Here is a 69,635-nt window from a genome sequence, read left to right on the forward strand (position 1 = left end):
TAAACTATGTGTGAGTTTCTATCGTCTTGAAGATGCCCACTGACGTCAGGAGCAGTGATGGGATGTTCAGATGTTTCAAACCCTCTGAGGTTATCTCCTCATTACGTCTTCAGGCGGTTTGTTCTCCACAGACACATTCCCCCAAACATCCGTGACGTTTTCCAGATCGACTCATGAAAGCGAGGCATGAAAAATACATCAGTTAGCAAAATGACCTCTTTTCACTGATGCTAAGCTAAAGGTTTCTGCCAAAGGCCGATGCAGCCTGTCGGCATTTGGCAGCAATGTGAAGACGTCCCAGCGGGTCTTCAGATGAGTGATGATGAGAGGCTAAGGATAAGCTAAGCAAGGCGCAGAGACATCAAGGAAACGTCTCAGGAGAGCGAGGCTGCTAATCCAACGAGGAACTAAAGGTTTAATCTGCCGATTAATGAGGAAAATATTTGAGGATGCACAAAGTCGGGTTTTGTGAGTTGATGCTTGGGAGTTGTGTTATCTAATCGGCTTTTCTGCGGGTAATAAAACGCTAGACGACCACCTCATCTCTTCTTAAAACGAGCAATTTCGATACATGAAGCTCTGCTATCGATGTCATCCGTCTGCCAGAGAGCGTCTGCGACGACAGAAGGGAGAACCTGAACCTGAATCAGGACGACCATTCCCATCTCCACAGACGTTAGCTGCAGCCGTTAGCTTCCTGTTCTCCTTTCGAGTCGAGCTCCCATGGGCCTTTGCCCAGGTTTGTCCTAGGTTGCTGCTTGTCACGGCGACACACCGGGGTTGGATTCCGGTTGGTCTGGACCACTTTGACCTGGTTGAGTTGGTGCTAAGCGGCTGCGTTAAAAACAACACACTCTGAGGCGATGAGCACAAACCGTCCTCCCATAGTTCAACGGTTTGAGTGGAAAAGTCGGCCGACGCCCTGACAGGAAGCGCCAAGGTCCAGCTGAGACATCAGAGAAGATATTGATTATCTGGGATATCTGTAAGTGAGAGGAAGCACTCGTGACAAAGCGCCGCGTTCACTCTGATTCAATTAGACCAGCCTGAGCTCAGCACTTTACGTCCTGGAGGAGTGGAAGATGTGGCTAATGTTGTTAGCCATTGTGGCTAATGTTGTTAGCCATTGTGGCTAATGTCGTTAGCCAGCTGCTGGCGTCCAGAGGAGGACGGCTGGAGCACGTCTTCAGACCAAAACACTGTTCAGTTTGTTTCCACCAACAATAAAGACGACCCACGTCGATGCCTGTTGGCTATTTATGGTTTCATCATCTCTGTTTCCATGGTTACCAGCTGGACTCGGACTGAGGTGCCGCCGTATACCTTTGTTGTTTCTGGGACTTGTTTCCATCCCAGTTGAGCGTTTCTGGTCCGTAACGCAGAAGCTAGTATGTATTTATGCTCAAACCTGATTGATGAACTGATTTATCATTTTGTGACGTTTTAAATTCTCAGGAAAGAATCAAACCTTCTAACAGGAGAAGAAATGCTGCATCAGCAAATCCCTGTTCTTGGACATCTCCCCACTGTGGGACTGATGAAAGAATATTTTGTCTTAGCTTGGGACCATTTGCAGCGGAGGATTAATACGCATCAGTTGAGCTCCCACAACACCCCACAGACACACCACACAAGTACAGAGTGTGGGAAATGTGACTCTCCTGTGAATTGACTGTTTGCCCCTAGGGGAAACAAGTGAGCAGGTGTGGCAGGGCAACAGGTGAGCAGGGCGACGGGTGGAGCAGTCAGACAGGTTTGTGGCGCTGACAGATGTTGTTGCTTGAACACGTTCACTTTTCACCAAAATTATTTTTAGTTTTGTCGCTTGAATAATTAAAGGTTTTAAATCTCTGAGCGGCGACGCTGGTGTGTGAGTGTGTGAGTGTGTGTGTGTGTGTGTGGGTGTGTGTGGGTGTGTGTGTGTGTGTGTGTTGTGTGAGAGAGAACGCTCCATGTCTCAGAGCTTTACCCCAGTTCCACCTTGAGGTTCACGTTTGTGGATCTGATCAGGACCAGTGGGGCCGGTGGTGTGGGTGTCGTCTCCCATAATGCATCTGTCCTCCTAACCCTCCCTGTTTGTCCGTCTGTCCAGGCATCGACTATAAAACCACCACCATCCTGCTGGATGGGCGGCGAGTGAAGCTGGAGCTCTGGTGAGCGAACCAACGACCGCACACAGCAGGAATTCTGGGAAATAAAACGTATCAGTAAAACAACAAAAACAATATGTTGTTGTTGTTTACCATACAAGAAAACAAACACATCCCACAAACATGAAGCGTTGTCCTGGTAACACTGGATGTTGTGTCCATCTGCTAACTAGTGGTGGTGTCCTGCATCTCCAGGTTTTACTGTAACTCAGTCCAGTGCTTCCATCCTCCTGCCCCAAATACTCACTGTTGATTAATCCACTCCTGAAAATAGTCCCTGACAGCATCTCTAATGAAATGGCTGTTATAAAATAAATACATATGAATGTTTCCCATCCCCAACATGAACCAGAGACGACGCGTCCCTGAACACAACTCGACTCGTTCACCTGTTTGTTGTTCTGTGTCAGAACCGAACCTGTGAGCTGGCTGGGGGCGTCTGAGGGCATCTGAGGGCATCTAAGGTCATCTGGTGTGTGGTTCCGTGTTAATCTGTGTGTTCTTGTTTCCAGGGATACGTCGGGACAGGGGCGGTTCTGCACTATCTTCCGCTCATACTCCCGCGGCGCTCAGGTGAGTCGGTCAGGCGAGGCGTGATTCGGTCAGGCGAGGCGTGATTCGGTCAGGCGAGGCGTGACTCGGTCAGGTGACCTAAACCTGCTCACCTTGTTTTCACCAGGGCATCCTGCTGGTGTATGACATCACCAACCGCTGGTCGTTCGACGGCATCGACAGGTGGATCAGGGAGATCGATGAGGTGGGTGTTTCCTGTTGCCCTTTTAAATTAAAAGCGCCATGTCACTATTGAAATCAAGAAAATGTGGTTAGCTGTTGGTGAAATACAAACACAACTTGTTTTTGTTTGTTGGTTTGTGGGGTTAATTGGTGGAACAGAGCGGGGGGGGGGTTGTTTGTCTGACCGGAGGTCAGGAGGAGTGAGACGACCCGAGTGTTCATGTCCTTCCTGTTGAGGGTGTGTGTGTGTGTGTGGTGGTATTTCTGGCCTGTGGAATGTGTGTGTCGGTGTGGCCCTTCCTGCTCCACCTCGTCTTATTTTCTGCCACGTTCAAGAGCAAAAGTAAAGCAGAGATGAAAACGACTGGAGCGCTGCTTCGGTTTTACTCTTCTGCTCATCATTCTTTCTTTCTCGTTATTGATCGATTGATTGATCACCTGAAAACCCAAACACACCGTTTCCATTTTTCCAAAGTTCAAATCAATGAAAACAGTTTGTTTGGTCCAAAATATCAGCAGGAGAAAGAGAAGAGGAAGAAGATCTGGAAACACGTTTATAACACACACGAGTAGAGGTCGTATCGTAGGATCAGTAAATGAAATGCTGATATGTATATATTCAATATATTGATTCTAAATAAGTCAACCTCAGGAGAGAAGAAGGGAAATGAAAATATAATGTAGATGTAAAAAACTGGTTTACAGGTTAGAGGAAGGGAAAGAGGGAGAAATGGAAGGAAGGAGATGACATAACTCTTGGGACATGTGATCGTCATCAACCAATCAGAGCTGCTGTTTCTAACACGCTCCTCAGCATGAAAAGGCATCATGTTGGAGGCAGAAGAGGATGATGAGTGGTGACAGTCGGGGGGTGATGTAGGGGAGTGGATGGGGGGGGCTGGCTGCTGTCGAGTTTCATTCAGTTTGTCAGAACAGATGAGGATGAATTAATAAGAAGCTTCCTGGTGTCACGTTGGATGAAAGTCTCTCATTCCCTCCTCGCCCCCCACCCCCCCTCGGGCTTCTCCAGTGATGCTACTTTCGCTCGGGTAACAGGATGTGCTAACTGTCCTCCCTTTGGTCCTCCCGTCCCAGCATGCTCCAGGGGTTCCTCGGATCCTGGTGGGGAACCGCCTGCACCTGGCCTTCAAGCGGCAGGTTCCCACCGAGCAGGCGAGGGCGTACGCCGAGAAGAACGGCATGACCTTCTTTGAGGTCAGCCCCCTGTGCAACTTCAACGTCATCGAGTCGTTCACCGAGCTGTCCCGCATCGTGCTGATGAGACACGGCATGGAGAAGTTCTGGAGGCCCAACAGAGGTGAGGGCCAGGGGGCCGGGGGCCCGGAGCGGTCCAGAAAGTCAGTCTGGTCTCATCAAAGAAAACAGTTCTGTACATGTCGTAGTTTCTGTTGAGAAACGTTTCCATTGTCCTGCTGAAGGACGACCCAGAACCCATTGGTTAAGAGAGAATGAAGTCCTCAACATACAAACAATCCTCAGCTGAAGTGTCTGCGAGTCATTTATTAAATTCCAATCTCTAATATCCATCTGAGGTCATTTAAATGTCATTACTACTTTAATACCAAAGTAATCTCATTACTACTCTAAATACTAAAGTTCTATTACCTCAGACTGACAAGAAACAATTACAGGACATTAAAGCATCCCATAATAATAAAATCTTGTAGTACTATAATGTAACTTTAACATCAATGCCTGTGCTGAATGAAAGGGGAACTACAGCAGTCAGACGTGTTCGCATCTCCGAATGTTGGTATCTTGAGGACTTCCTGTGGCGCCTCCTGGTGGGCGTGTCCTTCCTGTGTTGTGATCAGCTGACCGTCTCGTCCTCTGCAGTGTTCAGCCTGCAGGACCTCTGCTGCAGGGCGATCGTGTCGTGCACGCCGGTGCACCTGATCGACAAGCTGCCGCTGCCCGTCGCCATCAAGTCCCACCTCAAGTCCTTCTCCATGGCCAACGGCATGAACGCCGTCATGATGCACGGACGCTCCTACTCGCTCGCCAACCCCGCCGGCGGCTCCAAGGGCAACAGCCTGAAGCGCTCCAAGTCCATCCGCCCGCCGCAGAGCCCGCCGCAGAACTGCACCCGCAACAACTGTAAGATCTCTTAATGGGCGGCAGCCTGACGGCGTGCAGCTCGGGGCGAACCCCTCGCCTTCATGGGATCAAATTAGAGTGGGAGGGGCTTGATGTCAGAGGAATGACTACAAACATTGAGACTGATTGTCGCCGCTACCGACTGAGTGTTAAATAATGTACAGGAACTATTTTCTCGCCGTGACGCTCCACAAGAAACCACCTCCGGCTCGTCAGTGTCCCTCCTGTCCCTCCTGATTTCATCCATACCTGAGCTCACTTCCTGTTTGAACGGCCAGGTAACCACGGAGACACGAGTAAACAGTCACGTCTGCTCTGTTTTAAGTCGCACCGACCTGGAACCTGGACCAGATCTCCAGACGTGCCTTCAGTCGGAATCTGAACGTCTGAGCGTTTCTCAGTCCACAGAACGAGACGACGGTGTATTCTGAAGCTCCAAAAATGTTTTGTTGACTCTGAAACTTCACCCAGAATTCCATTGGGGTGGGGGGGCGGGGCGAGGACACAATGACTCACTCTTCATTTCTAACTGAACTGCTCCCAAAACAACCATAAAATTCCAGGGATGAGTTGAAAATCCCCACTAACCAGTTCTCCCAGCGCGGGATCCAGCGATGCCTGTTGCTATGGATACCACCTTTTTCTCATCATTTTTAACTTAATCCCGATTGTGAAACAGGAACAAATTCTGATCTTTCTGCCCTGAGAGCTTCTGGGAGTTGTAGTCCTCTCCCTGTCGCCTCTTCCTCCTCCTCTTCCTCATTTCTTCCTCTGTCCGACGTCCACAAACAAACAGAACTTGTACAAAGGCCACGTACACTTGTGTTTTCAGCTTCCTGTATTTGCTTAGTTTGATCCAGATAGTCACAGATTTAATATTAAGTATTAGTGATCAATACTTGGAGTATTACATTGTGTTTAAGACACTAGGAGCCAAAACCAATCCAGAGAAAAATTCTTTTCTTCTCTGTTTCTTATCCTTTATTTCACGTATGACGACACGTTTCCATGGATACATTTACTCTTCATAAACGACACGATTACAAGCCGAACACTAACCGGGTGGAATATCACTGAATATAATCCACACTGTTTCCACACAGGGTGAATCACCCACTTCCTGTTTGTCGGTAGCCGTACGCACTGATGTGTTTTCCGTGCATCGGTTCCAGCTGTGGACCCGGAGCGACAGGAAGCTCAGATGTCTGACGCTGCCTGAAGGTGTCTCCTGGCATGGGCGGGGTCTGAGGGGTCAGAGGTGGGATGAGTGTCAACAGAGTCAGGTGACACTGGGCTAAACGGAATGTCTGTTGGTAGTAAACAATCACAGGGGTCCTTTCTCCCAGAGTGTCGACTGACAGGACCGGACCGGTGCCTTCAGGCGCTCCTCAGAAAAGGCCTCGTCGTTTCCACCAGTTGGAGCCGCTTGAAGTAGAACGTCAGTGGTTGTTGGTTTAGTAGACGTGACACCCAACCCCTAAAACCAAACTTTTAACGTCGTGTATTTGAGTAATCCCGCCCATCGACCGACCAGTCAGCAGACACGGGGGGGTGAACAGGTTTATTTAGGGATATGTGGGAGCCTGATTGTTAATATTAACACTGATGCACGTTTAAAGAAAATAATTATCAATTTATCTTTTAAACGGAGGAAGAAGAAGCTTTTATGGGATTGTTGGAATATTTCCTGCCTGGTGTTTGAAATGTCAGAATCTTTTATCCTTAAAGTTGTGTCGAGGAGAAAACGGCCTGGGAGGCATTAGCCGCGTGTTCACCTCGTGCTGTGTTCGTGTGCCGTGGGACAGAAGGCCGCTGGAGGTGTGGTCAGATGGACTCCGGCTCCGGCCTGAACCGCGTCGCGTTGAAACCCGTTGAACCGGATGTCCCTCGGGTACGGACGCAGCCCTCCTCGTCTTCCTCGTTCTCTTTCTTCTGATCTGCACTTCGCCTCCACACGCCGTCCCATGATTCATAGCTGCTGAATAATAGATGCTCCTTTCACATATCTCTGGAGACTTCAGGCTCTGCTTGCTGCTCTTTCATCCTCCACTCAGCGTGGTTCTCTCCTTCATCCCCACTCCTCCTCCTCCTCTTGCTTCTTTCTGTTTCGTGTGAAGCTGTTGCTCCTCTTCGTCTCACCGGGTGTTGGCAGCGTTTCCCTCCTCACTGCTTCATCTGCTTCCAGTCCATGAAGCGCCTGGACTCAGGAGTGGAGCCTCTAAATCAGAACTCTGCGCCGTTAATGGTGGTTCTTAAACAACCGCTCCGCCATCAGTGGTCGCCAACGGCAACGCTTCAGCTCGTCAATTATTTATTCAGCAAAAACTTACATGGCGTCTTAAATTAATAACATATGCATTTGTTTGACCTTAAATCAGAAATTGGATTTTTAAATGCATATCCCAGAATGCTTTTGTGTGTTGGTCCTCCTTAAATCCTCCCTACTGCACGTCCAATCAGTTTTTAATTCGGATCATGCTAACAGAGGCGGGCTTCTACCACCTCCAGCCACCAGGGGGCAACAATGAAGAGGTTTTGACTTCATTTTAGCACGACTCTCACAGATAAGCACATATTGGCTTGCTAGCGTGTAAATGCAAGATCCTGAGTGTGCTTAAACTAACCTAGCATGTTGATGCTAGCACTTAGCGACCTCTAAATCATGTGACAAGTCAACGGAGCACCTGAGATGTTGGGGAAATAACCAACAACGCCGGTTTGGTCCTTCAATGAGGGCACTACCGCAAGCAATTAGCTTAAACTGCCTTCACGCCCCTCTGCATTATGGGTAAGGGAGATCTAAAAGCAGCTCAGTGTTTCAGGAACGATGGAACAAATTTGGATTTCTAGAAGAGGTTCTCTGAGGAAGAGCTTTTCTTGTTGCTGCAGACTCACACGGCAACGGTGTTGTTTTTTGTTGTTGTTCTTTGTGTGGCTCCGCCTCCACACGTGGCTCCGCCTCTTAATGTACAAAGTTCTTCATTGTTTGCAGAAACTCCTGAAACTCAGCTTCTATTTTTTGGGACGTTTTTGAAATATGGACACTTGTGATGTCGCCTGTTGTATAAAGGAGCAGACTGTTGATCAAGATGATGATGGTGATGATGATGATGATGATTATGGGGATGATGATGATGAAGATGATAATAACTTGTAAAACACTATTCTGGTTTGAAGCTAAAGCTGCTGAAGCGTGTGTGTGTGTGTGTGTGTGAGAGAGGATGTTCTTCTACATTTAGGCTGAACGTTTATTCTGTTTTAAATTATTGACTGTACAGTTTTAAGGCAAAGGTGGGAAGAGGAAGATTTTTTCACAATAAAACTATTGAATGTCTGCTATGATGTTCGTTTTCCTTGGGGGGAGGCTGCCACCTGCTGGATGCGTGACGTCCAAACAGAACCACCACAGAAGAGCAGGAAGACACGGTTTGTACGACGGTACAGTCCAATCCAATCCAATCTTTATTTGTTGAGCACTTTACCACAACCGCAGTCGACCAAAGTGCTGTACAGGCAAATAAATAAAAAAGAAAAACATTATAATATTTGAGCCATTTTGTCTTTTATCTATAAGTAAAATTAATTAAAAACAAAATGTGGATAAAAACAAAAGCTTACAATCAGAGCAATAAAAAATAAGAGAAGACAAAATAAAATCCAGTGTCTAAATGTTGAAAGCCAAGGAGAAGAAGTAGGTCTTCACACGAGATTTAAAAACAGAGAAGAGGCCTGTCTGATTTGCTGAGGCAGATTATTCCACAATAATACAGAATGAATTCTGTGTGTTTGTTGCTCCAGACGTGAATATTTCGTGTTTGCTCTGAAATTAGAAACTATTTGGAGATGCTCGATATTTTATGAAGTTTTAATTTACTGTAATTGAAAGCACCAATCAATAGAGATATAGAGATACCCTTTTATTTTGAAAGGAACAACGCCTAACCGGAAATAAATGCTGTGGCCTCACGAACGACACAACGCAGCTAGCTAGCTAACAGGAAACGACGCTAAAGCCAAAAGATGACATCTACAGCCCCCGCCCCTTTTTTGTAGGGGGAAATTTCATTGGTTAAAAAAGAACACGATGATTGGAGGTAATGTCAACCGTCCCGCCCCGTTAGGCATTTCCGTAAATGTGATTAGCTGTTCGAGCGTCTTCGCTTTTGTTGCCGGAAATGTTCGCTATCGTAGCGTCTGGCGCCGTGAAATGACTACAGGCGCGGATTAAACTGGTTACTCTGTCAGATCCGTCCGGGAGGCGATGTCCGCCATTGTTCCTGCTGCGAGGGTTACGGTGGGATGCCAGGAAATACATGAAAGCCAAACATTGTGACTTCATACTGAAAGAACGTCATAGCCATTTTACTTCCTACTTTACTGATAAATTAAAACGTCGTCGTTGAAACACTATTGTCTGGATTAGTTTAAACTACGGCCGGTGAAATGTGAATAGTGCTGACCGCACCCCACAGGGTTAATAAACTGGGACAAGACCAGACACCTTCAGAACTGTAGAAGTCTCTTGGATGAGAGGAGAAATGGTTTCTAGAAACTTTCTTATAGTCCAGTGGATTGACTTAAACAGCTTTGGAGAACCTCGACCTGGACGACTGAGAACCCACACAGACATTTTGTTCCAAACGTTTCTGCTCCATACGAGTAGATCAGATCTCCCATTTTCTCCGAATTCTTCTCCGCTGTTCCTTTGACTCCATCAAAGTTCTCGATCAGGTCTCCATCTGCCGTTGTCCACTGCTTCTCGCTGTTGGACTTGGGCCACTTCACATGGAGTCTGTGATGTTGTATGTTCCACAACTGGTTACAAGTTGGTCAGCACATAGACGAAGGAAAGGTGTTTCTGTTGATCAGTTTAGGTGAAATGAATGGAAATATGAACTGAAGGTGTGTAGAATTAATGATTTCATGAACTAATGACAGATTAAAAAGTTTCACATCTGATGTTATGAATAAAGACACATTCAGGTACAGGAGTAAAAACGACTGACTTCCTTTTTGTTTGAAAATTTCAAATCTTCCAGTTTAATAGATTTTATGACAAACAGGAGTTTTTCACAGAAATCTGAATTGCATTGATCAGTTTGATCAGTTCTTCCTGTCTTTGATCTGTAGATACTGTGACAGACTTGGACACGGTTCTTGCTGTGGTTCTCTGGACTGATCAGAACCAGGACTGGACCAGAGTGACGGACAGCAGCAGAGGAAGTGAGAGGGAAACCAGCTGAGTGGTTCCATCGACAACGAACCCGGGGGGGTTGGAGGTGATCTGGGACTTGATCCAAGACTCATACTCAGAAACTCGAGTGTAGACTCCTGGGATGTTGGGCTGATCACAAGCGCAACCAAAACTAACTACTCCACCCTGAACCCACTTGGACTCCACCTTCCGAACCAGCGGCCCACCAGAATCCCCCTGTACGACAAAAACATCCTTTTGATCAGCAGCCAACAAAACCGATGGGCTTTAAACGTGGGGGCGGGACTTACGAGGCAGGTGTCCTTTCCTCCCCTGTAGGAACCGGCACACATTATGTTGTTGGTGATAAAATGGTAAATCTTGTCACAGTCGGAGTTGGACACGATGGGGACGACGACCTCCTGGAGCGTCTGGAGTGGTGGTAGAGTATCTGAAAGAGAGAGGAAGGATGAAGGCTGGCCCCTCATCATTTTCATCACCTGACTGTGACATCACCGATCCCCCTCATCGATCCGATCGCTGTCAGATTAAAGCAGGGTGTGTCGGGTAGAGTCAGGTGAGGTGAAGGAATGCGTTCTGATTGGACGGGTCACCATCTGTTTGTTTTTATAGGAAACTTTACGAGCGTTCTGCTTCCTGACTGTGGTTCATGTCATCAGGGTTTTTACATCTATCTTTTACCTCTCACTGGTCACCTGCACAGTCGCCAGCTGCCTGTAATCGGCCATCGTCGTACCTGTCCCCAAGAAGAAGTCTATCAGCAGCCCTAACGACTACAGACCTGTGGCTCTGACCCCCACAGTGATGAAGTGCTTTGAGAGGCTGGTCCTGAGGCAAATAAAATCTCTGCTGCCTCCCAGTCTTGATCAGCACCAGTTCGCTTCCAGAGCCAACAGGTGGACTGGTGATGCAACACGGACCTCCACACTGTGTGGACACCTCAAACACCCTGGCAGCTATGGGGGGTGTTGTTCGTAGACTTCAGTTCTGCCTTTGACACACTAGTTCAGAGCAGACTGTTGTCCAAACTGCGCGGTCTGGGTATCGACGAGCACATCGCCTCATCGATCGGGAGTTTTCTCACGAACTGCAGGCAGGCAGTCAGGCTGGGTGGTTATTGATCCTCAACCCTGGTTGTGAGCCCTAGGGCCCCCCAGGGCTGTGTGCTCAGCCCAATGCTGTACACCTTGTACACACTTGGCTGCACCCCGATTGGCAGCGGCAACTTTCTCTTCAATTTGCTGACGACATTACTGTGGTGGGGCTGGTAACAAATAATGACGAGTCGGCCTACAGGGAGGAGGTCCTGAACCTCAGCACCTGGTGCTCCCTCAACAACCTGGCACTGAACTCCTCCAAAACCAAGCAGATGGTGCTGGACTTCAGGAGGAAGAGGTAGGATCTCCTGCCTCTTCTAATCCAGGGGGACCTGTGGAACGGGTCAGCAATTTCAAGTTCCTGGGAACGCACATCTCACACGACCTTACATGGGGCACTAACACTAGTGCCCTTGTGAAAAAGGCGCACCAACGCTTGTACAGTCTAAGGTCCCTGAGAAGAGTAAACGTGTCTCAGGACCTGTCGCTGCCTCTACAGATGTTCTGTGGAGAGCATCCTCACCAACAACATCCTGGTGTGGTTTAGGGCTCTGGACCTGGTACAAGCACTCATTACGTAATACCGAAATGTAGTTGACATAGTTTGTGTGTGTGTGTGTGTGTGTGTGTGTGTGTGTGTATGTGTGTGTTCTTACAACCAATTTTGATATCTCCCCATCCAGTGACCCAGCATTCCTCCCCATCTTTGTATTCGCTGCCCACCGCCGCCAGACACACGGGTCGGATGAAGTCGGTGAAGGTAACGGGTCCAGAGAGCTGGATCAGGGCGACGTCATTGTCCACTGTTCTAGGATTATACTGAGGATGAATGATGATCTTGGACGCCGTCATCATGACTTCGTTGGGGTTCGAACCCATTTGGGTGTGACGTCCCAGGAATATATCGTAATCGGTCACATGAAAACTGAAAGAGAGCGTTTGCTCAGGTGAGACATCGTTTACATCGTCAACTGTTGAGTTCAAAGACATCTAGCAGTTCTACCAGAACACCAGTTAGTTTTCAGTGTTTTCTTCTGGACCATCGTTACGTTTTTCGAGGCCTGGACTCACCCGCTTTGGATGCAATGAGCAGCTGTCAGGACCCACTGGTTGTTGATCAGGGAACCTCCACAGATGTGTTCCCCAAGATGCAGGCTGGCCATCCAGGGCCACGCCCCCGCAGCAGCATCGTTTCCTCCTACGATCCTGGTGTTGAGAGGAGCAACGCCACACACTGGAGGGAAACAGCTGTTAAAGTTCACTGACAGCAGGACAGTCCAGCGTCTGTGAGGAGTTCACTGACAGCAGGACAGTCCAGCGTCTGTGAGGAGTTCACTGACAGCAGGACAGTCCAGCGTCTGTGAGGAGTTCACTGACAGCAGGACAGTCCAGCGTCTGTGAGGAGTTCACTGACAGCAGGACAGTCCAGCGTCTGTGAGGAGTTCACTGACAGCAGGACAGTCCAGCGTCTGTGAGGAGCGTCAGCAGGACGGTGTGTGAGGCAGGAGACTGAATCGGCCCACATGAATGAGATAACGGGGTTCAGAGATTCAACAGCAGCGGTTCAACACCACCAGGTTGCACCCGGTACCTGTCGGGCGGCACAGAACGTTTGACTTTTTCTTTTCTTTTTTAATTGATTACCAGTCTAAAGATGTTTTATTTTGAAAAGTGACTTCTGTGCAGAATGAAGCACAGACGAATGCATGCACCTGTGCCTCTTAACAGGTCTCAGTCACTTGACAGATTACCACCTGTCACCCCAAAAATGAAGCCCACGACTGTGCCAGTGTTCTGGATTAAAATGAAGGCAGAATAACCTGAGACGGCCCAAAAAGCATTGAAAACGGTGCTTCTATTTCCAACATCCTGTCTTTGTGGAGCGGGATTTTATGCAGTGACCACAAACAAAACCAAACTACGAAGTAGACTGGAGGTACGGTACACACTTCAGGTACCACTGTCTCCCGTTACCCCTAGGCTGCGTTCAGACTGCAGGGAAATTGGATACCAATTAGATTTCCTGCCATATCCAATTTTTAGGGCTGACTGTTCACACTGTTTTTAGCAAGTGTCCAAATGGGATCTGGCTCAGTTCAGACTGGGGCAAATTGTTGTCCGATCTGACAGGTTGCCGCAGCAATGACCTCGGGGCGGAGGCGTCATTCACTGCGCGTGATGTGTGAGGTAATATAATCACTAAAGTGTTTGGAGCTGTTCAGACTGAGATGCATCCGTCCATATCTGATGTGAATCGACCTCCCGAATGTGGTTCCAATCCGTCCCTCAAAAATCGGATATCATCAGATGCATATATGTCATGCTGGGATGCACAGATTTTTCTTGAAGTGCATCCCAGGGATGCACTACTTTCTTGAGGTAAAATAAACTCTGATTAAGGAGTAGTTACATTTATGTTACATTACATTGAGTTACATTTAGTTACATTTATTAGTTACATTAAGGAGTAGTTACATTTATGTTACATTACATTGAGTTACGTTGAGTTACATTTATTAGTTACATTAAGGAGTAGTTACATTTATGTTACATTACATTGAGTTACATTTAGTTACATTTATTAGTTACATTAAGGAGTAGTTACATTTATGTTACATTGAGTTACATTTAGTTACATTTATTAGTTACATGTGGCCCTTTGAGGACAGCCTCTATGCTGATGTGACCTTCAGTAAAGAGGAGTTTGACCCCCGTTCTAGAGGTGGTACTGACCCTGACGTGTGTTACCGTGACTACAGACGGAACCGTCAGAACACTGGTGTCCAGCTGTTCAGGACAGAACCACATGAATCCTCACTCACCGTCTGACTGTCCGTTGATTCCTGTGAGGAACACAAAGAAGAACATCTGTCAGGGTTTCCACGTCTGCTGGTGGTCCAGAGATCCTCCAACCCACCACAATTCCTTCAGCCCTTCCATCCATATTCATTCCTATTGATTTCTTCTGTTCACACAGAACCCAGACACGGAGAACTTCTTCAGCAGAACTCACCTGTGACCATGAGGGCCAGGAGCACGACCCCCCAGGAGACCAGTTTGACCTCCATGGATTCTTCCTCTGTCTTCTGATGATGCAGGATTGAACGGCTCGGAGCTCCAGACGACGACTGACGGTCTGACGGGGGGGTCTGCTCTATTTATATGGATGTAGGGGTGGATGGATGACTCCATGTACACACGGTTATTTATTTACAGCTGAAGGAAGTACAGTGAGGCTTCTGGTTGTGGGCGGAGCCTAACACGGTTTCTACTTATACTCTATCAGTTCTCGTGGACCCGACCGGCCCGCCAACAGTTTATGAGCGACTTTGATGATACGTTTATTGCAGCTGAACTCTGCTGGTGATCAGATTAACGTCTGCCCGTCCAGCCTCACCCACATCAAGTCCATCAGCCGTGCTGCGTTCAGGGACAGTGGGAAGGTCCAGTTTCTGCCCCGTCAAGAATCTAGAATCACTTTAATCGTCATCGTCAATGAAAACAATGGAATTGGTCAGATCTTCCAGCTGCTCCTGCTCACCTGCAGCTTGTTGTGAAAGCAGGTGAAATAAAGTTTATGGTTCAAATTTAACGTCTTACATCACATGACGCATCACTTATCGGACATCTAAGTCAAACATCATCTACAGGAACCAGAGATAAAATAACCCTAACCCCTGTCCTCTAACCCTTAGCCCCTAAACCCTCTACGGATCTTTGGTGTAATAACAGTTGCTCATCCAGGTGTTGTCCATCAGCCCAATCTTCTTCAGTTGACGAGCCGTTTTTGCGATATCACCATTCTTCATGGTGACATTCTTGTTGATGTAAACATTTTTACATCCCACTTCCAAGCGGTGATGTATTGTAATGTCTGTTCATGTGTCCGTCCGTTGGTTTGTCCAACAAATATCTTCACAACTGTTGTAGACAGAAAGATGAAACTGAAGGACATTACTCAGGCAGCACAGGGGATGAAAATGAGATGATGACCTTGACCTTAAGGAAAACTAATTCAAGCTCAAATGTCAACTTTTGCACTCTCAGGAACCGCATAGGATAGAAAGACAAGGGAGAAGGCCAGTGTGAGTAAGACCATAGATAGAAGATAGTGCTTTGATCAATGACAGTAGGTCAGAGCGCTACCTTTGATCTTTGACCTATGCAAATACGACAGGATAAAATTTTGAATTCAGGGGAGTCGCGGGATGTTGCATTCTGTGACTGCCTTGGTTCTCGTTTCCTCTCTGTTTGAGGTCTTGTGTCAGAAGAGCAGTCTTGTGTTTACGGTTGTAGAGTTTTATCCTCACTGCAGGCGGTCTCCTACCCCGGGATGGCAGTGAATAACAGCTCTGGATGTGCTCCAGATCGCTGAGTCAGGAAATCACCTGTTGCTTCACTTTGTCAGTATCAGCGTTGTTTGGTGCGGTTCCCTTCGCTACAACCTGTACATGCATTTGTGGCTTGATTTTGATGCCGGTGATGATCACATCATTAATGAGAGCGTTCCGTTCCAATTTTTCTACCCTCGGTTCCAAGACAACAGTGTGTCGGTCCGTCTCTTCCATATCTTTCCACAGTTGCTTCACTTCTTATAAGACCTTCCTGAACCCTTAACTCTTCCAGTAATTCATTCTGTTGGACTCATGTCCTTCTTTCCTGGTTCTTTTGTCCCGAACCTTTCTGTTCCGTAGGAGTAGATCAGATCTCCCATTCTCCAATTGTGGGCTGTGGGTTAAATCCTGCTGCTAAGCTTCACCCACAGATACAAACTTGGGGCTCTTGTCCTACAACTGATGTTACTCGTTCTGTAACGATGATCTGGTTCGTCTTCGTGTTGATCCCAGGGTCAGTTACCCGGTTGTCCTCTTCTGCCGCTGCTCTCACAGACTCTGGGGGGGGGTTCTCTTTAAACTTTTTGTAGCAGTGATGGGTGGCACTTGTCCAATGACGAAGCCCGCCATCATGGATATCTAGTCCATGACAGCCCCGTTGGGCTACTTTCTTCCTGTCAGCTGTCTTTCCAAGCTGTCACATTGCCTTTACCCAGTCGTCAGCTGCCCTTTCACAGAAATCAATGGATTTCTCAGGTTTATCGGTTGATTTCATAGGACTAGATGGTAAAATCCCTGAGACTGATCAGCACAGAGGTGAATGAAAGGTGTTTCTGTTGATCAGTTTAGGTGAAATGAATGGAAATATGAACTGAAGGTGTGTAGAATTAATGATTTCATGAACTAATGACAGATTAAAAAGTTTCATATCTGATCTTACGAATAAAGACACATTCAGGTACAGGAGTAAAAATGACTGACTTCTTTTTGGTTGAAATTTCAAATCATCTAGTTTAATGAATTTTATGACAATCAGGAGTTTTTCACAGAAATCTGAATTGCATTGATCAGTTTGATCAGTTCTTCCTGTCTTTGATCTGTAGATACTTTGACAGACTTGGACACGGTTCTTGCTGTGGTTCTCTGGACTGATCAGAACCAGGACTGGACCAGAGTGACGGACAGCAGCAGAGGAAGTGAGAGGGAAACCAGCTGAGTGGTTCCATCGACAACGAACCCGGGGGGGTTGGAGGTGATCTGGGACTTGATCCAGGACTCATACTCAGAAACTCGAGTGTAGACTCCTGGGATGTTGCGCAGAGCACAACCACACCCAAAACTAACTACTCCACCCTGAACCCACGTGGAGTTCACCTTCCGAAGCAGCGGGCCACCAGAATCCGCCTGTACGACAAAAACATCTGTTTGATCAGCAGCCAGCAGAACCAATGGGCTTTAAGGATGGGGCGGGACTTACGAAGCAGGAGTCTTTTCCTCCCTCGGAGTAACCGGCACACATCATTTTGTTGGTGATAAGCTGGTAAATCTTGTTACAGTCGGAGTTGGACACGATGGGGACGACGACCTCCTGGAGCGTCTGGGGCGGCAGCAGAGGAGCTGAAAGAGAGAGGAGGGATGAAGGCTGGCCCATCATCATCTTCATCACCTGACTGTGACATCACCGATCCCCCTCAATCGATCCGATCGCTGTCGGGTAGAGTCAGGTGAGGTGAAGGAACGCGTTCTGATTGGACGGGTCACCATCTGTTTGTTTTAACAGAGAACTTTTACAGATACATACTTTTGCTTTCTGACTGTGTCATGTCATTAGTGTTCCTGTCCTTTATTGTTCTCTCCTTTATCACTTCTTCTTTTACTGCTTTTACGTTTCACTAGATTCCTTTAATATTTTACACACCTCCTTTTTATTTCCCTTTTAATCATTTATTGGTTTTAAAATAAGATAAGATACACTTGATTTGCCCCAAACTGTGAAATAGACATGTTGCAGCAGCATTCAGACACACAGAACAAACAGAAACAAGGAAAATGTACATTGAAGAAAAATTAAGACATTAGGGGAAAGGGAATAATAATCATATTAACAATGATAATAATACCCAAAGCTAGTGCTTTGATCAACCTATGATTTGATTTACCCTGACCTATGAAAAAAGCGCAGGGTAAAATTTTGAATTCAGAGACTACAATATCCCATGACTTGCTCTGACCTACCCTGAAAGTAGGACAGGGTAAATAGTTTGAATTCAGGGGTGTCGTGGGATGTTGCATTCTCTGACTGCCTTGGTTCTCGTTGGGTCTGTTGGTATCGCTGGCTCGCTGCTCCTGTTATTACAGTTTGACTCCCTTATGGTTCTGTCTCCTACGTAACCTGGTACAAGAACTCATTACGTAATACCGAAATGTACTTGGCATTTTGTGTGAGTGTGTGTGTGTATGTGTGTAACTGTAAATGACTGAACAAATTCTCACAGATCATGCTGATATCTCCCCATCCAGTGACCCAGCATTCCTTCCCATCTTTGTATTCACTGCCCACCGCCGCCAGACACACGGGTCGGATGAAGTTGGTGAAGTTAACAGGTCCAGAGAGCTGGATCAGGGCGATGTCGTTGTACACTTCTTTAGGATTATACTGAGGATGAATGATGATCTTGGATGCCTTCCTCATGACTTCGTTGGGGTTCGAACCCATTTGGTTTTGACGTCCCAGGAATATATCGTAATCGGTCAAAGGCACACTGAAAGAGAGCGTTTGTTCAGGTGAGACATCGTTTACATCGTCAACTGTTGAGTTGAAGGACAACCAGCAGTTCTACCAGAACACCAGTTAGTTTTCAGTGTTTTCTTCTGGACTATCGTTACGTTTTTCAAGGATTGGACTCACTCAGAATCAACACAATGAGCAGCTGTCAGGACCCACTGGTTGTTGATCAGGGAACCTCCACAGATGTGTTCTTCAAGATGTAGGCTGGCCATCCAGGGCCACGCCCCCACAGGAGCATCATCACCTCCTACGATCCTGGTGTTGAGAGGAGCAACACCACACACTGGAGGGAAACAGCTGTTAAAGTTCACTGACCGCAGGACAGTCCAGCGTCTGTGAGGAGTTCACTGACAGCAGGACAGTCCAGCGTCTGTGAGGAGTTCACTGACAGCAGGACCTTCCAGCGTCTGTGAGGAGTTCACTGACAGCAGGACAGTCCAGCATCTGTGAGGAGTTCACTGACAGCAGGACAGTCCAGCATCTGTGAGGAGTTCACTGACAGCAGGACAGTCCAGCGTCTGTGAGGCAGTAGACGGATCAAATTGACCCACATGAATGAGACGAAGCGATTCAGAGGTTCTAGAACACATGTGTCAAACTCAAGGCCCGGGGGCCAAATGTGGCCCTCAAGAGCATGAAAGATCAGTGTCTAGAAATAGGTCAAAAGTGTGCTTTGAGCAAAACTACATTTCCCACAATGCAGTAGTTCATCCCTTTTGAACTCTGACTAAACGTTGTGAACAAAGTTAATGTCCTAACTTGTGTCTGATGTTATTTTTCTTTATTGATTGATAGTTTGATCTAATGTAGCCACAAGAGGACACAAGCCAGTGTCTTATTGTGCCGGTCCCAAGCCCGGATAAATACAGGGGGTTGCGTCAGGAAGGGCATCTGGCGTAAAACTTTTGCCAAATCAAAGATGCGAATTAAACCTATGACTTCCATACCAGATTGGTCGAGGCCCGGGTTAACAACGACCGCCATCGGCGCTGTTGACCTACAGGGCGCCAGTGGAAATTAGACTACTGTTGGTCGAAGAAGGAGAGGAGGAAAGTGCGTTCGCTCGAAGAAAGAGAAGAGGAACACCAAGAGTATAGGACTAAGAGTAGGGACGTTGAATGTTGGAACTATGACAGGAAAAGGTAGAGAGTTGGTTGACATGATGCAGAGGAGGAAGGTAGACATACTGTGTGTCCAGGAGACCAGGTGGAAAGGTAGCAAGGCTAGAAGTTTAGGAGCAGGGTTCAAGTTGTTCTATCATGGTGTAGATAGGAAGAGAAATGGAGTAGGAGTTATCTTGAAGGAGGAGTTTGTTAGGAATGTCCTGGAGGTAAAAAGAGTGTCAGATAGAGTGATGGGTCTGAAGCTAGAAATAGAAGGTGTGATGTTCAATGTTGTTAGCGGGTATGCTCCACAGGTAGGATGTGAGCTGGAGGAGAAGGAGAAATTCTGGTCGGACTTTGATGAAGTGATGCAGAGCATGCCTAGAAGTGAGAGAGTTGTCATTGGTGCAGACTTCAATGGACATGTTGGTGCAGGAAACAGAGGTGATGAGGAGGTGATGGGCAGGTTTGGTATCCAGGAGAGGAACGCAGAAGGACAGATGGTGGTTGACTTTGCAAAAAGGATGGAAATGGCTGTAGTGAATACTTTCTTCCAGAAGAGGCAGGAACATAGGGTGACCTATAAGAGTGGAGGTAGGAGCACACAGGTAGACTGCATCTTGTGTAGACGGTGTAACCTGAAGGAGATCAGTGACTGCAAAGCAGTGGTAGGTGAGAGTGTAGCCAAACAGCATAGGATGGTGGAGTGTAGGATGACTCTGGTGGTGAGGAAGATCAAGAGGGCAAAGGGAGAGCAGAAGACGAAATGGTGGAAGCTGAAAAAGGAAGAGTGTTGCATGACTTTTAGGAAGGAGTTAAGACAGGATCTGGGTGGTCAGGAGGTGCTTCCAGATGACTGGACAACTACAGCTAATGTGATCAGGGAGACAGGTAGGAGAGTACTTGGTGTGTCATCTGGAAGGAAAGTAGATAAGGAGACTTGGTGGTGGAATGAGGAGGTACAGGAGTGTATACAGAGAAAGAGGTTAGCTAAGAAGAAGTGGGACACTGAGAGGACTGAGGAGAGTAGACAGGAGTACAGGGAGATGCAGCGTAAGGTGAAGGTAGAGGTAGCAAAGGCCAAACAAGAAGCTTATGATAACTTGTATGCTAGGTTGGACAGTAAGGAGGGAGAGACTGATCTATACAGGTTGGCAAGACAGAGAGACAGAGATGGGAAGGACGTGCAGCAGGTTAGGGTGATTAAGGATAGGGATGGAAGTCTATTGACAGGTGCCAGTAGTGTGATGGGAAGATGGAAAGAGTACTTTGAAGAGTTGATGAACGAGGAAAATGAGAGAGAACAAAGACTAGAAGAGGTGACTGTTGTGGACCAGGATGTAGCAAAGATTAGTCAGGATGAAGTGAGGAGGGCACTGGAGAGGATGAAGAGTGGAAAGGCAGTCGGTCCTGATGATATACCTGTAGAGGTATGGAAGTGTCTAGGAGAGGTGGCAGTAGAGTTTCTGACTGGGTTGTTCAACAGGATCTTAGATAGTGAGAAGATGCCTGAGGAACGGAGGAGAAGTGTGCTGGTGCCCATTTTTAAGAACAAGGGAGATGTGCAGAGTTGTGGCAACTACAGAGGAATAAAGCTGATGAGCCATACATTGAAGTTATGGGAGAGAGTAGTGGAAGCTAGACTAAGGGCAGAAGTGAACATTTGTGAGCAGCAGTATGGTTTCATGCCAAAACAGAGTACTACAGATGCAGTATTTGCTTTGAGGATGTTGATAGAGAAGTACAGAGAAGGCCAGAGGGAGCTGCATTGTGTTTTTGTAGATCTGGAGAAAGCTGATGACAGGGTGTCCAGAGAGGAACTGTGGTATTGTATGAGGAAGTCTGGAGTGGCAGAGAAGTATGTTAGAGCGGTGCAGGACATGTATGAGGACTGTAAGACAGTGGTGAGGTGTGCTGTAGGTGTGACAGAGGAGTTCAAGGTGGAGGTGGGACTGCATCAGGGATCAGCTCTGAGCCCCTTCTTGTTGCTATGGTGATGGACAGGCTGACAGACGAGGTTAGACAGGAATCTCCATGGACTATGATGTTTGCAGATGACATTGTGATCTGCAGTGAGAGCAGGGAACAGGTGGAGGAGAAGCTAGAGAGGTGGAGGTTTGTCCTGGAAAGGAGAGGAATGAAGGTTAGCCGCAGTAAGACAGAGTACATGTGTGTGAATGAGAGGGACCCAAGTGGAATAGTGAGGTTAGAGGGAGAAGAGATCAAGAAGGTGGAGGGTTTGAAGTACTTAGGGTCAACAGTCCAGAGCAATGGAGAGTGTGGAAAAGAGGTGAAGAAGCGTGTCCAGGCAGGATGGAACGGGTGGAGGAAAGTGTCAGGTGTGATGTGTGATAGAAGAGTTTCAGCTAAAATGAAAGGAAAGGTGTATAAAACTGTGGTGAGACCAGCGATGTTTGGTCTAGAGACAGTGTCACTGAGGAAAAGACAGGAGACTGAGCTGGAGGTAGCAGAGATGAAGATGCTGAGGTTCTCTCTGGGAGTGACCAGGAAGGATAGGATCAGGAATGAGTACATCAGAGGGACAGCACATGTTAGAGGTTCTGGAGATAAAGTCAGAGAGGCCAGACTGAGATGGTTTGGACATGTCCAGAGGAGAGATAGTGAATATATTGGTAGAAGGATGCTGAGTTCTGAACTGCCAGGCAGGAGGCCTAGAGGAAGACCAAAGAGGAGGTTTATGGATGTAGTGAAAGAGGACATGAAGGTAGTTGGTGTGAGAGAAGAGGATTCAAAGGACAGGGCTAGATGGAGGCAATTGATTCGCTGTGGAGACCCCTGAAGGGAAAAGCCGAAAGGAAAAGAAGAAAAAGATTGATAGTTTGATCCTTGATTGATGGAGTTCTGTGGGTTCAATAACCTGACAAATTAAAAGGATTTATGTTAGAACAGAGAAACAAACATGTTTTTTCTGTCTAACTGTAACATTTGGAACTACAATAAGTGATAAATTCAGTTATTTAATATTAAGCCGTGTTCTCGTTTGCGTGCGTCTTTATTGCACTTTTTTTGACAGGGATGCAGGATCGTCAGACATTATGTGTTCCTGCGACGGAAGCTTTAAATTCACTTCCATTCACCTGAAATACTCACAGTTTCTCCATTTCTCCACTTAAATGTCGAAACCGGAAATTGCCATTATTTTTTGATCTAGCGCGAGAAGTTGGCTCGTGTCTCATGACAGTTTCTCATGAGACTCACCTGTGTGATTCTGCCTCATTAAAACCGACCAAACGGCAACACGACGTCTGCGCTGCAGTGAGAGCGAGGAGTTAGTTCGACCCTCCAGAGCAATCATAAGCTGTCACTTATGCTGAGAGTCCTGTTGGGTTTCTCTGTCTGTTAAATCGCTTTGAAAGGTCTGTGATTAAGCGCGATACAAATAAAGGTAATTGTTTGATTGATTGATTATCAACATGCCTCCGAAAAAAAATGCAAAATTTGGAGAAAAACTAAGAGAGGGGAAGGTCCTGTCAGCTTGGTGCAGTGTCCACAGGACGATACCTGAAATAAAGACGAAGAAAATAATTCCAATAATAATAAAGGGAAAAAAACTGTTTTACATCTTTCTTTATTTCTGAAACTGTTTATTAAATGATTACCAGGCTTTACCATTTTGATAAAAATAGTACAAAATTTACTTTTTTTTCTGTTTTACTTTAAACAGTTATGATGTCGCTATTAATAAAATCATTGAAATGAACAGTTTGTTTAGTTTTTATATTGTACTATTGGCAAAATTCGCTACTTGCGTACGCTTCTACCGTATATTCTGTTATTACTTTTGGGATGCGCAGATTTTTCTTGAAGCTCATCCCAGGGATGCACTACTTTCATTTATGTTACATTACATTGAGTTACATTTAGTTACATATATTAGTTACATGTGGCCCTTTGAGGACAGCCTCTATGCTGATGTGACCTTCAGTAAAGAGGAGTTTGACCCCCGTTCTAGAGGTGGTACTGACCCTGACGTGTGTTACCGTGACTACAGACGGAACCGTCAGAACACTGGTGTCCAGCTGTTCAGGACAGAACCACATGAATCCTCACTCACCGTCTGACTGTCCGTTGATTCCTGTGAGGAACACAAAGAACATCTGTCAGGGTTTCCACGTCTGCTGGTGGTCCAGAGATCCTCCAACCCACCACAATTCCTTCAGTCCTTCCATCCATATTCATTCCTATTGATTTCTTCTGTTCACACAGAACCCAGACACGGAGAACTTCTTCAGCAGAACTCACCTGTGACCATGAGGGCCAGGAGCACGACCCCCCAGGAGACCAGTTTGACCTCCATGGATTCTTCCTCTGTCTTCTGATGATGCAGGATTGAACGGCTCGGAGCTCCAGACGACGACTGACGGTGTGACGGTGTGACGGGGGGGTTGGTTATTTATTTACAGCTGAAGGAAGTACAGTGAGGCTTCTGGTTGTGGGCGGAGCCTAACACGGTTTCTACTTATACTCTATCAGTTCTCGTGGACCCGACCGGCCCGCCAACAGTTTATGAGCGACTTTGATGATACGTTTATTGCAGCTGAACTCTGCTGGTGGTCAGATGAACGTCTGGGACGTCCAGCCTCACCCGTAACAAGTCCATCAGCCGTGCTGTGTTCAGGGACAGTGGGAAGGTCCAGTTTCTGCCCCGTCAAGAATCTAGAATCAGTTTAATCGTCATCGTCAATGAAAACAATGGAATTGGTCAGATCTTCCAGCTGCTCCTGCTCACCTGCAGCTTGTTGTGAAAGCAGGTGAAATAAAGTTTATGGTTCAAATTTAACGTCTTACATCACATGATGCATCACTTATCGGACATCTAAGTCAAACATCATCTACAGGGACCAGAGATAAAATAACCCTAACCCCTGTCCTCTAACCCTTAGCCCCTAAACCCTCTACGGATCTTTGGGGTAATAACTACTGTTGTCCATCCTGTTATTGTAGAAGTTGTCAGGGTCAACCCTTCCATTTATAATCCTTATTATTTGTATTTTTCCAGCTCCATGGCTCTGCTGATCATCATTGTGTTCATCTGCTCCAGAGAGAGTCTCTTTGTTTTGATGAAGATCTAGTTTGATGAAGATGCAGTTGTTGGTCCAGGTGTTGTCAATCAACCCGTTCTTCTTCAGTTGATGAGCATTTTCGACCAAATCAGCCAAAAATGAGATTCCCGTCGATGTAAACATATTTTCCTTTCAGTTTGAAGCCTCGTTTCAGAAGAGCAATCCTGTGTTTACGTGTGTAGAATTTTATCCTACCCCAGATGGCGGTGAATAATAGCTCTGGATGTGCTCCAGATCTCTGAGTTGGGAAACCACCTGTTGCTCCACTGTCTCAGTATCAGCGTTGTGCTCGGTGGCCTGTCCTGGTTACATGCATTCGCGGCTTGATTTTGATGCCAGTGATGATCACATCATTAATGTGAGCATTCTGTTCCAAATTTTACACTTTACAGTTACACTTTGAGGATCTCCTCAATCCCACGACCTTGTCTTACACAGAGGAAGCAGAGTCTGAGCTCTCAGAGGTGGACTGGTCCATCACCTGAACTGAATCCACAGGGTGGTTGCCAAGCTCTGAATCTCATCCACCAGTGGTGGATGGACGTCCATTTGGTATTCTGGTTGAGGAATTGGTGGTGTGTCTGATGGTACCACCCTTTGCTCAAATCTTTGGCTGTTCGTGTGAATAGTTTCTTGGTGGTCTTCCACTTCCCTCTTTCAATCAATCAACTTTTATTTATATAGCGCTTGATCACATCTGCAGACATTTCAAACCGCTTAATAGATAGAAAGCCAACAGTGCCCTCCAGAGGAAACATAAGCGACGGTGGCGGGGAAAATCTCCTTCACTGAGGAAGAAACTCCGGGCAGAACCCAGACTCTGGAGGGGGGTCATCCGCCTTGACCTGTTGGTTTGGAGAGAGTAATACACTGGGGACAGAGATAGGTCAAGGAGGAGAGACAGAGAGAGGGAGTGAGGGAGTGGCAGACAGGCCAGATTGAATTTTCATGTCCATATTGAGCTGTTGTTGCTGAAGTGGGGGCTGGATTTCCATGCCTTTGGATTCGCTGTCTTCCATGTGTGTTCCCCACCTGTCACACAGAAGTTTATTCCTCTGTCAGGCAGTTCAAAACCATTTTACCTCACATGGTCTGAACACGTAGCACTAATTAATTAATTAATAACGTGAAGCCCCACTACGAAACAAAGCACAGAGCTTTTGAGCAGAATTATCCCCTGAAGTCCGCGCTGAGGGCAAAATGACCCAGAAAAATGCAAATGAATGTTCACTAAAGGCATGGTGGAGTTTGGGGTAACATAAAACATCTTTTAGTGATGGGTTGTGAAGAAGTGCTTGAGACATTGTTTGAGGGAAAACAGAAAGATTAGATGTGTGGAAAAACTCCCAGCGTCAGCTTCAACAGCAACCAGAACATCAGAAATATTAACAGCTTGATGCAGCTATTCAGAGAGAACCGTGTGTGTGTGTGTGTGTGTGTGTGTGTGTGTGTGTGTGTGTGTGTGTGTGTGTGTGTGTGTGTGTGTGTGTGTGTGTGTGTGTCAGAGGACAGACTTTTGACTATGTTTTTGCACCATCCCAAGTCGGATGAATGCCATCCCTCCTAATGAGACCAGGCTTTACCCAGAAAGCTTTTCAATTGCCTATGAAGCCTGCTGAGTTATTGGGACACCACCTAGTCAGTCAGCGGTTAAAAGATGACATGAGGCTAACAGCTCATTGTTGGTTAAATTGTGGAGGGGACCAGAGAAAACTATTTCGTCATCCAGGGTCTTCGTAAATGTTCACACCGACTCGACGTTAGCTTTTAGGACCTCTGACTTTCTCAGGCGAGCATCATTTACCTCACAATGAACTACAATTTGTCTAAACCTCCGTTTAGTTTTACTTATTAACTTGAATTCTCCTTCGATGTCGCCTGCTCTGGCCCCCGGGATGCAGCTACATTGTGGCTGTCTTAAATTAATGTTGTCTCACAATGGAAGATCCAACAACCAGAGTGTGGCGTCCAGTAGGCTTCTGTCGACATTTCGCTCTCACAGTTAAGCTGCAGCGCTAAGCTATGGCACTCCCCTCACTCTGGGGGTGCTTTTTGCAGGCTATGGCTATTCTCGATGGAGTGGAGTCGCCCCTCGACCTCTCTGAGCCTTGCCTCCAGCACTAAAACAAAGCTACACTTCACACATATTCCTGACTCACTAATGGAGGTTGAGGTATAACTGAACATGAGACAGTTGGAGCAAGAGGTAGATGGAGGAAGACACCTAAAGTGACCCTCTCTTTTCCTTTGTGAAGAGTCTTTTGTCAAATCTGAAGGGGTCCTTGTAGAAGGATGTTCTTGCCCTGTCTTTCCTCTTGTCCTGAGGTTTTCAGCTCTCTGCAGCCCGGAGTAGATCAGATCTCCCATTTTCTCCAATTTCTTCTCCACTGTTCCTTTGAGTCCATCAAGGTTCTTGATCAGGTCTCTATCTGCCGTTGCCCACTGTTTCTCGCTGTTGGACTTTGGCCACTTCACATGGAGTCTGTGATCTTGAATGTTCTTCTCCACAGCTGATTACAAGTTGATCAACACATAGATGATCGGTTCATGTTAAATGAATGGAAATAAGAACTGAAGGTGTGTAGAATTAATGATTTCATGAACTAATGACAGATTAAAAAGTTTCATATCTGATGTTATGAATAAAGACACATTCAGGTACAGGAGTAAAAACGACTGACTCCTTTTTGTTTGAAAAGTTTAAATCATCTAGTTTAATGAATTTTATGACAATCAGGAGTTTTTCACAGAAATCTGAATTCCATTGATCAGTTTGATCAGTTCTTCCTGTCTTTGATCTGTAGATACTGTGACAGACTTGGACACGGTTCTTGCTGTGGTTCTCTGGACTGATCAGAACCAGGACTGGACCAGAGTGACGGACAGCAGCAGAGGAAGTGAGAGGGAAACCAGCTGAGTGGTTCCATCAACAACGAACCCGGGGGGGTTGGAGGTGATCTGGGACTTGATCCAGGACTCATACTGGGACACTCGGGCGTAGCCTCCAGGGAGGTTGGGCAGAGCACAACCATCTGTACTAACAAAACTAACTACTCCACCCTGAACCCACTTGGACTCCACCTTCCGAAGCAGCGGCCCACCAGAATCCCCCTGTACGACAAAAACATCCGTTTGATCAGCAGCCAGCAGAACCAATGGGCTTTAAGGATGGGGGCGGGACTTACTATACAGTGGCCCGTTCCTCCCCCGGATGGACCGGCACACATCATGTTGTTGGTGATAATCTGGTAAATCTTGTTACAGTCGGAGTTGGACACGATGGGGACGACGACCTCCTGGAGCGTCTGGGGCGGCGGCAGAGGAGCTGAAAGAGAGAGGGGGGATATTTGACCCTCTTTGAGACTGCCTGCTCCCCCAGCCCCTGCCTTTTGCTTGCCCCTTGTAGAATCTGCCTGGACTGGTTGCCCTTGTGCCTGATTCCTGTATGCTGCCTGTTCGCCTGCCATTTGTCTGATTCGTCTGCCTGTTGGATTGATCACCCCGGTAGAGACTCTGACCCGCCTGCTTGTCTGTTGTGCTTTTGGGTTATCTACCAGTCTTGTTCGAGCCTTGACAATCAGGGTTCTCTCCTTTATCACTTCTTCTTTTACTGCTTTTATGATTTACTGGGCTCCTTTAACATTTGACACACTTCCTTTTTGTTTTCCTTGTAATAATTAATTGGTTTTATTACAGTTTGACTTCCTTATGGGTCTGTCTTCTACCTAACCTGGTACAAACACTCATTACGTAATACCAAAATGTACTTGGGATAGTGTGTGTGTGTGTGTGTGTGTGTGTGTGTGTGTGTGTGTGTGTGTGTGTGTGTGTGTGTGTGTGTGTGTGTGTGTGTGTGTGTGTGGTGTGGGTGTGTGTGTGTGTTCTTACAATCCATTTTGATATTTCCCCATCCAGTGACCCAGCATTCCTGCCCATCTTTGTATTCGCTGCCCGCCGCCGCCAGACACACGGGTCGGATGAAGTCGGTGAAGGTAACGGGTCCAGAGAGCTGGATCAGGGCGACGTCGTTGTCAAATGTTTTAGGATTATACTGAGGATGCATGATGATCTTGGACGGCGTCATCATGACTTCGTTGGGGTTCGAACCATTTTGGATGTGACGTCCCAGGAATATATCGTAAGCGGTCACAGGAAACCTGAAAGGCATCGTTTACATCCACGACTGTTGAGTTCAAGGACAACCAGCAGTTCTACTAGAACGCAACTTTGTTTTCGGTTTCTTCCTCTGGACCATCATTAATGGTTTTTGAGGCTTGGACTCACCCAAATTCGACACAATGAGCAGCTGTCAGGACCCACTGGTTGTTGATCAGGGAACCTCCACAGATGTGTCCCCCAACATGTAGGCTGGCCATCCAGGGCCACGCCCCCACAGGAGCATCATCACCTCCTACGATCCTGGTGTTGAGAGGAGCAACGCCACACACTGGAGGGAAATCAGATTGACCCACATGACTGAGACGAAGCGGTTCAGAGGTTCTAGAGCAGGGGGGTCAAACTCATTTTCACCAAGGGCCACATCAGCATAATGGCTGTCCTCCAAGGGCCAGATGTAACTAATAATGTAACACCCTGACGTGTGTTACCGTGACTACAGACGGAACCATCAGAACACTGGTGTCCAGCTGTTCAGGACAGAACCACATGAATCCTCACTCACCGTCTGACTGTCCGTTGATTCCTGTGAGGAACACAAAGAACATCTGTCAGGGTTTCCACGTCTGCTGGTGGTCCAGAGATCCTCCAACCCACCACAATTCCTTCAGCCCTTCCATCCATATTCATTCCTATTGATTTCTTCTGTTCACACAGAACCCAGACACGGAGAACTTCTTCAGCAGAACTCACCTGTGACCATGAGGGCCAGGAGCACGACCCCCCAGGAGACCAGTTTGACCTCCATGGATTCTTCCTCTGTCTTCTGATGATGCAGGATTGAACGGCTCGGAGCTCCAGACGACGACTGACGGTCTGACGGGGGGGTCTGCTCTATTTATATGGATGTAGGGGTGGATGGATGACTCCATGTACACACGGTTATTTATTTACAGCTGAAGGAAGTACAGTGAGGCTTCTGGTTGTTGTGGGCGGAGCCTAAGATGGTTTCAACTGATACTCTATCACACATGTGTCGAACTCAAGGCCCGGGGGCCAAATGTGGCCCTTGAGAGCATAAAAGGTCAGTGTCTCAAAATAAATCGGTCAAAAGTGTGACTAAAACTACATTTCCCACAATGCAGTAGCTCAGCCCATTTTAACTCTGACTAAACGTAGTCAACAAAGTTAACGTCCTAACTTGTGTCTGATGTTATTTTTCTTTATTGATAGTTTGATCCTTGATTGATGGAGTTCTGTGGGTTTAATAACCTGACAGATTAAAAGGATTTATGTTAGAACAGAGAGTTATTTAACATTAAGGAGTATTTACACTTATATTACATTACAGTGAGTTACATTTAGTTACATTTATTAGTTACATGTGGCCCTTCGAGGACAGCTGTTATCCTGACGTGGCCCCCGGTGTAAAGGACTTTGACCCCTCTGCTCTATCAGTTCTCGTGGACCCTGTCGGCTCGCCAACCGTTTATGGTGGACGCCATCAGGAGTTTTATTGCAGCTGAAGTCTGCTGGTGGTCAGATGAACGTCTGGGACGTCCAGCCTCACCCACATCAGGTCCATCAGCCGTGCTGCGTTCAGGGACAGTGGGAACTTGTGACGCTTGTCATTATTTAGGTTGCATCAGCTACATCGCAGGACACCATGGACCCCGTCCAGCGTCTGCCCCCTCACTCCTTCAGCTGGTTAGGGCTAGGGTTCTATTTTCCCTTTTCCATTCTGAACACATGAAAAAGCTGCTGAGCTCATCACTTTATTCAAACTTAAAAGTTGTTGTGAACAATGTTTAACTCTGACTTATCAGACCCCCCCACCCCCAAAAAACACACATGTAATCAGTCATTCACCCCCCACACACATAGTTTATTAGATTTATTTTGGTTGTTAAAGACACAAATAATCTGAACCTGATTTTTATGGGCTCAGGTTCACACACACACACACACACACACACACACACACACACACACACACACACACACACACACACACACACACACACACACACACACGTGATTTTTAAGAAAACCTCAACCATGAGAATGAAAGTGAAAGTGTGAGTGAACCCCTGTCTCATGGACAGACTGAAGGTCTGACAGGAGGAGGTGGACAGACCAGTGGACAGACCGGGGGACAGACCAGTGGACAGACCGGGGGACAGACCAGTGGACAGACCGGGGGACAGACCGGGGGACAGACCAGTGGACAGACCGGGGGACAGACCGGGGGACACACAGGTAGGACGCGTCCTCCCCGTCTTCTATCGGATCTAACTGTTGCTCTAACGTGGACTTCTGTCTCTCCGCTCGCGCTTGTTCGCGCGTCGGCGGCGCGCCTCACATTAGCGCGTGTCAGTGGCGCGCGTCGCGCTAATGCGCGTGTCTGTGATGGATGGATGAATGGATGGTTGCAGTGACGTGCGGTCAGGGGGAGGGGTCTCCATCATGAAAGAAAAAAATGGAAAATGGAAGAAATAAATGAAATGGTTCTATGTACCCAGTGGGGTGTTATTATTGAAGTTATTTTACGTTTAACGTCACCGATTTTAGATTATTTTTACTCAAAATCGCTGAGTTTGCATGTGATCCAGTGAGACCGTAATGCTATCTCTATATGTCATCACGTTTGCTCTATGAACTACATTTCCATAGTTCAGCTGATGTGTATACTGTAGTGTTTTGTGGTCAACAACTGTATGTGTGTAACTGAATGGATGGATGGATGGATGGATGGATGGATGGATGGATGGATGGGACAGTTCCTGATTCTCTGACTGCCTCCATCCCGCAGGAGCCAATCAGATCCCAGAGATCCCGACGACATCATGCAGTGGGCGGAGGATGACCGGTGCGTGCCTGCGGGCGTGGGCCCGGTGGGCGTGTCAGGGCCGGTGACCGGTACCACCTACTTCATGTACCACGGCACCACCAGCCAGCGGGCTCAGGCCATCCTGTCCGGGGGCTTCTGCCGCTCAAAGGGCGGGATGCTGGGCCCCGGGGTCTACCTGAGCCGGGATCTGGACAAAGCGGTCCGCTACCCGATTGGTCACCCCGATTACGACAAGGTCATCCTGAAGGTCGTGGTGGACGTGGGGAACGTGATCGTCATCAACTACCAGAACCACCCGCTGCAGAAGACCTGGCAGTACCACGGCTACGACAGCGCCTGGGTGCCCCCCAACTGTGGGATGGTGCCCAGCGGGCTGGAGGAGAGCTGCATCTGGGACCCCAGTCGGATCCGCATCATTGAAGTCATCAGGCCCCGCCGAGCCCAGCCCCGCCCAGCCGAGGCTGCAGACAACATGTGGTTCCCCATGATGCTGCTGACCGGCGTGCTCCTTTTGTTCGGCATCACTAGAGACTAGAGATGCGCTGTGATGTCATCCGGACGTTATGACATCACAGCCAGCAGCGATGATGAAATTTGTTACAAGTATTTACAACATTTGTTTTCCATTGGGTGATAAATTCTAATCAGACGTGTTTTGGGTTCAGAATCACTCGCTTTGAATCGAGACAAATAAAGATTTGTCTTAAAATAAATTTTATTTGACCAAAAAATATCGATTTAACAAGAAATGTATGGAATGAAAAGTTAATGTTGGGAATTTAAGTCGTGCAAATTTTATTGATCGGTTTCACCAAATGAGACGGGAGAAGGAGTTACAGGCAGAAAAAACAGGTTTCAACTATTTTTCCAAATTCTAAATTTAAAGTCTAACTTAAAAATACGTAAAAGTCAATCCTAGTCACGTGACAGCCAGGAAGTCACTGCATCTGTAAACAGGAAGACCTGGTGCTGAACGTGAACCGCGGTTCTTCTTCTGTGGTGCTGCTGTAAACAATCAATCAAACCAATAAAATAAATACATAAATGAAGTTTTATCTGAACTGTTGGCTCCTCCACGGCCACGCGGGGGCCTCCGCGTCCTCCCGCAGCCTCCACACCTCTCTCCTCATTTCGAGCCTTTGCCAAATTCCCTCCCTCCTCTTCCTCCTCCTCCTCCTCTTCCTCCTCCCCCCCGCCAGTAGCTTCTGTGGCCGCGCAGGGGAGCGTTCATACCCCGCTGTCGGCGTTTACCGGACGGGACTGTCGGCCTGAGCCGGAGGGAGGAGGAGGAGCGCGATGACCGGTAACCCGTGCGCCCGCAGGCTGGCCCGCCGCTCCCGGTCCGCCGCGCTGGCCGCGGCTCTGGCCGTCCTGCTGATCCAGACGCTCATCGTGTGGAACTTCAGCAGCCTGGACTCCAGCGGGGGGGACGGAGCCGCGAGGAGCCGCGAGAAGAGGGAGTCCCGAGCCGGAGGGCTGCACAAAGCCGCCGGGGAGCAGCCGCGGCGCGGACAGCAGCGGCAGGACGCGCCGCCGCCGCTCGGGAGGGCGGCCGCGCGGCACAAGCTGCAGGCGGTAGGTCTGACGTAGGAGGGCGGGATGGGTCGGGCGCGTTCCGTGATTTACACCTGTGTCTCCCCCGCCGGATGGAGGGTGACCCCCCCCCCCCCCGGGGGGGAGCACCGCGCGGTAGCGGCGGGAGACGCCGTGGAACGGCCGCAGCCGAGCGGCCGTTGAGCGGCGTCTCACGTGGAGGCGGCGCGGTAGGCCGAGCGTCACCGGATCCCGGCGCGACGCGCTCGGCTGGTCCGGATCAGAGCAGCCGGTGGTCCGGTGACCCAGACCGGAGACAGACGTGAACGATTCACGGAGAACTTGATTTACCGGAGGATCTGACGATGAGATGTTTGATCTGGTGTTAATCCGGTTAAAATGAAGGTGATTAATAATTAAATGTTCGATGAATGAAGTTTCGTGGAACGACCCCCCCCCCCCCACGGAACACTTTTTGCGCTGCTTTTAAATTAAAAGTCAACGTATTTTTTGCCGACTCACTAAATATAAATGTGAGGAGTCATTCCAGCTTCTTTTCTGTGAGGAATAAACCGTGATTTAAGGCTTTAATTAAAGTCTTTCTAAAGGTTCTACTGGAAACCTTAACACACACACACACACACACACACACACACACACACACACACACACGCACTGGGCCCAGTCGTGGTTTTTATTTTATTTTTTCTTAACTTTGGGGAATTTTTTATTTTCACAGGAACTTTTTCATCCTCTGGCGTCGGGATGACACGTCTGAACCGTTTTAACCAGGTGTTCCCACGTGTTTTAAGACATGAACGTGTGTGTGTGTGTGTGTGTGTGTGTGTGTGTGTGTGTGTCTGTGTGTCTGTGTGTGTGTGTGTGTCTGTGTGTGTGTCTGTGTCTGTGTGTGTGTGTGTGTGTGTGTGTGTGTGTGTGTGTGTGTGTGTGTGTGTGTGGGAGATGTGGGCTGTATTGCAGGCATCCATTTTTCTGTCCTTTCATTACAGTTAACTGGATACCCTGTGATCTTCCCTGTGTGTGTGTGTGTGTGTGTGTGTGTGTGTGTGTGTGTGTCTGTGTGTCTGTGTGTGTGTGTGTCTGTGTGTGTGGGGTAAAGTGGTGATCTGTCCTGGCAGTTATTGGCTTTTAAAAGAGTAGAGATACACGCCAGCACTTTTTTTTAGAAAAGGGAGTTTAGGAGGTGAAGAGAGACAGAAGGAGCTAAAGGAGGTCGCCGTGGAGATGGAGGAGGTCGCCGTGGAGATGGAAGAGGTGGCCGTGGAGCTAAAGGAGGTCGCCGTGGAGATGGAGGAGGTCATTCATCCGTTTGTTTCCACCATTTCTTCTACGCCAGAGCTCTGTTTTCCCGTTACACCTGAAGGCACCGTCCAGCCACCGGTATCCGGGCCGGACTCTGACGTCTGTCTGGTGGAGATCCACCAGGATCCAGTAGATCTGCAGAGTAACAGTGTGTGTGTGTGTGTGTGTGGGGGGGGGTCCTGTGTGTGGCTGCTGTAAACACAAAGCTGTGTGTGTGTGTGTCCTATGGGAGCTGCTGGGCTTTTATTGGGCTCCATCCAATAATAACCAGTTTGTTATTGGAACAGGATTCTTGGTCCTGTCAACAAACACGACACACACACACACACACACACACACACACACACACGAGCTGATTGATATGAAAGCAGTCAGTCCTGATCAGATTAGAGGATTGGGTTGAATCAGGTTCTCTGATGGGATTCATACGTCCTAATCTACTTTAGATTGTTCACTAATCTGTGTGTGTGCGTGTGTGTGTGCGTGTGTGTGTGTGTGTGTGTGTGCGTGTGTGTGTGCGTGTGTGTGTGTGTGTGTGTGTGCGTGTGTGTGCGTGTGTGTGTGTGTGTGTGCGTGTGTGTGCGTGTGCGTGTGTGTGTGTGTGTGTGTGTGTGCGTGTGTACCTTTGGTTTGGATTGGGGGAGAGGCTGTTGGGGGGTTGGACCTGTGGCAGGAAGGACTCCATGACACCTGGAGGTGACCTGGGTTCAAATCTTTACCTCCGGCATATGCTTTTATTTTGGCGAGAGGAAAATCCTAATTTGTATTTATGGTCAATCTGGCTTCAGATTTGTTCTGCTGGAGAGTTAAAGTCAGGTTTGGTGTGAATGCAGCAGCCGTTGGTGGTCCTGGTTCTGGTTCTGGTTTGTGGTCTTCACGAGAACATGTTTCACACCTGCAGGGCGTGACGTGTCATGTGACCTGTCTCCGTTGGCGATGGAGCACAAACGACGTTAAAACCTGAAAGCTGCCTCATGAGTCCTGTTTTCTTGGGGATAATTCCCACTAAATCCGGTGTAGATGGATTAAATCCCTGCTCTAATCTGGGTCTGAGGTCCTCCTATCAAAGCAGGACTCCCGTCCGTCCGTTAGTGTCCGTCTGTCCGTCCGTCTTTGTTTCCCCCCTCCACTGGACCAAACGCTTCAGTTTGCATCGCTGGTTGTTTGTTTGTTTGTCAGAAAGATTTGCCAAAAAATCTGCCCCATCGAGCAGCAGGAGGTGTGTGTGTGTGTGTGTGTCTGTGTGTGTGTGTGTGTGTGTGTGTGTGTGTGTGTGTGTGTGTGTGTGTGTGTGTGTGTGTGTGTGTGTGTGTGTGTGAATGATGTCTTTGTAGGTAACGGTGGTATTTTAGCGGGGGCTGGTCTCCATGGAATGCTGGGGCTTATGGGAAAAACGTTGGAAAGGAATCAGGAACAAATGAAAGAACGACTGCAGGACCAACTTCAAACCTTCAAGAATCACCTGGAAAATAAAGACCTGGAAAATAAAGACCTGGAAAATTAAGACCTGGAAAATTAAGACCTGGAAAATAAAGACCTGAGATTGAAAAACCATCGAAAAGAACAATTTAAAAACAAAATTTTGTTTTACTTCTACTTGTTCTCCTTTTTTCTGACCGCTGAGGTCAAAGGTCACCTGACCCGGCTTTCACCTTCTCCTGCTGAAGGCCTGCGTGGCGGTGGAGGGGGCGGGGCCATCATCCTGCCCCCCCCCCCATCAGATGTTACGTGTGTTCCTGCGTGTAGGAAGGCACACAGGGTGCCGTTTTCTCTGAACCAATCAGATGGTGCCGTCATGTGGGCGTGTCTTCTGAGGTCACTCCATGAAACAGCTGTTTTTTTTCAACACAATTCGGGTCGCTTCAGTTGAATCGTGTTTTCGATGCGGTTTTTAAAAAAAGAAATGGGCGTGTCCAAATCCCATAATTATTAATTCATGATTCCAGGGGGCGTGGCCTGACTCTGGTTCTGTTGTTTCCCTGCAGGACGCCTACCACTCCCACCGCCCCAAAGAGAAGCTCCGCCCCGACAGCAACAACAACGAAAACTCTGTAGACGCCGTCGACGGCAACAGCAACCTGGGAGCTCGATCGCAACGCCCGCGAGGGCCCGCCCCTAACGCCAGACGCCGGCTCGACAAGGCCCAAGCGCAAAGCATGCTGGGAAAATCCGCTAATGAAGTCCTGAAGTACGCCGCCGCCATCCAGCCCAGAGGGACGGGCCACAATCGCACCCGCATCTTCAAACCCACCAGGGCGGAGGTCCGGGGTTCCGATGGGGATTCGCCGATGGGGCGGGGCACTCCGGCGGCGCCCAGCAAGGAGCGGCCGCAGTGCGAGGTCAGTGGGAAGGAAGCCATCTCCGCCCTGTCGCGGGCGAAGAGCCGCGAGTGCCGCCAGCGGATCGTGGAGGTCTACTGCCAGCACAAGGAGCGCACGCTGATGCCCGAGAAAGTGCCCCGCTACTGCCCCCTGGAAGGTGAGATCACGTGACGGCGGGGCCACGCCCCCCGCTCCCCGTTACCCCGCGGTAACGGATTGTTGGGTAGTCGTGTTCCGAGAGAAAGGCCGACGTCTTTTGATCAAGAGGCTCTTGCGTCTAAATTTACCCCATGAGGGCAGATTTTAACTCAACGGGTGCCAGAGCTGTGGGGGCGGGGTTATTTTGATGCTGAGTGGACGCCGCGAGGCCGTTGGCCACCGGCGTGATGCTCATCCCCGGTAATTACACCCTAATTAGACGAGCATGTCGGCGTATTTTTGGGACGGCTGACTAATGATGTCTCCGTCGTCGTGGAAACGCCGCGGCCCACGGAGCCCCCGTCCGTCTGATTACAGGCTGCCGGGACGCCACGGCGGTCAGTACAGCCACGGACAGACGGACGGACGCTACACCGATCCGTCAGTTTCCTGGCTCCGCCCATTCCAGGAAAGATGGATGATGATGATGATGATGTTCACATTCCCATTTTCCCGTCGGGTCTTGAACCCCCCCCCCCCCTCCAGGTAAGGCCAACGTGAACGCCCACTGGGACGAGGACCCCCCCTCAGCCGCCGCCCGGCCGCCGCCCGTCCGGATCGCCTTCGTGCTGGTGGTCCACGGCCGGGCGTGGCGTCAGTTCCAGCGTCTGTTCAGAGCCGTCTACCACGCCTCCCACTACTACTACATCCACGTGGACCAGGTGAGGCGGGGGCGGGGCCGTGAGGCGGGGCTAAGCATCCATCCAGGTTCAGGCATTCACCCCTCCCTCCTCCTCTTCCTCCCAGAGGTCCGACTACCTCCACAGGGAGGTTCTGTCTCTGCCCCGCCGCTACCCCAACGTGCGGGTCACGCCCTGGAGGATGGCGACCATCTGGGGCGGGGCCAGCCTGTTGACCACGTACCTGCGCAGCATGGAGGACCTCCTCCAGATGTCCGATTGGTCCTGGGACTTCTTCATCAACCTGAGCGCCGCAGACTACCCCATCAGGTGAGGGGCGGGGCTCAGAACACTTTGTTTACTTCCCGTCGACATGGCAACGAGCTGTTGTTGCTACTTAGTCGCATCGTCAGTCGACCTGTTGAAGAACAAGTCAGCTGATGGGCGTGAGGCGGCGGCGTCCAGGGCCCCCGGGGGCCCCGGGGGCCTCATGGGGTTTGTTTAAGGGCGTGTGGGTCGGGTTACGTGGGCGGAGGGAGACCGCCATCGATCGCAGACGCAACAGATCTGTAGACGGTCGTCTGGGAATCTGAGGGATCCGAAGAATCTGTGTAGTTTAAGATAGAACACACACACAGATACACACACACACACACACACACACACACACACACACACACTCTGGTCCATTCGTTTGTCCTCCCGTCACAACGACTGTTCAACACCCTTCAGCTAAAATCCATTTCACAGCCGTCAATAAGTGACGTGTGTGTGTGTGTGTGTGTGTGTGTGTGTGTGTGTGTGTGTATCTGTGTGTCTGTGTCTGTGTGTGTGTGTGTGTGTGTGTCTGTGTGTGTGTGTCTGTGTGTGTGTGTGTGTGTGTGCGTGTGTGCGTGTGTGTGTGCGTGCGTGCGTTTGATTTGTCTCTGTTGTGTGATGTGGGCGGGGCCGGGGGCGGAGGCTAAATGCTAGACGAGTGATGATGCTGTCACGTGGGGGCGTGGCTGTGCTCTGATTGGCTGCTGTCTGTCCTCAGGACCAATGAGCAGCTGGTGTCCTTCCTCTCTAAGAACCGCGGCTTGAACTTCATCAAGTCTCACGGCAGAGACCACGCCCGGTGAGTCTTCATCACAGCTCCGCCCCCTCCCATGATGATGATGATGATGATGATGAAGCTCATATACACGACGTGTCCAATCAGGTTCATCCGGAAGCAGGGTCTGGACCGCCTCTTCTACGAGTGCGACACCCACATGTGGCGTCTCGGCGACCGTAAGATCCCAGAGGGCATTGCGGTGGACGGCGGCTCTGATTGGTTCCTGGTGAGCCGGGCGTTCGTGGACTACGTGGTGAACTCCAGGGACGCGCTGGTCAGCAGCATGAAGCGCTTCTACGCCTACACCCTGCTGCCCGCCGAGGTGAGCGCCGGGGGGGGGCGGAGCCGCGGGCCGCGGCCCTCGCAGACAGGAAGTGACGGCGTGCTGTCGTCCCCAGTCGTTCTTCCACACGGTGCTGGAGAACAGCGCCCTCTGTGGCTCCATGGTGGATAACAACCTGAGGCTGACCAACTGGAACCGCAAGCTGGGCTGTAAGTGTCAGTACAAACACATCGTGGACTGGTGCGGCTGCTCGCCCAACGACTTCAGGGCCAGCGACATGCCCCGCCTCCAGGTGACTCCGCCCCCTACACTCCATTCTCCCTCTCCTCCTCTCCTTCTTCCTCTTCCCCCTCCTCTCCCTCCTCCTCCTCTTGATGGGGATCATGTTCCGGCCCCCTTTGGGTAAAACGCGGCCCCTGATGTTGAAGCGTAGCCCCGCCCCTGGGCTGTGACATCACGGGCGGTGACGTAGGCGTCAGCGACCTGCCGTTGGTGGTCGGAGTACAAAGACAACAGTCATGAACTTTCAATCCCGGTTTCTGTCCCCCCCTCCCTCTGGGGGCCCCTCGGGGGCCCCGTGACCAGAATAGATACATATTCACAAATTAGAGGTGCTGCTTTGCGTGAGCAGCGGCATTTGGCAGCCGGACAGCAGACCTGAGGCTGGCGGCGGCGGCGGGGGCCCCTGGCGGCCCCTGTGAGGAGGGCCAGTCCGGGACGCAGCTGCTCGCCGGTATTTTTGGATCTTCGTGGGGCGTTCTGAGGTTCAGGGTTGTCATTATCGTAATGTCGGGGTTGCCAGCTGGAAAAATGAGCCGCTGTTCTGCAGGGGGGGGGGGCAGAGGAACACACAGGAACTCTAAGAGACGAGTCGGCGCTTTTTAATTCCTGTAATCCACCGCCTTCAGCCAGGACCCCGAGGTCAGGGGTCAGACTTTAAACATCAGCGACGTTCTTTATATTCTTCACTTACATCATGTTTTGCCCCCCCCCCCCCCCAAAACTGACATATTGATTAGTTATTCTGAAATTTGATTGATCTGTTCATGTAGCGATCAGGGAGGTGGTTCGGTCCAGGCTGACGTGTGATTGGCTGAGTCGCCTTAATGTCCCGCCCCTCTGATGTCGTCCGGCAGTCCAAGTCTGTAGTAGTTTGCTCACCCCTCCTGCTTGGTCTCATTACACCCCCTCCTGCCCTAATGGTGCTGCTAGAGACCACCGGGGGCCGGTGTGGTGAGGCCACGCCCTCCTGATGACATCACAAAGCACAGGCTTCATTCCCCCACACTGGTGTGTGTGTGTGTGTGTGTGTGTGTGTTCCGTCTCTAGCTGACACATCGACAGCGACCCAAACATCCTCTTTAATCGGCCCCGCCCAAACCCGGCTCATCGCCATGGAAACAGAATTCCAGGTTCCTGTGTCTGTGACAGCCACACATGTAAACCATTCAACTGATGATCGATTTTAATCATTATCAGTTTAATAAACTGCCAATAGACGCCTCCTGGTATTAATAACAGGTGAAGGAGGTATTGATCAGATCGATCAATACGTTGGTCGTAACTCACATCGCTGATCAATACTTGGGTCTAGAGCTGACAGTGGTATTCCATTGGGTCGCCCTGTTTGGCTGACGATCAGAATGTCGTGTGACCTCGTTGGAAAGCGCCCTCTGGTGGCAGAACCGTGGAGCGACGATAGGGCCGTATTGATCAAGCTGTTAAAGCGATCGCCGATCATTTTGATGATCATCAAAGAATTAGTGAAGTATCTCAGATTGGAGCTAATTTTCTCATCAATAACTGATCAATCCCGTCTGTGCGACCGCAGCAGGCCTCCAGACCGACCTTCTTCGCCAGGAAGTTCGAGGCGAGCGTCAGTCAGGAGGTGATCAACCAGCTGGACGCCTTCCTGTTCGGGGCGTTCCCGTCGGGCACGCCAGGCCTGCAGGCCTACTGGGAGAACGCCTACGAGCAGGAGACGGACGGCGTGGACGGCCCGTCTGACTCCGCCCTCTCCCACTACCACGCCTTCGCCCGCATGGGACTGTCCCGCGCCGCCGGCTCGCTGCAGGGTCACCCCAACGACAACAGCTGCAGGTACGAAAACGGCCGCTCGATGATGGATGTCTCCACTAGAGGGCAGTAAAGAGGTCACGTCGCCGATGTGGCCCCTCCCCAAACGGGTTCAGTTTAGTCTGATTTATTCAGGTTTAAAAGATTTGATCAGAAAATATCGGGCGATCTAGTGAGGAAGAAAGAAGGCGGGGCTTAGCCTGAAAAACAGCTGCTTCTGTTTGGCTCAGTAAAGTTGGGTTTTTGCTGCCCTCACCGCCGCCTGAAGGGAACCTGTCAGGTCAGACGTGCATCTGTGAAAGTCGCCCCGCCGTCCAAATTAAATATGGAGATAACGCAAACTTGTCCCGCGTACAATCGGCCTACAGATGCGGGTTTTTCCAGCGGCGAGTTGGGAGGGGGGGAGAACCTGCAGGAGGTACAAGGAGGTTCTTGTTGCTGCAGCTCGCTGCCGATTGGAGGGCTGGATGGGTGGAGGCATTGTGAGGAGTGTGTGTGTGTGTGTGTGTGTGTGTGTGTGTGTGTGTGTGTGTGTGTGTGTGTGTGTGAACGGTGGGTCTGTTCCCTCCAGCCGCCCTCATTTCAACTCCAATCCATCGATTTTAGTTTGGAAGCTTCAGATTTGATGGGATTTGATGGAGTTAGCTCATTGCTAACCTCAGCTAAGGCTAACTAGCAGTCCTCTGTATGCTAACGTTCCATTCTACGCTGATGCTACGTTTCAGGTACGCAGCCGTTAGCCACCCGGCGTCGGTTCATCTCTACTTCCTGTCAGACCAGTTCCAGGGCTACCTGGTGCGACACACGGCCACCAACCAAGCCTCCGCCCAGCTGGAGAGCCTGGAGACGTGGGTGACCCCCCGGGACCACTTCACCCTGGCCAGCCCCCCCCACGCCACCAACAGGCTGCAGCACATCCAGGTCACACACGTTAGCTTAGCATCACGGCTCAACTTCTGGTCCGGAAACCCAGAAACTTTTCCCACCTTCTGGACTCCTTCCTGCAGGTGGGGACCGACTGGGACCCCAAGGAGCGTCTGTTCAGGAACTGGGGGGGCCTGGTGGGCCCCCAGGACGAGCCGGTGGCCGTGCAGCGCTGGAGCCGGGGTGCGAGCAACCTGACGGCCACCGTGGTGTGGATCGACCCCACCAACGTCATCGCCGCCACCTACGACATCCTGGTGGACGCGTCGGCCGAGGTGACGCACTACCGCCCCCCCCTGACGCCCCCGCTGAGGCCAGGGGTGTGGACGCTCAGGGTGCTGCACCACTGGAACCCGCTGGGCCAGACCAGCTTCGTAGTGGCCCCCCTGGAGTTCCACCGGCAGCAGCCGCTGACGGCAGGTGGGTCTAACTGTTTTAACTGATTTAACTGTTTTAACTGATTTAACTGTTTTAACCGCCTCACAACACACCTAGCGACGCTGCTAACATCATCCGCCCTTAAAGGGCACCAGTCCTCCTCCTGGACGACTGGTCCCCTGTTCCCTAACTGGATCGGTCGTCGTGACGATAAATTCCACGATTAAAAGTGTGACTTTCACTGACAAACTTTGCCCAACCGCCCCCCAGTTCCCCCCATTGAAGAACACGATTGACCTTTAGTGTTTCCATCACATGACCAGGAAGGACGTTAGCGTGTTGTCCTGTAGCCGCCATTAGCGACCATTAGCGACTGCAGGCGTGACGTCTTCAGGAACACCTGCTGCAGAGACGCCGTTCGTGTTTCAAAGGCAGAGCCCCCCCACCCACACACACACACACACACACACACACACACACACACACCCGACACCCCCCCACCTGTCGACACCACACATATATTTATAGCGTATCCAGTCATTCACGCACAGGGTCACCTCTATCTGTGTGTGTGTGTGTGTGTGTGTGTGTGTGTGTGTGTGTGTGTGTGTGTGTGTGTGTGTGTGTGTGTGTGTGTGTGTGTGTGTGTGTGATAACTCAGTAAAGCCTGCTGTCCTGACTGGTGTCATGGGGGGGTGTTAGCGTGTGACGTGATGCGATCGGAGCGTTTGTCTCCAGGATGAACACGTTCACCTCTCGGCTAACGGCGTTAGCATTAGCCTGTCTCTGTAGGCGTGTTCGGCTCACAGCGTTAGCACATGGTTGTACCTGAGCAGGTGTTTCAGGTGTGTGTAATAACGTTAAGCTGCCCCCCTCAGACGATGCCCGGCGGCTCCACGGGGGTCCTCTCAGGAACTCCTACATGGAGCAGAGTTTCCACGGCCTGAACCCGGTGCTGCGGTTGCCGGTGAGCCTGGGCGCGGTGGAGGAGGCGGAGGCTAACGCCGGCCTGACGGGGGCGCCGCTGCGTCGCTGGATGGACCGGCTGCTGGGGGGTCACTGGTCGGCGGCGGACGTCTGCTCCACGGGGCCCAGCGCCTGTCCCGTCATGCAGCGCTGCCACCTCACCGTCTGGAGCTCGTCCAGCCCCGACCCCAAGACTGAACTGACCCCCCCCAGGGAGGACGGGCGGATTAGGTAGCAGGAGGAGCACATGAAGGAAGTGTTTTATTTTGAAGGAGGACAGGAAGAAGACTCAGAGGAACGAACCTCCGTTGTCTCTGCTTCAGCTGATCATCGATCAAACAAACTGATCAGATCAAACAAACTGATGGAGGATCAATCCAGGCTCCGCCTCAGATCAATCGTGGTTTTATTTCCAGCCTGTTTTTACAGATTAAAGTCCCAGTTCTCTTCAAGTCTTTGAAGGCATCTAAAACATGTAGAGACTCTCCTGAAATCCAGTCTTTGAACATCTATATTTTCCTTTAACATTGAAATAAAAGTACTCAGAACTTTTACTTGAGTAGATGAAGTAATGGAGTAACTGGTCTTTGAGTACTCGTAACCTGTCATCAAGCTGACATGTTCTTGTACTACAGTTGAGTATTTGTTTGAAGTGCTTTCAGGATTCTACTTGAGTAAAAGTACTCGGGTACATGTCGGCTCCGCCCAGCGCTGTGGACTCTGACATCTGATTGGTTCGTGTTCCTCTGCTGTCGCCGAGGCGACTGAACTGAGTCGTTTCTAGAAACCTTTGTTTTAGTCAGTGACTAATATTTGTGATAAGATGCTGACATTTGGTGCCACAGGTGACTTTTTTTGGTCCGGACAAATGTCTGCCTTTGTTCAGAAAGGCCTGGGGGGGTTGGTTTGAGGGGTGGGGGGGTAAGGGGAGGGGTTGTTGCCTCGTCTCCGTGATTCAAACGTCTTCAGGTCATGACGGCTGCAGTGCTCAGGTCCAGATGTTAAAGTGTTTTATTCTGAAACAGCTGATTTATTTTAATTCTCATCTAAATAATGTAAAAACAAAGAAATCAGTTAGAAGTTAGATTTACTTTATACTCAGAGAAGCTAAAGCAAGTGATGAATTTAAGTATTTTAATGACTAATTTCAGTGTAAACTATTCAATCCAAGCTTTTCTGTCATGTTGAGGGAACTAAAATTCAATTCACAAATTAAATTAACAATATGCATAAAAATAATGTATTTCAATGCACTTATTCCATCTCAGGTTATTTAATTTATTCATGTTGACTCAATATGACAGAAAATAACAAATGTGACCATTTATGCTGAACTTGTGTGATAACATTTCATGTAATATTTACAGTATAATTAAGATACTTAAATTCAGTGTTTTTGAGTGAATGTCTGAGCACTGAGACCGAACTAAGTATTTATTTTATAATATTACAATATGTAAAAGTTAAATCTTATTTAAGAAGAGTTCATCTTTAAATACATACGTTAAATATTTGACTGGTGCAACAATAATTCAGTATTGCTGTTTTGTATTGAAAGAGCTAGAAGTAATGGGAACAGATTTTTGTTTTATGTATTTAAATAATATTCATATTTATTGCATTTTCAGAGAAGATCTGACTTTCAGGTTGGATTCAGAGGGTGAGGAGGATGAGGAAGGAGAGAGACTTGAATGCACCTTTAGATTTTCATGCTGCTCTGTTTATTCCGGTTTGAACCTGTTGGAATAAAATATTCCTGTCTGGTTTACCAATAGAGAAAAATTAAAGCTGGTTTCTGAACATGATTAAAAAGATTTTCTGGTGTTTTGATGAGGACATTTTTAACTCTACCTGTTCGTTAAGTTAATAGTTAAAACTTCAGTTTGAATGGAACCGCATTTCAATTCAATTTACTTTAATCACCGGTTTCCAGGACTTTCACGCTGGTTGTTTTCAGCCTCAAATTGAGAGTAAGAATCCTCACATATTATTTTTCATATAAATTTAAGTCAGATGAAATTCTTTAGCGCATTATAATTTCACAATTATGACTTCATTTTCAATAAAATAAACCTAGATTATACAATTTCAAAGAAGACTTGTGCTTCAACTTTATTCTAGGTAACAGGAACAAGTGACGAAACTTTGTTAATTCAGAAATAAGCGCTTCTTTTAACTCTACTTTTAGTCCTCTGTGGGCTTTCGTACATGTTTACTGTGGTGGTCACGTGACGGTGGAGGCAGGTCATCATTAGCTCTGTCCTTTCGGCTGCGCGTCATCGATCAGCTGTTATCGATGATTCCATCACAGCTGCTGTTCGGCAGCGTTTGTGAGGTTCGATCAGGACGGGATGAGGTCAGAACCGTGAAGGATGACGTCACTTATCGGCAAATCTCTGAACCCGGAAGTTGCCGCAGTGCTGTTGCCGTAGCAACCACCCGATCGCCCTCCGGTGGTTGTCTGCCGTTCTAACAGCTGATGACGGCTTCGAATCAACACCGTGAATCTCTGACACCCGTTAAACTCATCAAATCCACGTTTATATTTTTCTGCTTTATCCTGAAAGCGTTTTGAGACACAAAGTTGGCAAACGTTTTTCAGTCATGTTGTTGCCGTGGCAACGCGTTGTAGTTAGACTTGATGTCATTTATGAGTAAGAGTATGTCTTACCACGATCCTATATAATGATGATAATAATAATGATGATAATAATAATAATGTAAAATAAAACCATATAAACATTCATAATTTAATGTAAATAATATATATATTTAAATATACATTTTATTTATATATAAAATGTATATACAGTATATATATTTAAATACAGTATCGACTGAAGAAATCACAGCACATGCTCAGTGCGCCACCTGGTGGAACATTAGGTGAATTACAGTACTTATGATTAAATGTAAATGTAATATACTTTATTGATCCTTGTAGGGAAATTATTAGCACACTCTAGATCACACTTTTAGTTTAAAATATATTCACTGTTTTCTGAGTGAATGTCTGAGCAATGGTGCAAACACAATTCAGTACTTCTGTTTTGTATTGGAAGAGGTAGAAGTAATGGGAAAAGATTTTTGTGTCATGTCTTTATACATAACCATAATTGTATAATTACAATCATAATTGATATTACTTTTCGTGTTGTGTCAGCTTCTGTACAGTCGTAGGTCAGTCTCCCTGGTGGTCTAGTGGTTAGGATTCGGCGCTCTCACCGCCGCGGCCCGGGTTCGATTCCCGGTCAGGGAAGAAAGTTTTTACGCAAACTGGTCTTCTGTTCTGACTTTGTCCTAGTTGCGCCGAGTGGCACATGGAGCAGGGACTAATAGTTTACACTCACCTCGGTTGTTGGCTTTCTTCTCCATGCTGCTCCAAAGCTGGTAAAATCGTGTCTCAAGAAGAGGAATCGGCTCAAAGCTTTGACAGTGGAAAAACTATTCTTTCTAAATAAAAACGCATAAGAACCCCCAGTTGATCCGAGCGTATGAAAACATAAACGTTTACAAAGCAATCTACAGCTTCTCTTTGCTTTAGGTTACCCACGGTGATCATGTTGTGGTTTGTGTTTAATTACAATAACATTATACGCACACAATAATCACATTCAACGTTTACATTCAGTCACATGTATTAATAAATCACATCCAGCTCAACCTAACTCCATACTGTGGTGCTCTGCTGCCTGCTTTGTCTTTGTGTTGTGTTGTTTTTGGTTTTTGAGTTCTTCTCAGGAGTCACATCCTTTAATTGTTGGTTTAACTTACCCAACAATCAAGAATATTGCACGCTGAAATGATAATTCTACATTTACAAAAAACCAAAAGCGTCTCATGCACTCTAAATTTGAAGGAAATATTTTAATTCGTTTTTTTCATCCTAACAAAAGGTTGCCTTTATCAAGTAAAAACATGTAAATCAATACGACCCAATTAAAATGAAGCATCTGTAGTTCCTCATTATGGACACAAGAGGGTGTCTAATTAATTACAATCAAGAGCCTTCTGAATATTAGATCATCAAATGAGTTTATCATGTCTTACTATTGTAAATGTATACAAAACTGCTTGAAGTGCTAACTAGCATTACCCCCCCCCCCCCCACCTTCTCGTTAGAGTTTCCTAAAGGTAAAGTAGATGATTGTTCGTCTGGGTTCGGACACGAAGACTGAGGGAAACTAAAATGTGTAGTACTGATAATTGACCACAGGAGGGCAGCGTCAACAACATGTGTTCATATCCGGTGTCCGCTCAAAATAAAAGCATCAAACGAACAGGAAATATGTTTCATTCAATTTCACGATAAAAGTACGAGCAAAAACTGGAGACGAGTTTTTAATATTTTCACGTCATTTTTGGACGATTGTTACCGTCCAAATAAAGACGTGTAGGGTGTTTTAAGTGAGGAAATTTATAAAGTGTCACAATCTGTTACATTTTTGTCTAAAAGTGTTGAAGTTGTGGGTAAATCCAGGGCTTTGAATCACAATTGTTTGCCATTCTGTTCGTTTCGAACAGAAACATTATTATTCCGTTTTAATATATCTGTTAAACTATTCCGTGGAAAACTACACAACAAAGTTATTTATGAAGACGTGTCAATAATGTTCTTCTACGTTCTTGAGGGATCTGTGACCGTGATGCCCTCTTGTGGACATGGTGGGTAACTACAAGAACATTGAGAAAAAGTTAGACGTTGGTCGATTGTCACCAACACTACATTCCCCACAATGCAACGGTAGCAGAAGTCATGCAGCGCATCGAGAGGGCTTTGGTTTCATTATTTATCAGCGGAGGTTGGATTTAGTTGCCCCCCTCCTCAGAAATGGATAAAAGGAAGGTGGATGCTGAGAGCGGGGCGTTTCAAGCCAGGCATTTTTCATTAGTTTTACTATTTGAAAGCAGTGATTTGTTGGATCATGATGATGCATTTTCAGTTTATACCGCGTGCAATTTATTAATGTGTTTATTTTTCTCCTTGAAGTTACTGACAACCGTAAGAAAATATTGTTTTAATCATTCATCATTAAATAATAACTGTTCAATAGGTTGTGTTCATTTCAATGTGTTTTAATAAACATTGAAGCAGTTCTGCCCTCGGATCGGAGCAAATTTGTTTTTTTGCCCCTCCTTGTATTTGACTTTGACCCCCCCCCCGCCTTAGGGTCATTTAAATGTGTGTGTGTGTGTGTGTGGGGGGGGGGGTTTGGATCCCTCCTCCCAACACCTCACCACCCTTCAGTCCTGGCTGCGCCCACTCCACCTGTTCCATCCCTGGCTCCTGATTGGTGCAGAGTGTTGTCCAATCCCAGATCCTCAATCAGAGCGGGAGTCCTCAAACCGTCTTCAGCTGTTCAGACGGGGGGGGGGGGGTCTGCCTCGTTTGAACCAAACTTGTGAGCACGTTGTGAAGAGTGGGCCGAGTTAGTCTCTGGATTGTGTTAGTATTAGGAGTGGGGGGGTCGATGTTAGATTGTCATTAGCGTCCGGTTATGATTTTCAAAATAAGTTTAATCAACGGAACTAAAGCGTGTTTGTCCTGCTAAAGGCGACTAAAATGTTGGAAACAAAGCAAACCTCTAAATTAGTAATTTGCATGACTGTAGCTCCTTTAAGTTGAACAGCAGCAGTAGAGACAATAATGATGTCCTCGACAGAAGCAGCAGCAGTACCTTTAGCACTACCTAGCTTCACCACCTGCAATACCTTCTGTCTGCAAAGCTTCTGTGTGTTCCTGCGTAACATTTGTTCAAACTGCTGTAAAAACAACATTATTTTCTCATGGAATTGAATGAAATATAATTCGTTATTTTCATGTTTTTATTTTGAGCGACTACCGAAAATCAACATACAGAATATTACTGATTCCATCCACTTTATCTATGTCGTGTCTACAGCGCCCTCCTGTGGTCAATGGCCATGTTACATATTTTGGCTTTTCCCAGTTTGTGACATTAGGGTTCGTGTCCGAACCCAGACGAACAATCATCTACTTTACCTTTAGGAAACTAACGAGAAGGGAGAGGGGGGCTAATGCTAGTTAGCACTTCAAGCAGCTTAACGATTGTACACATTTACAATAGTAACACATGTTAAACTCTATCATTGATAAAATATTCAGAAGGCTTGGGGTCAGAGGTGTAAAAATCCAATAATTTTTGGATGAATTACAGTTCATGTGTTTTTGTATTTAATTGTCATATTTTGGCAAAATCAAGTGTACAACTCCATAAATCAAATCCATTACTTACATTATTATTACTTAAAAGAGGCTTCCTTTTTCTTTTTACTAGGGTGTGTTGTTTCCATCTTTGTTGACTGCTACAGACGTGTTTGTGTTCTTCTACAAAGATGGATTTACTTTATGATTATTGTTCTTCCAAAGCACTTTGTGGTGATTGTGTGTGATTTATAAATAAGATTGTTTATTTTCATGGATTCAAAGTGCAAACACACACAGTAATAATAATATTAATAATAGTTCCAGAAAGTCGAGGGTTAAATCTACGGGTCAGAACCAAGAAGGTTCAAACATTTTCTAATGAAGCAGAAGTTGGTCCAGTTAAACAGTTCAGGCAGTAAAAAGAAGGTTTTGTGTGAAGCGTGAACTGTTCTTGAGGTCGTCCTCGTCCTCTCACCAGAGCAGCACGGCGGCGCAGCGGTAACGCTGTCGCCTCACAGCCAGGAGGTCAGGGGTTCAAACCCCACTGAGGGCCTCTCTGTGAGGAGTTTGCATGTTCTCCACGTGTCTGGTGGGTCCAAAAACATGCGCATAGTGAGTTAACATGATAGTAGGTGTGAAGGAGGGTGTGAGGACACACCTTGGGGGGGGTCATTGTAGTGGGAATTGGTTCTAAACCCGGTGACAGAAACATTTTGGTCGTTTCCTCCACCTGTGAACCCATAAATACACGTTCCAAACCAAATGTCAGCAGCTGAAGGTTTAGCTCAGAGAGATGAGAGGAGGAACTCAGACCTGAGGTTATGGGTTCAAATCCCACCCCCCCCTTCATTTTTCAAGCCATTTCCTGAACGATGAAGACAAATACGCCCGGAGAAAAGGTGTGAGCGTGAAGGAATCGGTAGCGTGGTGGGTTAGCCCGTAACCATTTGAGCCTCGGTGTCACATTCAAGTCCCAACCCAGCGCTGCAGGTTCTGGATCAAAACTGTGTCTCGCAGTAACGAGGCCCGGGGGGGGCCGTGTCCCCTCCGCGTTGTCTGGAGTCTAGAACTAGAGGGTTATGGAGCCCTGAGCCAGAACCGGCTGACCTTTTACTGCTTTAATGAACGTGAAATTTATTTTATGCGAATAGGTTCTTGCGGCCGCCAGGCGAAGAACGTCTCGTTGTGCTCAGGTTTGTAGGAAATAACAGCAGGATCGAGTTTTTGGGAAGAAGAACCTGTCATGTGATAAAACACTGCTGATATTTTACCATCATGAAGGTGAAGTAACGTCTACTAGTAGACTGAACGAACAGGATGGAGACACTAATGATGACCTAGATGAGAACCAAAGAACCTCTCTGGGATCTACAGACAAAAAGGTCTTGGACATGAACTTCCTGTTGGACACTGACTTCCTGCTGGACACTAACTTCCTGTCGGACACTAACTTCCTGTCGGACACTGACTTCCTGCTGGACACTAACTTCCTGCTGGACACTGACTTCCTGCTGGACACTGACTTCCTGTCGGACTTCCCGCGGGCCTTAGTTTGGGGACCTCTGCTCTACATGATCCACCAGTTCCAGGATGGATCGCTGTTACGACCCAGATGGTTAGAATGAGTTGTAACAAGTACAAACTGACGTTAAAGGGTTAATGTAAAAAATATAAATAAACCAGAGATTATTTTAATCCCTGGACGGGGTGAAGGTTTACCAAATTAAACCTTTACCCCGTCCTTTGGCCACCAGAAAAAAGGGCCAAAGGAAGCTGCTCAAACAAAGGAGTAGAACCAAAAGAGGACCGCTGGATTCCTCTGGAAACAGATACAACAAAACCCACAAAGTAATCTGATTACAGTTGTACTAAAAAAGAGGTGACCCCCCCCCCCCCCCCACTCCTAATGCTAACACAATCCAGAGACTAACTCGGCCCACTCTTCACAACCTGCTCACAAGTTTGGTTCAAAGGAGGCAGACCCCCCCCCCGTCTGAACAGCTGAAGACGGTTTGAGGACTCTCGCTCTGATTGAGGATCTGGGATTGGACAACACTCTGCACCAATCAGGAGCCTGGGATGGAACAGGTGGCGTGGGCGGAGCCAGGACTGAAGGGTGGTGAAGTGTTGGGAGGAGGGATCCAAACAACCCCCCCCCCCTCACATTTAAATGACCCTAAGGCGGGGGGGGGGGGGGGTCAAATACAAGGAGGGGCAAAAAAACAAATTTGCTCCGATCTGAGGGCAGAACTGCTTCAATGTTTATTAAAACACATTGAAATGAACACAACCTATTGAACAGTTATTATTTAATGATTAATGATTAAAACAATATTTTCTTACGGCTGTCAGTAACTTCAAGGAGAAAAATAAACACATTAATAAATTGCACGTAGTATAAACTGAAAATGCATCATCATGATCCAATAAATCACTGCTTTCAAATAGTAAAACAAATAAAAATAATACGTGTAGATCAGATCAGTTGTATTCTTTCTCGTGGCTCTCATCTGTAATTTAACCTGAGTCCATTCAACTGAAATATAAATAAATAAATATAAGAATGTGCGGCACACAGACAGAACAATACTTCCTTCAAAGAGACATGTCGTCTTGTAGAAACAAATGTAAAAATGTGAGTGAATTTAAAGCTGAAAACACGTCACTGCTGTGTGATGCTCACTTTCATAAAGTTCCTCAGTGTTGGGGGTCAGGAACCCCCCAGGATGGAGTGAAGGTGTGTCAGTCAGACGCTCCTGTGTGTTTCGTTCAGCTTCATCACACACTAATATTCTTCACACACACTGAAGCGTCCGAGCAGCTGGGCCATTGTGTCGGGGAGGAAACGGTTAAACTCAGCAGGAGACACGCAGGTTTACCTTTGACCTCTCTGAACATGAACTCTGACCCCCACCTGGCTCGAAACCCTCCGCTCTCAGCATCCACCTTCCTTTTATCCATTTCTGAGGAGGGGGGCAACTAAATCCAACCTCCGCTGATAAACAATGAAACCAAAGCCCTCTCGATGCGCTACATGACTTCCGCTACCGTTGCATTGTGGGGAATGTAGTGTTGGTGAGTGAAAGACACGGGCGGGCGGAAGCGGCTTCCTCAAACCACTTCCTGCTCAGTAAATACATTTACTACCCTCCTGTGGCCACACTGAGTAACTACAACAGCAACGACACATCGCTGTACGCAATTAAATCAACACAAGTACTGATACGCTTTAAGTAGAACGTCACCAAAAGGCTAAAGACAAACATAATAGTAACGTTGAATTTCCTGGCTTCATATCTGTTAAACTATTCCGTGAAAACTACACAACAAAGTTTTTATGAAGACGTGTCAGTAATGTTGTTCTACGTTCTTGAGGGATCTGTGATCGTGGTGCCCTCTTGTGGACATGGTGGGTAACTACAAAAACATCGAGATCAAGTTAGACGTTTTTAGTTTGTCATTAGCTTCCGGTTGTGACTATCAAAATAAGTTCGATCCACTGTGTGGGTTCTCAGTTATCCAGGTCATGGTTATCCAGAGCTGTTTAATTTAATCCACTGGACTTTAAGAAAGTTCTTGAAGACGTTTCGTCTTTTATCCACTTCTTCTGTTTCCTCCTGCAGTCTGTCCCCTGATTGGAGCGTCAGTTCCAGGGATCCGCTTCAATCCGTTTCTTTTATTTCCCAGCAGCCACCAGTCTTTTAGTTCTGTTCTTCATCTTTGTTATTGATCAGTGAACCAGTTCATTAATTATTAACGTTTAAGTAAACACTTTACACTTTAATCCACCAGTGATTTGATGTTATTCCTCTAGACGGGTCGTGACGTCGGTGGGGGGGCGGGTCCACCGGGATTCAGTTTATCCGTTAAAGTTGTCCCGGATCAAGTGAATATTTTGAATTGTGAATTGTTTTATTAATTAATTATGATGACATTTGATTGGGGAGTCTTTGCTGTGAGTCATGACTCAGACTCTGTTTGGTGACTCCTTCCATCAAGATGATTTGATTTTGGTGTCACGTCGCCCCCGCATACGTAGGAGGGGGTTTGGTGAAGCTGAAAGCTGGGAAATCGTGTCCAGGAAATCGACAATGGAAAAACTATTGTCATTAAACAAAAATGCACAAGAACCCCCAGTTGAGCCAAACGTATGAAAACATAATCGTGTACAAAACAGTGTATGAGAATATTAACAAACAAGTCAGTTCTCAGATTAAAGTCAGAATTCCGATTTTTATCTCAAAATACATACCTTGGTTTTTTTCTAGTGGTCTTAATCCTCCTGTAACTCACGCACACAAACACATATGCATGTATTTATATTAATAAACATGAACATTTACTCCATATCTCTTGTTGCTTCATTGAACCCTGTAAGGATCAAGGATTATAAATCAATTTCCTATAATATCAGTCTGACCCCCCCCCCTCAGGAGTCCAGGCGGATGGATCAAGCCAGCTCGACCTGACTCCATACTGTGGTGCTCTGCTGCCACCCTGTGGCGGCCATAGAGCATAGCAGGAACCCTCCAACAAATGATGAACTAACAACAAATCCAAACACTCTGATTAACGTTCGAGGTGAGTTGAAATATCAAATGAAATATAAAACCATGAAACCATCATGAAATATCAAGATGATGTGTTTTGACATGGGGGGGGGCACGCATTATATTAACCATCTCACAACGTCTAACTTTATTTCAATATTTTTGTAGTTATATATCATATCCACAAGAGGACACCACGATCACAGATCCTTCAAGAACGTAGAACAACATTACTGACACGTCTTCATAAATAACTTTGTTGTGTAGTTTTACACGGAATGTTTTAACAGATATAAAGTCAGGAAATTCAACACCACCATTGTTTTTATTAAAGCAGAACGGCTCACAACACATTCCCTCCTCTGCGTCTGTCTCTAGCGGTGTCACACTCAAATACGTCCTCCGGAAAACTCAAGTAGGAAACACAACCACATTGTTACATCTTCTCTTTTACTTTTTTTCTCTTGAAGCTACATTCCTTCTTCAAAATTAATGGTTGTTGGAGTCCAGAAATATCGCCGGAGCTTTGCGCCCCTCCATCCCGACATCAGCTCCTGTCCGCCGCCTGTTGCTCCTCCGTCTGCACGGAGCGGCTAATTAGCTCGTTAGCATCGGATGGTGACTCTGACTCCGCTGCCTCCATGTTTCACTCGGTTGTGTTTGTCTGAACGCTAAACTAGACAGAACGGACGGTTACAGCAGTCTCCATGGTTACTGGTGTCGTTATTAAATCAGAACGGATCCACCGCATGTCTCCAGCGGTGTCACACTCAAATTCGTCCCGGGAAACCTTAACAGGAAACACAATCACATTGTTACGAGGCATTATTTCCGTTGAGTTATCTTATTTTGGTAGTCACTACCGGAAGCTAATGACAATCTAACAACGTCTAACTTGATCTCGATGTTTTTGTACTTATCGTCCAAATAAAGACGTGTAGGGAGTTTTAAAGGAGGAAATTCATAAAGTTTCAAAATCTGTTACATTTTTGTATAAAAGTGTTAAGTTGTGGGTGAATCCAGGGCTTTGAATCACAATTGTTTGTCATTCTGTTCGTTTCGAACCAGAAACAGTATTATACCGTTTCCGGTTTTACGGTCCACCCATGAATTACGTTCCTGAACCGGTAAGAACAAAAAATATATAGTTCCCAAAATGGTTAATAACGTTGATTGTAAATATAAATAGGTAGGTATTTTAAGGACCTTTAAATGTACAACTAATTTAGAAGTTTGCATTGCTAGTCGTTTTTAGCAGGAGGGACAAACACGCTTTAGTTAGGTTGAGTTATCCTATTTTGATAGTCATAACCGGAAGCTAATGACAATCTAACATCGCCTAACTTGATTGCAATGTTTTCGTAGTTGCCCACTATGTCCACAAGAGGGCACCACGATCAAAGATCCTTCAAGAACGTAGAAGAACATTACTGACACGTCTTCATAAATAACTTTGTTTAGTTTTCCACGGAAAAGTTGAACAAATATGAAGCATTCCTGTCTCATTCTGCTTGTATATTTTTTTCTTTCTTTTTAAAGTTTTTTTTGTCCTTGTCTTTGTGTTTTGTGTTGTTTTTGGTTTTAGACTTCTTCTCACGAATCATGTCCTTTAATTGTTGGTTTAAATTATCCAACAATCAGGAATTCTACACGTTGAAATGATAATTCTACGTTTCAACGTGTAGAACTAACTTCCTTCAAGGTTAAAGTGCGTCTCATGCACTCTAACTTTGAAGGAAGTATTTTAATTCGTTTCGTTCATCTTATCAAAAGGTTGCCTTCTATCAAGTTAAAAATCATGTAAATCTATACGACCAAATGAAAATGAATCATTTGTAGTTCCTCCTTTTGGGCACAAGAGGGTCTTCGTCTTCTTCTTCTTTTTCTTTCGGCTTTTCCCTTCAGGGGTCGCCACAGCAGATCAATTGCCTCCATCTAACCCTGTCCTTTGCATCCTCTTCTCTCACACCAACTACCTTCATGTCCTCCTTCATTACATCCATAAGGGTATCTAATTACTTTCAATCCAGAGCCTTCTGAATATTTGATCATCAAATGAGTTTAACATGTCTTACTATTGTAGATGTATACAATCGTAAAACTGCTTGAAGTGCTAACTAGCATTGGCCCCCCTCCACCTTCTCGTTAGAGTTTCCTAAAGGTAAAGTAGATGATTGTTCGTCTGGGTTCGGACACGAAGACTGAGTCAAACTAAAATGTGTAGTACTGATAATTGACCACAGGAGGGCAGCGTCAACAACATGTGTTCATATCCGGTGGTTGCTCAAAATAAAAGCATCAAACGAAAGGAAATATATTTGATTCAATTTCACGATAAAAGTACGAGCAAAAACTGGAGACGAGTTTTTAATATTTTCACGTCATTTTTGGACGATTGTTACCGTCCAAATAAAGACGTGTAGGGAGTTTTAAGTGAGGAAATTTATAAAGTGTCAAAATCTGATAGATTTTTGTATAAAAGTGTTAAAGTTGTGGGTAGATCCAGGTCTTTGAATCACAATTGTTTGTCATTCTGTTCTTTTTGAACAGAAACATTATTATTCCGTTTTATTAAATCTGTTAATCCTTCAAGAACGTAGAACAACATTACTGACACGTCTTCATAAATAACTTTGTTGTGTAGTTTTACACGGAATGTTTTAACAGATATAAAGTCAGGAAATTCAACACCACCATTACTGGTGTCTTTATTAAAGCAGAACGGCTCACAACACATTCCCTCCTCTGCACCTGTCTCTAGCGGTGTCACACTCAAATACGTCCTCCGGAAAACTCAAGTAGGAAACACAACCACATTGTTACGTCTTCTCTTTTATTTTTTTTCTCTTGAATCTACATTCCTTCTTCAAAATTAATGGTTGTTGGAGTCCAAAAATATCGCCGGAGCTTTGCGCCCCTCCATCCCGACATCAGCTCCTGTCCGCCGCCTGTTGCTCCTCCGTCTGCACGGAGCGGCTAATTAGCTCGTTAGCATCGGATGGTGACTCTGACTCCGCTGCCTCCATGTTTCACTCGGTTCTGTTTGTCTGAACGCTAAACTAGACAGAACGGACGGTTACAGCAGTCTCCATGGTTACTGGTGTCGTTATTAAATCAGAACGGATCCACCGCATGTCTCCAGCGGTGTCACACTCAAATTCGTCCCGGGAAACCATAACAGGAAACACAATCACATTGTTACGAGGCATTATTTCCGTTGAGTTATCTTATTTTGGTAGTCACTACCGGAAGCTAATGACAATCTAACAACGTCTAACTTGATCTCGAAGTTTTTGTACTTACCGTCCAAATAAAGACGTGTAGGGAGTTTTAAAGGAGGAAATTCATAAAGTTTCAAAATCTGTTACATTTTTGTATAAAAGTGTTAAAGTTGTGGGTGAATCCAGGGCTTTGAATCACAATTGTTTGTCATTCTGTTCGTTTCGAACCAGAAACAGTATTATACCGTTTCCGGTTTTACGGTCCACCCATGAATTACGTTCCTGAACCGGTAAGAACAAAACAATATAGTTCCCAAACTGGTTAATAACGTTGATTGTAAATATAAATAGGTAGGTATTTTAAGGAGCTTTAAATCTACAACTAATTTAGAAGTTCGCTTTGCTAGTCTCTCTTAGCAGGAGGGACAAACACGCTTTAGTTCGGTTGAGTTATCTTATTTTGATAGTCATAACCGGAAGCTAATGACAATCTAACATCGCCTAACTTGATTGCAATGTTTTTGTAGTTAACCACTATGTCCACAAGGGGGTACCACCATCACAGGTCCTTCAAGAACGTAGAACAACATTACTGATACGTCTTCATAAATAACTTTGTTGTGTAGTTTTACACGGAATGTTTTAACAGACATAAAATCAGGAAATTCAACATCACCATTGTCTTTATTAAAGCAGAACGGCTCACAACACATTCCCTCCTCTGCACCTGTCTCTAGCGGTGTCACACTCAAATACGTCCTCCGGAAAACTCAAGTAGGAAACACAACCACATTGTTACATCTTCTCTTTTACTTTTTTTCACTTGAAGCTACATTCCTTCTTCAAAATTAATGGTTGTTGGAGTCCAGAAATATCGCCGGAGCTTTGCGCCCCTCCATCCCGACATCAGCTCCTGTCCGCCGCCTGTTGCTCCTCCGTCTGCACGGAGCGGCTAATTAGCTCGTTAGCATCGGATGGTGACTCTGACTCCGCTGCCTCCATGTTTCACTCGGTTCTGTTTGTCTGAACGCTAAACTAGACAGAACGGACGGTTACAGCAGTCTCCATGGTTACTGGTGTCGTTATTAAATCAGAACGGATCCACCGCATGTCTCCAGCGGTGTCACACTCAAATTCGTCCCGGGAAACTAACAGGAAACACAATCACATTGTTACGAGGCATTATTTCCGTTGAGTTATCTTATTTTGGTAGTCACTACCGGAAGCTAATGACAATCTAACAACGTCTAACTTGATCTCGAAGTTTTTGTACTTACCGTCCAAATAAAGACGTGTAGGGAGTTTTAAAGGAGGAAATTCATAAAGTTTCAAAATCTGTTACATTTTTGTATAAAAGTGTTAAGTTGTGGGTGAATCCAGGGCTTTGAATCACAATTGTTTGTCATTCTGTTCGTTTCGAACCAGAAACAGTATTATACCGTTTCCGGTTTTACGGTCCACCCATGAATTACGTTCCTGAACCGGTAAGAACAAAACAATATAGTTCCCAAACTGGTTAATAACGTTGATTGTAAATATAAATAGGTAGGTATTTTAAGGAGCTTTAAATCTACAACTAATTTAGAAGTTCGCTTTGCTAGTCTCTTTTAGCAGGAGGGACAAACACGCTTTAGTTCGGTTGAGTTATCTTATTTTGATAGTCATAACCGGAAGCTAATGACAATCTAACATCGCCTAACTTGATTGCAATGTTTTTGTAGTTAACCACTATGTCCACAAGGGGGTACCACCATCAAAGATCCTTCAAGAACGTAGAAGAACATTACTGACACGTCTTCTGAAATAACTTTGTTGTGTAGTTTTACACGGAATGTTTTAACACACATAAAGTCAGGAAATTCAACATCACCATTGTCTTTATTAAAGCAGAACGACTCACAACACATTCCCTCCTCTGGGTCTGTCTCTAGCGGTGTCACACTCAAATACGTCCTCCGGAAAACTCAAGTAGGAAACACAACCACATTGTTACATCTTCTCTTTTACTTTTTTTCTCTTGAAGCTACATTCCTTCTTCAAAATTAATGGTTGTTGGAGTCCAGAAATATCGCCGGAGCTTTGCGCCCCTCCATCCCGACATCAGCTCCTATCCGCCGCCTGTTGCTCCTCCGTCTGCACGGAGCGGCTAATTAGCTCGTTAGCATCGGATGGTGACTCTGACTCCGCTGCCTCCATGTTTCACTCGGTTCTGTTTGTCTGAACGCTAAACTAGACAGAACGGACAGTTACAGCAGTCTCCATGGTTACTGGTGTCGTTATTAAATCAGAACGGATCCACCGCATGTCTCCAGCGGTGTCACACTCAAATTCGTCCCGGGAAACTAACAGGAAACAATGTAGCCGCAAGAGGACACAAGCCAGTGTCTTATTGTGCCGGTCCCAAGCCCGGATAAATACAGAGGGTTGCGTCAGGAAGGGCATCCGGCGTAAAACTTTTGCCAAATCAAATATGCGAATCAAACCTATGACTTCCATACCGGATCGGTCGAGGCCCGGGTTAACAACGACCGCCATCGGCGCTGTTGACCTACAGGGCGCCGGTGGAAATTGGATTACTGTTGGTCGAAGAAGGAGAGGAGGAAAGTGCGTTCGCACGAAGAAAGAGAAGAGGAACACCAAGAGTATAGGACTGAGAGTAGGGACATTGAATGTTGGAACTATGACAGGAAAAGGTAGAGAGTTGGTTGACATGATGCAGAGGAGGAAGGTAGACATACTGTGTGTCCAGGAGACCAGGTGGAAAGGTAGCAAGGCTAGAAGTTTAGGAGCAGGGTTCAAGTTGTTCTATCATGGTGTAGATGGGAAGAGAAATGGAGTAGGAGTTATCTTGAAGGAGGAGTTCGTTAGGAATGTCCTGGAGGTAAAAAGAGTGTCAGATAGAGTGATGAGTCTGAAGCTAGAAATAGAAGGTGTGATGTTCAATGTTGTTAGCGGGTATGCTCCACAGGTAGGATGTGAGCTGGAGGAGAAGGAGAAATTCTGGTTGGACTTTGATGAAGTGATGCAGAGCATGCCTAGAAGTGAGAGAGTTGTCATTGGAGCAGACTTCAATGGACATGTTGGTGCAGGAAACAGAGGTGATGAGGAGGTGATGGGCAGGTTTGGTATCCAGGAGAGGAACGCAGAAGGACAGATGGTAGTTGACTTTGCAAAAAGGATGGAAATGGCTGTAGTGAATACTTTCTTCCAGAAGAGGCAGGAACATAGAGTGACTTATAAGAGTGGCGGTAGGAGCACACAGGTAGACTACATATTGTGTAGACGGTGTAACCTGAAAGAGATCAGTGACTGCAAAGTAGTGGTAGGTGAGAGTGTAGCCAAACAGCATAGGATGGTGGTGTGTAGGATGACTCTGGTGGTGAGGAAGATGAAGAGGGCAAAGGCAGAGCAGAAGACGAAATGGTGGAAGCTGAAAAAGGAAGAGTGTTGCATTCCTTTTAGGAAGGAGTTAAGACAGGCTCTGGGTGGTCAGGAGGTGCTTCCAGATGACTGGACAACTACAGCTAATGTGATCAGGGAGACGGGTAGGAGAGTACTTGGTGTGTCATCTGGAAGGAAAGTAGATAAGGAGACTTGGTGGTGGAATGAGGAGGTACAGGAGTGTATACAGAGAAAGAGGTTAGCCAAGAGGAAGTGGGACACTGAGAGGACTGAGGAGAGTAGACAGGAGTACAGGGAGATGCAGCGTAAGGTGAAGGTAGAGGTAGCAAAGGCCAAACAAGAAGCTTATGATGACTTGTATGCTAGGTTGGACAGTAAGGAGGGAGAGAATGATCTATACCGGTTGGCAAGACAGAGAGATAGAGATGGGAAGGACGTGCAGCAGGTTAGGGTGATTAAGGATAGGGATGGAAGTCTATTGACAGGTGCCAGTAGTGTGATGGGAAGATGGAAAGAGTACTTTGAAGAGTTGATGAACGTGGAAAATGAGAGGGAACAAAGACTAGAAGAGGTGACTGTTGTGGACCAGGATGTAGCAAAGATTAGTCAGGATGAAGTGAGGAGGGCATTGAAGAGGATGAAGAGTGGAAAGGCAGTCGGTCCTGATGATATACCTGTAGAGGTATGGAAGGGTCTAGGAGAGGTGGCGGTAGAGTTTCTGACTGGGTTGTTCAACAGGATCTTAGATAGTGAGAAGATGCCTGAGGAATGGAGGAGAAGTGTGCTGGTGCCCATTTTTAAGAACAAGGGAGATGTGCAGAGTTGTGGCAACTACAGAGGAATAAAGCTGATGAGCCATACAATGAAGTTATGGGAGAGAGTAGTGGAAGCTAGACTAAGGGCAGAAGTGAACATTTGTGAGCAGCAGTATGGTTTCATGCCAAAAAAGAGTACTACAGATGCAGTATTTGCTTTGAGGATGTTGATAGAGAAGTACAGAGAAGGCCAGAGGGAGCTGCATTGTGTTTTTGTAGATCTGGAGAAAGCTTATGACAGGGTGCCCAGAGAGGAACTGTGGTATTGTATGAGGAAGTCTGGAGTGGCAGAGAAGTATGTTAGAACGGTGCAGGACATGTATGAAGACTGTAAGACAGTGGTGAGGTGTGCTGTAGGTGTGACAGAGGAGTTCAAGGTGGAGGTGGGACTGCATCAGGGATCAGCTCTGAGCCCCTTCTTGTTTGCTATGGTGATGGACAGGCTGACAGACGAGGTTAGACAGGAATCTCCATGGACTATGATGTTTGCAGATGACATTGTGATCTGTAGTGAGAGCAGGGAACAGGTGGAGGAGAAGCTAGAGAAGTGGAGGTTTGTCCTGGAAAGGAGAGGAATGAAGGTTAGCCGCAGTAAGACAGAGTACATGTGTGTGAATGAGAGGGACCCAAGTGGAATAGTGAGGTTAGAGGGAGAAGAGATCAAGAAGGTGGAGGATTTTAAGTACTTAGGCTCAACAGTCCAGAGCAATGGAGAGTGTGGAAAAGAGGTGAAGAAGCGTGTCCAGGCAGGATGGAACGGATGGAGGAAAGTGTCAGGTGTGATGTGTGATAGAAGAGTTTCAGCTAAAATGAAGGGAAAGGTGTACAAAACTGTGGTGAGACCAGCGATGTTGTTTGGTCTAGAGACAGTGTCACTGAAGAAAAGACAGGAGACAGAGCTAGAGGTAGCAGAGATGAAGATGCTGAGGTTCTCTCTGGGAGTGACCAGGAAGGATAGGATCAGGAATGAGTACATCAGAGGGACAGCACATGTTAGAGGTCTTGGAGATAAAGTCAGAGAGGCCAGACTGAGATGGTTTGGACATGTCCAGAGGAGAGATAGTGAATATATTGGTAGAAGGATGCTGAGTTTTGAACTGCCAGGCAGGAGACCTAGAGGAAGACCAAAGAGGAGGTTTATGGATGTAATGAGGGAAGACATGAAGGTAGTTGGTGTGAGAGAAGAGGATTCAAAGGACAGGGCTAGATGGAGGAAATTGATTCGCTGTGGCGACCCCTGAAGGGAAAAGCCGAAAGGAAAAGAAGAAGAAACTAACAGGAAACACAATCACATTGTTACGAGGCATTATTTCCGTTGAGTTATCTTATTTTGGTAGTCACTACCGGAAGCTAATGACAATCTAACAACGTCTAACTTGATCTCGAAGTTTTTGTACTTACCGTCCAAATAAAGACGTGTAGGGAGTTTTAAAGGAGGAAATTCATAAAGTTTCAAAATCTGTTACATTTTTGTATAAAAGTGTTAAGTTGTGGGTGAATCCAGGGCTTTGAATCACAATTGTTTGTCATTCTGTTCGTTTCGAACCAGAAACAGTATTATACCGTTTCCGGTTTTACGGTCCACCCATGAATTACGTTCCTGAACCGGTAAGAACAAAACAATATAGTTCCCAAACTGGTTAATAACGTTGATTGTAAATATAAATAGGTAGGTATTTTAAGGAGCTTTAAATCTACAACTAATTTAGAAGTTCGCTTTGCTAGTCTCTTTTAGCAGGAGGGACAAACACGCTTTAGTTCGGTTGAGTTATCTTATTTTGATAGTCATAACCGGAAGCTAATGACAATCTAACATCGCCTAACTTGATTGCAATGTTTTTGTAGTTAACCACTATGTCCACAAGGGGGTACCACCATCAAAGATCCTTCAAGAACGTAGAAGAACATTACTGACACGTCTTCTGAAATAACTTTGTTGTGTAGTTTTACACGGAATGTTTTAACACACATAAAGTCAGGAAATTCAACATCACCATTGTCTTTATTAAAGCAGAACGGCTCACAACACATTCCCTCCTCTGGGTCTGTCTCTAGCGGTGTCACACTCAAATACGTCCTCCGGAAAACTCAAGTAGGAAACACAACCACATTGTTACATCTTCTCTTTTACTTTTTTTCTCTTGAAGCTACATTCCTTCTTCAAAATTAATGGTTGTTGGAGTCCAGAAATATCGCCGGAGCTTTGCGCCCCTCCATCCCGACATCAGCTCCTATCCGCCGCCTGTTGCTCCTCCGTCTGCACGGAGCGGCTAATTAGCTCGTTAGCATCGGATGGTGACTCTGACTCCGCTGCCTCCATGTTTCACTCGGTTCTGTTTGTCTGAACGCTAAACTAGACAGAACGGACGGTTACAGCAGTCTCCATGGTTACTGGTGTCGTTATTAAATCAGAACGGATCCACCGCATGTCTCCAGCGGTGTCACACTCAAATTCGTCCCGGGAAACCTTAACAGGAAACACAATCACATTGTTACGAGGCATTATTTCCGTGGAGTTATCTTATTTTGGTAGTCACTACCGGAAGCTAATGACAATCTAACAACGTCTAACTTGATCTCGAAGTTTTTGTACTTACCGTCCAAATAAAGACGTGTAGGGAGTTATAAATGAGGAAATTTATAAAGCTTCAACATCTTTTACATTGTTATATAAAAGTGTTAAAGTTGTGGGTGAATCCAGGGCTTTGAATCACAATTGTTTGCCACTCTGTTCGTTTCGAACCAGAAACAGTATTATACCGTTTCCGGTTTTACGGTCCACCCATGAATTACGTTCCTGAACCGGTAAGAACAAAACAATATAGTTCCCAAACTGGTTAATAACGTTGATTGTTATATAAAAATGTAGGTATTTTAAGGACCTTTAAATTTACAACTACGTTAGAAGTTTGCATTGCTAGTCGCTTTTAGCAGGAGGGACAAACACGCTATATTTCCGTTGCGTTATCTTATTTTGATAGTCATAACCGGAAGCTAATGACAATCTAACATCGCCTAACTTGATTGCAATGTTTTTGTAGTTAACCACTATGTCCACAAGGGGGTACCACCATCAAAGATCCTTCAAGAACGTAGAACAACATTACTGACACGTCTTCATAAATAACTTTGTTGTGTAGTTTTACACGGAATGTTTTAACAGACATAAAGTCAGGAAATTCAACATCACCATTGTCTTTATTAAAGCAGAACGGCTCACAACACATTCCCTCCTCTGCACCTGTCTCTAGCGGTGTCACACTCAAATACGTCCTCCGGAAAACTCAAGTAGGAAACACAACCACATTGTTACATCTTCTCTTTTACTTTTTTCTCTTGAAGTTACATTCATTCTTCAAAATTAATGGTTGTTGGAGTCCAGAAATATCGCCGGAGCTTTGCGCCCCTCCAGCCCGACATCAGCTCCTGTCCGCCGCCTGTTGCTCCTCCGTCTGCACGGAGCGGCTAATTAGCTCGTTAGCATCGGATGGTGACTCTGACTCCGCTGCCTCCATGTTTCACTCGGTTCTGTTTGTCTGAACGCTAAACTAGACAGAACGGACGGTTACAGCAGTCTCCATGGTTACTGGTGTCGTTATTAATTCAGAACGGATCCACCGCATGTCTCCAGCGGTGTCACACTCAAATTCGTCCCGGGAAACCTTAACAGGAAACACAATCACATTGTTACGACGCATTATTTCCGTTGAGTTGTCTTATTTTGATAGTCATAACCGGAAGCTAATGACAATCTAACAACGTCTAACTTGATCTCGATGTTTTTGTACTTACCGTCCAAATAAAGACGTGTAGGGAGTTATAAATGAGGAAATTTATAAAGCTTCAACATCTTTTACATTGTTATATAAAAGTGTTAAAGTTGTGGGTGAATCCAGGGCTTTGAATCACAATTGTTTGCCATTCTGTTCGTTTCGAACCAGAAACAGTATTATACCGTTTCCGGTTTTACGGTCCACCCATGAATTACGTTCCTGAACCGGTAAGAACAAAACAATATAGTTCCCAAACTGGTTAATAACGTTGATTGTTATATAAATATGTAGGTATTTTAAGGACCTTTAAATTTACAACTACGTTAGAAGTTTGCATTGCTAGTCGCTTTTAGCAGGAGGGACAAACACGCTATATTTCCGTTGCGTTATCTTATTTTGATAGTCATAACCGGAAGCTAATGACAATCTAACATTGCCTAACTTGATTACAATGTTTTTGTAGTTACCCACTATGTCCACAAGAGGGTATCATGATTACAGATCCTTCAAGAACGTAGAAGAACATTATTGACACGTCTTCCGAAATAACTTTGTTGTGTAGTTTTCCACGGAAAAGTTGAACAGATATGAAGCATCCCTGTCTCATTCTGCTTGTATATTTTTTCTTTCTCTTTTAAGTTTTTTTTGTCCTTGTCTTTGTGTTTTGTGTTGTTTTTGGTTTTCGACTTTTTCTCAGGAGTCACATCCTTTAATTGTTGGTTTAAATTATCCAACAATCAGGAATTCTACACGTTGAAATGATAATTCTACATTTCAACGTGTAGAATTAACTTCCTTCACAGTTAGAGTGCGTCTCATGCACTCTTAACTTTGAAGGAAGTATTTTAATTCATTTCGTTCATCTTATCAAAAGGTTGCCTTCTATCGAGTAAAAAGCCATGTAAATTATGACGACCAAATGAACATGAAGCATTTGTAGTTCCTTTTTTTGGGCACAAGACGGTCTTCTTCTTCTTTTTCTTTTCCTTTCGGCTTTTCCCTTCAGGGGTCGCCACAGCGAATCAAATGCCTCCATCTAACCCTGTCCTTTGCATCCTCTTCTCTCACACCAACTACCTTCATGTCCTCCTTCATTACATCCATATGGGTGTCTAATTACTTTCAATCCAGAGCCTTCTGAATATTTGATCATCAAATGAGTTTAACATGTCTTACTATTGTAAATGTATACAATCATAAAACTGCTTGAAGTACTAACTAGCATGGGCCCCCCTCCACCTTCTCGTTAGAGTTTCCTAAAGGTAAAGTAGATGATTGTTCGTCTGGGTTCGGACACGAAGACTGAGGGAAACTAAAATGTGTAGTACTGATAATTGACCACAGGAGGGCAGCGTCAACAACATGTGTTCATATCCGGTGGTCGTTCAAAATAAAAGCATCAAACGAACAGGAAATATGTTTCATTCAATTTCACGATAAAAGTACGAGCAAAAACTGAAGACGAGTTTTTAATCTTTTCACGTCATTTTTGGACGATTGTTACCGTCCAAATAAAGACGAGTAGGGAGTTTTAAGTGAGGAAATTTATAAAGTGTCAACATCTGTTACATTTTGGTATAAAAGTGTTAAAGTTGTGGGTAAATCCAGGGCTTTGAATCACAATTGTTTGCCATTCTGTTAGTTTCGAACAGAAACATTATTATTCCGCTTTATTACATCTGTTAAACTATTCCAACAAAGTTATTTATGAAGACGTGTCAATAATGTTCTTCTACGTTCTTGAGGGATCTGTGACCGTGAGGCCTTCTTGTGGACATGGTGGGTAACTACAAGAACAAAAAGATAGACGTTGTTAGATTGTCATTAGATTGTTCTGTAACTCACGCACCCAAACACTTATGTATGTATTTATATTAATAAACATGAACATTTACTCCATATCTCTTGTTGCTTCACTGAACCCTGTAAGGATCAAGGATTATAAATACATTTCCTGTAATATCAGTCTAACCCCCCCCCCCCCCCCGCTCTGCTGGTGGGATGAGGAGCGGCTCAGGAGTCCAGGCGGATGGATCAGCCAGCTCGACCTGACTCCATACTGTGGTGCTCTGCTGCCACCCTGTGGCGGTTATAGAGCAACAAATGATGAACTAACAACAAATCCAAACACGATGACTAACATTCTAGGACATATTCTACATTGAAGGTGAGCTGAAATATCATGAGAAATATAAACCATGAAACCATCATGAAATATCAAGATGATGTTTTGTAACAAGGGGGGGGGGCACGCATTACATTGATAATCTGACGTCTAACTTGATCTCGATGTTCTTGTAGTTACCCACCATGTCCACAAGAGGGCACCACGATCACAGATCCCTCAAGAACGTAGAACAACATTACTGACACGTCTTCATAAAAACTTTGTTGTGTAGTTTTTCACGGAATAGTTTAACAGATATGAAGCCAGGAAATTCAACGTTACTATTATGTTTGTCTTTAGCCTTTTGGTGACGTTCTACTTAAAGCGTATCAGTACTTGTGTTGATTTAATTGCGTACAGCGATGTGTCGTTGCTGTTGTAGTTACTCAGTGTGGCCACAGGAGGGTAGTAAATGTATTTACTGAGCAGGAAGTGGTTTGAGGAAGCCGCTTCCGCCTGCCCGTGTCTTTCACTCACCAACACTACATTCCCCACAATGCAACGGTAGCGGAAGTCATGTAGCGCATCGAGAGGGCTTTGGTTTCATTGTTTATCAGCGGAGGTTGGATTTAGTTGCCCCCCTCCTGAGAAATGGATAAAAGGAAGGTGGATGCTGAGAGCGGGGGGTTTCAAGCCAGGTGGGGGTCAGAGTTCATGTTCAGAGAGGTCAAAGGTAAACCTGCGTGTCTCCTGCTGAGTTTAACCGTTTCCTCCCCGACACAATGGCCCAGCTGCTCGGACGCTTCAGTGTGTGTGAAGAATATTAGTGTGTGATGAAGCTGAACGAAACACACAGGAGCGTCTGACTGACACACCTTCACTCCATCCTGGGGGGTTCCTGACCCCCAACACTGAGGAACTTTATGAAAGTGAGCATCACACAGCAGTGACGTGTTTTCAGCTTTAAATTCACTCACATTTTTACATTTGTTTCTACAAGACGACATGTCTCTTTGAAGGAAGTATTGTTCTGTCTGTGTGCCGCACATTCTTATATTTATTTATTTATATTTCAGTTGAATGGACTCAGGTTAAATTACAGATGAGAGCCACGAGAAAGAATACAACTGGTCTGATCTACACGTATTATTTTTATTTGTTTTACTATTTACTATTTGTTTTAATCATTAATCATTAAATAATAACTGTTCAATAGCTTGTGTTCATTTCAATGTGTTTTAATAAACGTTGAACCTCCCTCCTCCCAACACTTCACCACCCTTCAGTCCTGGCTCCGCCCACTCCACCTGTTCCATCCTCGGCTCCTGATTGGTGCAGAGTGTTGTCCAATCCCAGATCCTCAATCAGAGCGAGAGTCCTCAAACCGTCTTCAGCTGTTCAGACGGGGGGGGTCTGCCTCCTTTGAACCAAACGTGTGAGCAGGTTGTGAAGAGTGGGCCGAGTTAGTCTCTGGATTGTGTTAGCATTAGGAGTGGGGGGGGGGGTCACCTCTTTTTTAGTACAACTGTAATCAGATTACTTTGTGGGTTTTGTTGTATCTGTTTCCAGAGGAATCCAGCGGTCCTCTTTTGGTTCTACTCCTTTGTTTGAGCAGCTTCCTTTGGCCCTTTTTTCTGGTGGCCAAAGGACGGGGTAAAGGTTTAATTTGGTAAACCTTCACCCCGTCCAGGGATTAAAATAATCTCTGGTTTATTTATATTTTTTAAATTAACCCTTTAACGTCGGTGTGTTCTTGTTACAACTCTAACGATTTGGGTCGTAACAGCGATCCATCCTGGAACTGATGGATCATGTAGAGCAGAGGTCCCCAAACTAAGGCCCGCGGGCCGGATGTGGCCCTCCTCCACGTTTGGGACGGCCCCCTGAACAGAACCAGAAGAATCCCCCCCCCGTATCACTTAGTTGGGTTTCTTGTTTGCTTTGTGGTTTTCAGGGAAGTTGATGAGAGACAGAGTCTACGAGCCTCCTGGACCGACAGAAGGGTTGGTCAGTCCGACAGGAAGTCAGTGTCCAGCAGGAAGTCAGTGTCCAACAGGAAGTCAGTGTCCAGCAGGAAGTTCATGTCCAAGACCTTTTTGTCTGTAGATCCCAGAGAGGTTCTTTGGTTCTCATCTAGGTCATCATTAGTGTCTCCATCCTGTTCGTTCAGTCTACTAGTAGACGTTACTTCACCTAAATATCAGCAGTGTTTTATCACATGACAGGTTCTTCTTCCCAAAAACTCGATCCTGCTGTTATTTCCTACAAACCTGAGCACAACGAGACGTT

General features: G+C 46.5%; 5 protein-coding genes, 1 long non-coding RNA gene and 1 other non-coding gene across 9 annotated transcripts in view; 4 read left to right on the forward strand and 3 right to left on the reverse strand.

The window, feature by feature from the left end:
• Positions 1 to 5,470, forward strand: part of rab40c (RAB40c, member RAS oncogene family) — a 7,691-nt gene extending 2,221 nt beyond the window's left edge. The window contains exons 3-7 of the mRNA XM_068336065.1: positions 2,093 to 2,153; positions 2,663 to 2,723; positions 2,830 to 2,907; positions 3,981 to 4,203; positions 4,743 to 5,470. Coding sequence (XP_068192166.1) covers positions 2,093 to 2,153; positions 2,663 to 2,723; positions 2,830 to 2,907; positions 3,981 to 4,203; positions 4,743 to 5,017 — 698 coding nt within the window. The 3' untranslated portion in view covers positions 5,018 to 5,470. The remainder of the gene's footprint in view (positions 1 to 2,092; positions 2,154 to 2,662; positions 2,724 to 2,829; positions 2,908 to 3,980; positions 4,204 to 4,742) is intronic.
• Positions 5,471 to 10,138: 4,668 nt separating this feature from the next.
• On the reverse strand, positions 10,139 to 14,455 carry LOC137610127 (prostasin-like). Its single transcript, XM_068337592.1, has 6 exons — positions 14,329 to 14,455; positions 14,138 to 14,158; positions 12,387 to 12,549; positions 11,972 to 12,240; positions 10,509 to 10,648; positions 10,139 to 10,434 (listed from the first exon to the last, which is right to left on the reverse strand). The coding sequence occupies exons 1-6, from the start codon at positions 14,381 to 14,383 to the stop codon at positions 10,183 to 10,185; spliced, it is 900 nt and encodes a 299-aa protein (XP_068193693.1). The 5' UTR covers positions 14,384 to 14,455; the 3' UTR covers positions 10,139 to 10,182.
• On the forward strand, positions 10,557 to 16,890 carry LOC137610148 (uncharacterized). 3 transcript variants are annotated; one of them, XR_011038431.1, is made up of 3 exons: positions 10,557 to 10,774; positions 14,293 to 14,878; positions 16,753 to 16,890. It is a non-coding gene; the product is annotated as an uncharacterized lncRNA (long non-coding RNA). The 3 variants fall into 3 exon arrangements; XR_011038430.1 differs by lacking the exon at positions 10,557 to 10,774 and adding an exon at positions 12,128 to 12,262; XR_011038432.1 differs by lacking the exon at positions 10,557 to 10,774 and adding an exon at positions 13,511 to 13,694.
• Positions 16,757 to 24,286, reverse strand: LOC137610126 (prostasin-like). The gene is made up of 6 exons (XM_068337591.1): positions 23,804 to 24,286; positions 23,616 to 23,636; positions 18,558 to 18,720; positions 18,143 to 18,411; positions 17,127 to 17,266; positions 16,757 to 17,053 (listed from the first exon to the last, which is right to left on the reverse strand). The coding sequence occupies exons 1-6, from the start codon at positions 23,856 to 23,858 to the stop codon at positions 16,802 to 16,804; spliced, it is 900 nt and encodes a 299-aa protein (XP_068193692.1). The 5' UTR covers positions 23,859 to 24,286; the 3' UTR covers positions 16,757 to 16,801.
• A 3,046-nt stretch (positions 24,287 to 27,332) lies between these two features.
• On the reverse strand, positions 27,333 to 29,620 carry LOC137610125 (prostasin-like). Its single transcript, XM_068337590.1, has 6 exons — positions 29,494 to 29,620; positions 29,306 to 29,326; positions 28,909 to 29,071; positions 28,513 to 28,781; positions 27,810 to 27,949; positions 27,333 to 27,735 (listed from the first exon to the last, which is right to left on the reverse strand). Exons 1-6 carry the CDS (start codon positions 29,546 to 29,548, stop codon positions 27,478 to 27,480), a joined length of 906 nt encoding a protein of 301 aa, XP_068193691.1. The 5' UTR covers positions 29,549 to 29,620; the 3' UTR covers positions 27,333 to 27,477.
• Positions 29,621 to 32,839: 3,219 nt separating this feature from the next.
• Positions 32,840 to 44,196, forward strand: LOC137610102 (xylosyltransferase 1-like). Its single transcript, XM_068337552.1, has 11 exons — positions 32,840 to 33,166; positions 36,433 to 36,925; positions 37,453 to 37,628; positions 37,714 to 37,916; positions 38,623 to 38,703; positions 38,788 to 39,004; positions 39,081 to 39,257; positions 40,797 to 41,065; positions 41,767 to 41,962; positions 42,049 to 42,385; positions 43,222 to 44,196. Exons 1-11 carry the CDS (start codon positions 32,888 to 32,890, stop codon positions 43,542 to 43,544), a joined length of 2,751 nt encoding a protein of 916 aa, XP_068193653.1. The 5' UTR covers positions 32,840 to 32,887; the 3' UTR covers positions 43,545 to 44,196.
• A 2,300-nt stretch (positions 44,197 to 46,496) lies between these two features.
• Positions 46,497 to 46,568, forward strand: trnae-cuc (transfer RNA glutamic acid (anticodon CUC)). The gene has a single exon. It is a non-coding gene; the product is annotated as a tRNA-Glu (tRNA).
• Positions 46,569 to 69,635: the final 23,067 nt, after the last annotated feature.

The sequence above is a fragment of the Antennarius striatus genome, chromosome 16 (assembly GCF_040054535.1).
Source record: "Antennarius striatus isolate MH-2024 chromosome 16, ASM4005453v1, whole genome shotgun sequence".
NCBI lineage: Eukaryota > Metazoa > Chordata > Actinopteri > Lophiiformes > Antennariidae > Antennarius > Antennarius striatus.

Excerpts from the sequence above, each read along its gene's own strand:
- LOC137610102 (XM_068337552.1), top strand. The coding sequence starts at position 32,888 with ATGACCGGTAACCCGTGCGCCCGCAGGCTGGCCCGCCGCTCCCGGTCC. Across the intron at positions 39,005-39,080 it reads ACACCCTGCTGCCCGCCGAG|TCGTTCTTCCACACGGTGCT; the intron begins GTGAGCGCCGGG and ends TGTCGTCCCCAG. Across the intron at positions 41,963-42,048 it reads ACAGGCTGCAGCACATCCAG|GTGGGGACCGACTGGGACCC; the intron begins GTCACACACGTT and ends TCCTTCCTGCAG.
- LOC137610125 (XM_068337590.1), bottom strand. The coding sequence starts at position 29,548 with ATGGAGGTCAAACTGGTCTCCTGGGGGGTCGTGCTCCTGGCCCTCATG. Across the intron at positions 29,327-29,493 it reads CCTGGCCCTCATGGTCACAG|GAATCAACGGACAGTCAGAC; the intron begins GTGAGTTCTGCT and ends TGTTCCTCACAG. Across the intron at positions 28,782-28,908 it reads GCTCATTGTGTCGAATTTGG|GTTTCCTGTGACCGCTTACG; the intron begins GTGAGTCCAAGC and ends GATGCCTTTCAG.
- LOC137610127 (XM_068337592.1), bottom strand. The coding sequence starts at position 14,383 with ATGGAGGTCAAACTGGTCTCCTGGGGGGTCGTGCTCCTGGCCCTCATG. Across the intron at positions 12,241-12,386 it reads GCTCATTGCATCCAAAGCGG|TTTTCATGTGACCGATTACG; the intron begins GTGAGTCCAGGC and ends GCTCTCTTTCAG. Across the intron at positions 10,649-11,971 it reads GGGAGATATCAAAATTGGTT|ATACTCTACCACCACTCCAG; the intron begins GTAAGAACACAC and ends TCTCTCTTTCAG.
- LOC137610126 (XM_068337591.1), bottom strand. The coding sequence starts at position 23,858 with ATGGAGGTCAAACTGGTCTCCTGGGGGGTCGTGCTCCTGGCCCTCATG. Across the intron at positions 23,637-23,803 it reads CCTGGCCCTCATGGTCACAG|GAATCAACGGACAGTCAGAC; the intron begins GTGAGTTCTGCT and ends TGTTCCTCACAG. Across the intron at positions 17,054-17,126 it reads GAGGAAAAGACTCCTGCTTC|GCGGATTCTGGTGGCCCGCT; the intron begins GTAAGTCCCGCC and ends TTTGTCGTACAG.